General features: G+C 47.6%; 1 protein-coding gene across 1 annotated transcript; it reads left to right on the forward strand.

Annotated features, from left to right (window-relative positions):
- The first annotated feature begins 2,121 nt into the window (after positions 1 to 2,121).
- Positions 2,122 to 55,417, forward strand: LOC143962012 (asialoglycoprotein receptor 2-like). The gene is made up of 9 exons (XM_077471353.1): positions 2,122 to 2,193; positions 15,085 to 15,165; positions 24,998 to 25,069; positions 25,698 to 25,769; positions 27,434 to 27,472; positions 31,798 to 31,866; positions 40,152 to 40,303; positions 50,754 to 50,860; positions 54,513 to 55,417. The coding sequence occupies exons 2-9, from the start codon at positions 15,117 to 15,119 to the stop codon at positions 54,658 to 54,660; spliced, it is 708 nt and encodes a 235-aa protein (XP_077327479.1). The 5' UTR covers positions 2,122 to 2,193; positions 15,085 to 15,116; the 3' UTR covers positions 54,661 to 55,417.
- The last annotated feature ends 16,672 nt before the right edge of the window (positions 55,418 to 72,089 follow it).

Raw genomic sequence — 72,089 nt, forward strand, 5'->3', positions numbered from 1 at the left:
GTTGGGATCCCTAAATTGTCGCAGAATGCATTAGCTTCCTCTGGGTGATGCAGGAGACAAACTCTGCCGCCTGAGCCCGCTTGCAGGCAGAAAGGAAATTTCCCCCTATAGGGGATGTTCCTGTCTCTTAATACATCCAGGAGCGGACGCAAAGCTCTGCACTTTTGTAAGGTGATTTGGGACAAGTCGTGGTATAATTTAATTTCTGTGCCCCGGTATAAGATGTGTCTCCTGAGTCTTGCTTGCCTCATTATTTCTTCCTTTATTCTGAAGTTGGTTAGACATCCGATAATGTCTCTTGGGGGGTCTGTATCTCTGCCCCTAGGGCGTAATGCACGGTGTAGTTGTTCCATCTCCACCGGTGTGTCGGCTGGGCGGCCTAGCAGATCATTGAAGATGTTTGTCACGGCATGAGGAAGATGATCAGAATCGATCGATTCAGGGAGTCCCTTGATTCTGATGTTTGTGACGGTGACCCCAGTTGTCTAAATCTTCGATATGTCTCTGCATCTCTCGGATTTGTGTGGAGTGGGTGCCTATGCAGTGGTGTGCTGCGATTATCGCCTCCTCACGGCATTCTATGATCTCTTCCACCTCCTCTAAACGCCCTGCAACAGCCTGCAAATCTAGTCTCAGTTCAGCTATTGCAGCTGACAGGGTGTTTTTTATATCAGTGGCCACCGCTCTGAGGTGTTCAATGCTCAGGCTGTGTGCAGCTGGAGGCTGGAGCTCACATGCTGGTATTCCGGGCTGCCTCGTGGGGCTGTGGCTCACCTCCCTGGAGGCCTGCATGGCCGCGGCTGTCTCCCGCGTTCTGGACCTGAAGATCTCTGGTATACTGCCGGAGAGTTGTGTGTCGGGGTCCCGCAGTGAGCGGGATCGGGTGGCGGAGGGATCCCGGTCCGTTTTGCCCATCTTCTGCTTGCTTATTCTGCCGTGGTGCGGATGTAGGGGCCGTTGAGTATCAGACCTGTAGGCTTAGGCTGCCATCTTCAGCCGCATCCAGGCCACTCCCCCATAATATTCAAATGTTAATCACAAGCAAATGAACTAATGAATTAAACTAATAAATTAAATTAACAAATTATTAAATAGTTTAAGTGAGTGCTATTACATCCATAAAGTTGAATAAATAAATAAGTACCCTTGTCCATGTGTGAGTGTTGAGATAAGGCCCTTTGCCACACATGAATCCCATATATATGTATATATATATATATATATATATATATATAAAACGGAAATAACCACTTAATAACCTATCTGTAAATAAAACGGTTATAAACCTCACTACATATCTCATAGTGTGTGTGAATAGACTTATATCGAGACATATGAAGACATATAGAAAGAACTCTTATATTTCTACTAAATAGAAAGTCCTCAAGACTAAGGCGCCAGGTGCTTGCATATTCATGGATGTCACAAAAACCCCAGCGCTCACACATAGTATGCATTAAAGGGGTTAATGTGTGTTGATTCCGTGAGGGTTCCGCTGACCAGCACTGGACAGTATACTCCAGGTGCGGCTGGACCAGAGTCTTGTAGAGCGGTGAGAATTATCGTTTTATCTCTGGAGTTGATCCCCTTTTTAATGCCAATATTCTGTTTGCTTTGTTAGCAGCAGCTTGGCATTGCTGAGCCTATCATCTACTAGGACCCCCAGGTCCTTTTCCATCCTAGATCCCCCCAGAGGTTCTCCCCCAGTGTATAAATTGCATTCAGATTTTTGCCACCCAAATGCATTATTTTAAATTTTTCTACATTAAACCTCATTTGCCATGTAGTTGCCCACCTCATTAATTTGTTCAGATATTTTTGCAAGGTTTCCACATCCTGCGGAGAAGTTATTCCCCTGCTTAGCTTAGTATTGTCCACAAATACAGAGATTGAACTGTTTCCCCCATCCTCCAGAGTAGTAGATTAGTAGTGCAAACAAGTATATTATAAACCAATCATAGTCAATAAATTCCTGCGATTCAATAACAAGTTCATGAGTGGGCACACGTTTCTACAGAATATTACAGAAATACATGCACTTCCTCTTTATTGTGGTATTTCTAAGTTCCTAAAACTGAAATGCAGTATGTGGTAACACCTTATTTTAGGAAGTACCTAACTATAAAATCAACAGGGATCGAAGAGGCAGACCGAGCAGCGCACAGAATCGGGTTTGTCTGCAGAGGGAACCAGGTAGGTTGTAGATGTGATCATTGATTAATATTGAGGGGGGGGGGGGGGTAATAGGAATGGGGTCACTTTGACATAGTTAGCCAGCAAAGGGATTCATTTGATGCATTTGGCGTGTGAGGGATCACTTTGATGTAGTTGACCAGAAAGGGCTCACTTTAACACAGTTGACCAGGAAGGGATAACTTTGATGCAGTTGACCAGAGAGCCGTCATTTTGATGTGGTTGGCCAAGAGAGGGATCATTTTGATTCAGTTGGCCAGGTAGGGATCACTTTGACACTTTTGGCCAGAGAGGGATCACTTTGATGCAGTTTGCCAGAGAAGGATCACTTTAATTCAGATGACCAGAAAGGGATCACTTTGACACAGTTGACCAGAAAGGGATCACTTTGACACATTTGGCCAGAGAGGATCAATTTGATTCAGTTGGCCAGAGAAGGATCACTTTATTCAGTTGGCCAGAGAGAGATCACTTTGACGTAGTAGACCACAGAGGGATCACTTTGATTCAGTTGACCAGAGAGGGGTCACTTTGACATAGTTGGCCAGCAAATGAACTACGTTGATGCTGATGGCCAGAGAGGGATCACTTTGACATAGTAGACCACAGAGGGATCACTTTTATTCAGTTTACCAGAAAGGGGTCACTTTGACGCAGTTGACCAGAGAAAGACCACTTTGATGCTGTCGGCCAGAGAGTTGCGCAGTGTTTGAGCACCATGTTCATGTCGACACGCTGGACCCGTTTTCTCATCTAGAGTTTTTTGGTGCTTTCAGTAATTCCCACCATCTTCTAATTTGCTCCCTATGTGTCCCACCCTTCTTCCAGCCTTGTGCTCCCAGTGTAAGGTGACCAGATTTTCAAAATGAAATCCGGGCACATATTTTTTTTTTCTTTATTGGCAAATGGTAAACTATTTTATAATCATATTTTCCTAAAATGATATATGCAGAGTATGTGGTATGTGTTTATGGAATGACTGCAGGCCCGTATTTGCCATAGGGCAAACCGGGCGATTGCCCGGTGGGCCGCGGCCGCCGGGGCCACCATGCTGTAAGTACATGCGGGGCACAAGGCTCTTTGAGCCCACGCCGCTCAAGCAGCCTCTCCTGCTGCTGCCCGTATAGGTCGGCCATCGGTGGCAGCCTGCCAGGGGGCGTGACTGTGAAGGGGGAGGAGCCAGAGCAGATACCTGCTACTGAGTCCTGGCAGGACGTGAGTCTTGCCCGTGCTCTGCGCTCACCCCCTTATAACCAGGATATGGGGAGCGGTGGGGCGGCTGCATATAGAACAATCATTCTCTAAATCTTCCTCCTGCAGTATCGGAATGCCTGTGAGAGGAAGAGGAGAAGCTGCAGGAGGAAGATGGAGAGAATGATTGTTCTATATGCAGCCGCCCCCACCCCTCCTCCTGTCCTGCTCTCTCTCTGCCACCCCCCCAGTCCAATCCACCTCACCAATGCCTCACCTCACCCATGCCCTCTGCCACCCCCCGTGCGCTCCACCTTCTCCATGCCCTCTGCCACCCCCCCAGTGGAATCCACCTCCCCATGCCCTCTGCCATCCCCCCAGTGTTCTCCACCTCCCCCCATGCCCTCTGCCACCTCCCCCAGTGTGCTCCCCCACCCCCATGCTCTCTGCCACCCCCTCAGTGAGATCCACCTCCCCCATGCTCTCTGCCACCCCCCCAGTGAGATCCACCTCCCCCATGCTCTCTGCCACCCTCCCAGTGCACTCCACCTCCCCCATGCTTTCTGTCACCCCCCCAGTGCAATCCACCTCACCCCCATGCCCTCTGCCACCCCACCCCACCAGTGTGCTCCACCTCCCCCCATGCCCTCTGCCACCTCCCCCAGTGTGCTTCACCACCCCCATGCTCTCTGCCACCCCCCCAGTGCGATCCACCTCACCCATACCCTCTGCCACCCCCCCCCCAGTGTTCTCCACCTCCGCCATGCTCTCTGCCACCCCCATGCGCTCCACCTGCCCTTGCTGTCTGCCACCCCCCAGTGCGCTCCACCTCCCCCATGCTCTTTGCCTCCCCCCAGTGCGCTCCACATCCTTATGCCCTCTGCCACCCCCAGTGCGCTCCAAATCCCCCATGCCCTCTGCCACCCCCACAGTGCGCTCCACCTCCCCATGCCCTCTGCACCCCTCTGTGTGCTCCACCTCCCCCATCCCTTTTGCCACCCCCAGTGCGCTCCACATCCCCCATCCCTTCTGCCACCCCCAGTGCACTCCACCTCCCCCATGCCCTCTGCCACCCCCCCAGTGTGCTCCACCCTCCCAGTGTGCTCCATGTCCCCCATGCTCTCTGCCAACCCCCCAGTGCGCTCCACCTCCCCATGCTCTCCATTACCCTCGCTGTGCCCTCCACCTACCCAATGCTCTCCGCCACACTCCCTGTGCTCTCCACTTCCCCCCATGCTCTCCACCTCCCCCATGCCCTCTGCCACCCCCCCCCCCAGTGTGCTCCACCTTCCCCATGCTCTCTGCCACCCCGCCAGTGCGCTCCACCTCCCCCATGCTCTCTGACACCTCCCCGATTGCGCTCCACATCCCCCATGCCCTCTGTCACCCCCCAGTGCGCTCCAAATCCCCCATGCCCTCTGCCACCCCCACAGTGCGCTCCACCTCCCCCATGCCCTCTGCCACCCCCCCAGTGCGCTCCACCTCCCCCATGCCCTCTGCCAACCTCCCAGTGCGCTCCATCTCCCCCATGCTCTCTGCCACCCCCCAGTGCGCTCCACATCCCCCATGCCCTCTGCCACGCCCCCAGTGCGCTCCACCTCCCCCATGCCCTCTGCCACCCCCCCAGTGCGCTCCACCTCCCCCATGCCCTCTGCCAACCTCCCAGTGCGCTCCATCTCCCCCATGCTCTCTGCCACCCCCCAGTGCGCTCCACATCCCCCATGCCCTCTGCCACGCCCCCAGTGCGCTCCACCTCCCCCATGCTCTCTGCCACCCTATCCAGTGCGCTCCACCTCCCCCATGCTCTCTGCCACCCCCCGTGTGTTCCACCTCCCCCTCCCCCTTGCTCTCTGCCACCCCCAGTGCATTCCACCTCCCCATGCCCTCTGCCACCCCCCAGTGTGCGCCACCCCACCGTGTGCTCCACCTCCCCCATGCTCTCTGAAAACCCCCCAGTGCTCTCCACCTCCCCATGCTTTCCACCACCCTCCCTGTTTTCTCCACCACCCTCCCTGTGCTCTCCACTTACCCAATGCTTTCCGCCGCCCTCCATGTGCTCTCCACCACCCCCCCCCAGTGCGATCCAAATCCCCCATGCCCTCTGCCACCCCCGGTGTGCTCCACCTCCCCATGCTCTCCACCGCCCTCCCTGTGTTCTCCACCACCCTCCCTGTGCTCTCCACCTACCCAATGCTCTCCGCCGCCCTCCCTGTTCTCTCCACCTTTCCCCATGCTCTCCACCACCCCCCAGTGCGATCCAAATCCCCCATGCCCTCTGCCACCCCCCCCGTGTGCGCCACCTGCCGAATAATCTCTGCCACCCCCCAGTGTGCACCACCTTCCCCGTGCTCTCTTCCACCACCCCAGAGCGCTCCACATCCCCTATGCCCTCTGCCACCCCCCGTGCGCTCCACCTCCCCATGCTCTCTGCCACCCCCCAGTACACTTCACCTCCCCCATGCTCCTTGCCACCCCCAGTGCTTGCCACATCCTCCATGCCCTCTGCCACCCTCCAGTGTGCTCCAAATCCCCCATGCCCTCTGCCACCCCCCCAGTGCGCTTCACCTCCCCCATGCCCTCTGCCACCCCCCAGTGCTCTCCACCTCCCCATGCTCTCTGTCACCCCCCCCCAGTGCGCTCCATATGCCCCATTCCCCCGCTACTACCCCAGTGAGCTCCACCTCCCCCATGCCCTCTGCACACCCTAGTGCGCTAAACCTCCCCCATGCCTTCTGCCACCCCCAGTGCGCTCCACCTCCCCCATGCCCTCTGCCAGCCGCCCAGGGTGCTCAACTTCCCCCTTGCTCTCTGCCACCTCCTCCAGTGTGCTCCACCTCCCCCATGCTCTCTGTCACCCCCCCAGTGCGCTCCATATCCCCCATTCCCCCGCCACTCCCCCAGTGAGCTCCACCTCCCCCATGCCCTCTGCACCCCCTAGTGCGCTCCACCTCCCCCATGCCTTCTGCCACCCCCAGTGTGCTACACCTCCCCCATGCCCTCTGCCAGCCCCCCAGGGTGCTCCACCTCCCCCTTGCTCTCTGCCACCTCCTCCAGTGTGCTCCACCTCCCCCATGCACTCTGCCACCCCCCCCAGTGCGCTCCAAATCCCCCATGCCCTCTGCCACCCCCTAGTGCGCTCCACCTCCCCATACCCTCTGCACCCCCTAGTGCGCTCCACCTCCCCCATGCCTTCTGCCACCCCCAGTGTGCTACACCTCCCCCATGCCCTCTGCCAGCCCCCCAGGGTGCTCCACCTCCCCCTTGCTCTCTGCCACCTCCTCCAGTGTGCTCCACCTCCCCCATGCACTCTGCCACCCCCCCCCAGTGCGCTCCAAATCCCCCATGCCCTCTGCCACCCCCTAGTGCGCTCCACCTCCCCATACCCTCTGCACCCACTAGTGAGCTCCACCTTCCCCATGTCTTCTGCCACCCCCCAGTGCTCTCCACCTCCCCAATGCCTTCTGCCACTCCCCAGTGCGCTCCACCTCCCCCATGCCCTCTGCCACCCCCCCCCCCAGTGTTCTCCACCCCCCAGTGCACTCCACCTCCCCCATGCCCTCTGCCAGTACCCCAGTGTGCTCCACCCCCCAGTGTGCTCCACGTCCCCCATGCTCTCTGTCAACGCCTCAGTGCAATCCACCTCCTCCATGCCCTCTGCCACCCCCCCAGTATGCTCCACCCCACACATGCCCTCTGCCACCCCCCCAATGTGCTCCACCTCCCCCATGCCCTCTGCACCCCCTAGAGCGCACCACCTCCCCCATGCCCTATGCACCCCCTAGTGCGCTCCACCTCCCCCATGCCCTCTGCCAGCCCCCCAGGGTGCTCCACCTCCCCCTTGCTCTTTGCCACCTCCTCCAGTGTGCTCCACCTCCCCCATGCTCTCTGTCACCCCCCCAGTGCGCTCCATATCCCCCATTCCCCCGCTACTCCCCCAGTGAGCTCCACCTCCCCCATGCCCTCTGCACACACTAGTGCGCTCCACCTCCCCCATGCCTTCTGCCACCCCCAGTGCGCTCCACCTCCCCCATGCCCTCTGCCAGCCCCCCAGGGTGCTCCACCTCCCCCTTGCTCTCTGCCACCTCCTCCAGTGTGCTCCACCTCCCCCATGCTGTCTGCCGCCCCCCCAGGGCGCTCCACATCCCCCATGCCCGGCCACTCCCCAGTGAGCTCCACCTCCCCCATGCCCTCTGCCACCCCCAGTGCGATCCAAATCCCCCATGCCCTCTGCCACCCCCCCCCCGTGTGCTCCACCTGCCGAATAATCTCTGCCACCCCCCAGTGTGCACCACCTTCCCCGTGCTCCCTCCCTTCACCCCAGAGCGCTCCACATCCCCTATGCCCTCTGCCACCCCCCGTGCGCTCCACCTCCCCATGCTCTCTGCCACCCCCCAGTACACTTCACCTCCCCCATGCTCCTTGCCACCCCCAGTGCTTGCCACATCCTCCATGCCCTCTGCCACCCTCCAGTGTGCTCCAAATCCCCCATGCCCTCTGCCACCCCCCCAGTGCGCTTCACCTCCCCCATGCCCTCTGCCACCCCCCAGTGCTCTCCACCTCCCCATGCTCTCTGTCACCCCCCCCCAGTGCGCTCCATATGCCCCATTCCCCCGCTACTACCCCAGTGAGCTCCACCTCCCCCATGCCCTCTGCACACCCTAGTGCGCTAAACCTCCCCCATGCCTTCTGCCACCCCCAGTGCGCTCCACCTCCCCCATGCCCTCTGCCAGCCGCCCAGGGTGCTCTACTTCCCCCTTGCTCTCTGCCACCTCCTCCAGTGTGCTCCACCTCCCCCATGCTCTCTGTCACCCCCCCAGTGCGCTCCATATCCCCCATTCCCCCGCCACTCCCCCAGTGAGCTCCACCTCCCCCATGCCCTCTGCACCCCCTAGTGCGCTCCACCTCCCCCATGCCTTCTGCCACCCCCAGTGTGCTACACCTCCCCCATGCCCTCTGCCAGCCCCCCAGGGTGCTCCACCTCCCCCTTGCTCTCTGCCACCTCCTCCAGTGTGCTCCACCTCCCCCATGCACTCTGCCACCCCCCCCAGTGCGCTCCAAATCCCCCATGCCCTCTGCCACCCCCTAGTGCGCTCCACCTCCCCATACCCTCTGCACCCCCTAGTGCGCTCCACCTCCCCCATGCCTTCTGCCACCCCCAGTGTGCTACACCTCCCCCATGCCCTCTGCCAGCCCCCCAGGGTGCTCCACCTCCCCCTTGCTCTCTGCCACCTCCTCCAGTGTGCTCCACCTCCCCCATGCACTCTGCCACCCCCCCCAGTGCGCTCCAAATCCCCCATGCCCTCTGCCACCCCCTAGTGCGCTCCACCTCCCCATACCCTCTGCACCCACTAGTGAGCTCCACCTTCCCCATGTCTTCTGCCACCCCCCAGTGCTCTCCACCTCCCCAATGCCTTCTGCCACTCCCCAGTGCGCTCCACCTCCCCCATGCCCTCTGCCACCCCCCCCCCAGTGTTCTCCACCCCCCAGTGCACTCCACCTCCCCCATGCCCTCTGCCAGTACCCCAGTGTGCTCCACCCCCCAGTGTGCTCCACGTCCCCCATGCTCTCTGTCAACGCCTCAGTGCAATCCACCTCCTCCATGCCCTCTGCCACCCCCCCAGTATGCTCCACCCCACCCATGCCCTCTGCCACCCCCCCAATGTGCTCCACCTCCCCCATGCCCTCTGCACCCCCTAGAGCGCACCACCTCCCCCATGCCCTATGCACCCCCTAGTGCGCTCCACCTCCCCCATGCCCTCTGCCAGCCCCCCAGGGTGCTCCACCTCCCCCTTGCTCTTTGCCACCTCCTCCAGTGTGCTCCACCTCCCCCATGCTCTCTGTCACCCCCCCAGTGCGCTCCATATCCCCCATTCCCCCGCTACTCCCCCAGTGAGCTCCACCTCCCCCATGCCCTCTGCACACACTAGTGCGCTCCACCTCCCCCATGCCCTCTGCCAGCCCCCCAGGGTGCTCCACCTCCCCCTTGCTCTCTGCCACCTCCTCCAGTGTGCTCCACCTCCCCCATGCTGTCTGCCGCCCCCCCAGGGCGCTCCACATCCCCCATGCCCGGCCACTCCCCAGTGAGCTCCACCTCCCCCATGCCCTCTGCCACCCCCAGTGCGCTCCACCTCCCCCATGCCTTCTGCCACCCCCAGTGTGCTCCACCTCCCCCATGCCCTCTGCCAGCCCCCCAGGGTGCTCCACCTCCCCCTTGCTCTCTGCCACCTCCTCCAGTGTGCTCCACCTCCCCCATGCTGTCTGCCGCCCCCCCAGGGCGCTCCACATCCCCCATGCCCGGCCACTCCCCAGTGAGCTCCACCTCCCCCATGCCCTCTGCCACCCCCAGTGTGCTACACCTCCCCCATATCCTCTGCCAGCCCCCCAGGGTGCTCCACCTCCCCCTTGCTCTCTGCCACCTCCTCCAGTGTGCTCCACCTCCCCCATGCTCTCTGCCACCCCCCAGTGCGCTCCACCTCCCCATACCCTCTGCACCCACTAGTGAGCTCCACCTTCCCCATGTCTTCTGCCACCCCCCAGTGCTCTCCACCTCCCCAATGCCTTCTGCCACTCCCCAGTGCGCTCCACCTTCCCCATGCCCTCTGCCACTCCCCAGTGCGCTCCACCTTCCCCATGCCCTCTACACCCCCCAGTGCGCCCCACCTCCCCCATGCCTTCCGCCACCCCCAGAGCGCTCCACCTCCCCCATGCCCTCTGCCCCCCCCAGTGCGCTCCACTTCTCCCATGCCCTCGTCCACCCCCTAGTGCGCTCCACCTCCCCCATGCTCTCTGCCACCTCCCCAGTGCGCTCCACCTCCCTCCCCCATGCTCTCTGCCACCCCCCAAGTGCGCTCCACCTCCCCCATGCTCTCTGCAACCCGACAGTGTGCTCCACTTCCGCCATGCTCTGTGTCACCCTCCCCCCAGTGCACTCCAGCTCCCCCATACCCTCTGCCACCCACCCAGTGTGCTCCACCTCCCCATGCTCTCCACCACCCTCCCTCTGCTCTCCACCTACCCAATGCTCTCCACCTCCCCCATGCTTTCCACCACCCCCATGCCCTCTGCCACCCCCCCAGTGTGCCCCGCCACTCCGCAGTGAGCTCCACCTCCCCCGTGCTCTCTGTCACCCCCAGTGTGCTCCACCTCCCCATGCCCTCTGCCAACCCCCAGTGTGCGCCACCTCCCCCATGCTCTCTGCCACCCCCCCTTGTGCTCCACCTCCCCCATGCCCTCTGCCACACCCCCAGTGTGCTCCACCCCCCAGTGCACTCCACCTCCCCATGCCCTCTGCCACCCCCCCAGTGTGCTCCACGTCTCCCATGCTCTCTGCCAACCCCCCCAGTGTGCCCCGCCACTCCGCAGTGAGCTCCACCTCCCCCGTGCTCTCTGTCACCCCCAGTGTGCTCCACCTCCCCATGCCCTCTGCCAACCCCCAGTGTGCGCCACCTCCCCCATGCTCTCTGCCACCCCCCCTTGTGCTCCACCTCCCCCATGCCCTCTGCCACACCCCCAGTGTGCTCCACCCCCCAGTGCACTCCACCTCCCCATGCCCTCTGCCACCCCCCCAGTGTGCTCCACGTCTCCCATGCTCTCTGCCAACCCCCCATTGCGCTCCACCTCCCCATGCTCTCTACACCCCCCAGTGCGCCCCACCTCCCCCATACCTTCCGCCACCCCCCAGAGCGCTCCACCTCCCCCATGCCCTCTGCCCCCCCAGTGCCCTCCACCTCTCCCATGCCCTCGTCCACCCGCCAGTGCGCTCCACCTCCGCCATGCTCTCTGACACCCACCAGTGCGCTCCACCTCCCTCCACCATGCTTTCTGCCACCCCCCAGTGCACTCCACCTCCCCCATGCTCTCTGCCACCCGACAGTGTGCTCCACTTCCCCCATGCTCTGTCACCCCCCAGTGCACTCCAGCTCCCCCATACCCTCTGCCACCCACCCAGTGTGCTCCACCCCCCAATGTGCTCCACATCCCCCATGCTCTCTGCCAACCCCACAGTGCGCTCCACCTCCCCATGCCCTCTGCCAACCCCCAGTGCGTGCCACCTCCCCCATGCTCTCTGCTACCCCCCCTTGCTCTCCACCTCCCCCATGCCCTCTGCCACCCCCCCAGTGTGCTCCACCCCCCCAGTGCACTCCACCTCCCCCATACCCTCTGTCACCCCCCAGTGTGCTCCACCTCCCCATGCTCTCTACACCCCCCAGTGCGCCCCACCTCCCCCATGCCTTCCGCCACCCCCCAGAGCACTCCACCTCCCCCATGCCATCTGCCCCCCCCAGTGCCCTGCACCTCTCCCATGCCCTCGTCCACCTCCCCCATGCTCTCTGACACCCCCCCAGTGCACTCCACCTCCCTCCCCCATGCTCTCTGCCACCCCCAGTGCGCTCCACCTCCCCCATGCTCTCTGCCACCCGACAGTGTGCTCCACTTCCCCCATGCTCTCTGTCACCCCCCCAGTGCACTCCAGCTCCCCCATACCCTCTGCCACCCACCCAGTGTGCTCCACCCCCCAATGTGCTCCACATCCCCCATGCTCTCTGCCAACCCCCCAGTGCGCTCCACCTCCCCATGCTCTCCACCAACCTCCCTGTGTTCTCCATCACCCTCCCTGTGCTCTCCACCTACCCAATGCTCTCCGCCAACCTCCCTGTGCTCTCCACCTCCCCCCATGCTTTCCACCACCCCCTGTGCGCTCCACCTCTCCCATGCTCTCTGACACCTCCCCCAGTGTGCTCCACCTCCCCCATGCTCTCTGCCACCCCCCAGTGCGCACCACATCCCCATGCCCTCTGCCACGCCCCCAGTGCGCGCCACCCCACAGTGTGCTCCACCCCCCCAGTGCCACCCCCCAGTGTGCTCCACATCTCCCATGCTCTCTGCCAACCCCCCAGTGCGCTCCACTTCCCTATGCTCTCCACCACCCTCCCTGTTTCTCCACCACCCTCCCTATGCTCTCCACTTACCCAATGCTCTCCACCACCCTCCCTGTGCTCTCCAACCACCCCCATGCTCTCCACCACCTCCCCCATGCTCTCCACCACCTCCCCCATGCCCTCTGCCACCCGACAGTGTGCTCCACCTCCCCCATGCCTTCTGCCACCCCCCAGTGCGCTCCACCTCCCCGATGCTCTCTGCCAACCCCCCTGTGCGATCCACCTCACCCATGCCCTCTGCCACCCCCCCAGTGTTCTCCACCTCCCCCATGCTCTCTGCCACCCCCCTGTGCGCTTCACCTCCCCATGCTCTCTGCCACCCCATCCAGTGCGCTCCACCTCCCCCATTCTCTTTGCCACCCCCCAGTGTGCCCCACATCCCTCATGCCCCCTGCCACCCTCCCAGTGCGCTCCAAATCCCCCATGCCCTTTGCCACACCCCCAGTGCGCTCCGCCTCCCCCATGCCCTCTACACCCCCCAGTGCGCCCCACCTCCCCCATGCCTTCCGCCACCCCCTAGTGCGCTCCACCTCCCCCATGCTCTCTGCCACCCCCAGTGCGCTCCACTTGTCCCATGCCCTCGTCCACCCCCTAGTGCGCTCCACCTCCCCCATGCTCTCTGCCACCTCCCCAGTGCGCTCCACCTCCCTCCCCCATGCTCTCTGCCACCCCCCAGTGCACTGCACCTCCCCCATGCTCTCTGCAACCCGACAGTGTGCTCCATTTCCGCCATGCTCTCTGTCACCCTCCCCCCAGTGCACTCCAGCTCCCCCATACACTCTGCCACCCACCCAGTGTGCTCCACCCCCCAGTGCGCTCCACCTCCCAATGCTCTCTGCCAACCCCACAGTGCGCTCCACCTCCCCATGCTCTCCACCACCCTCCCTCTGCTCTCCACCTACCCAATGCTCTCCGCCACCCTCCCTGTGCTCTCCACCTCCCCCCATGCTTTCCACCACCCCCATGCCCTCTGCCACCCGCCCAGTGTGCTCTACCTCCCTCATGCTCTCTGCCAACCCCCCAGTGTGCTCCACCTCCCCATGCTCTCCACCGCCCTCCCTGTGTTCTCCACCACTTATAGGTGGCAATGGTGGGCACTGATCAGGCAGCTGTGGCTCTCTGTGTGAGGGAATGATGTCCCTCTGACATAAGTCAATGATCTGCTTTTTTCCCCCTCACTCTGACAGTGTGAGGGGAAAAAAATACAGATTATAAATCTTTTGTTTACATCGCATGCTCAACTGTCATTGGCTGACAGCTGATCACGTGGCAAGGGATCGTTATCACAGAGTACGCCCCACGCAACCTACAGGGGCATGCAGGCAGCTCATGCACGGGAGGATGTCCATGGATGTCCTTCCAGCAATTAAGGTCCGTGCTTTAGCTGTCTTTTGGCTATAGCGTGGTAGCGTAGTAGTTAAAAGTCAGAGAGAACACTTTCTCCCAGTCTCCAAGGGCCATATTTTTACCTAGCTCCCATTCTCAGGCATACAAGGGGCGGTCAGGAAATGTGTGCGATAATAAAATACCATATGTTATAGATAAAGCATGGGGGCATTTTGAGTCAGAGAGGCACAACTCCTCAAACTAAGTTAAGTCCCTGCAAAGACTTGACCTACTCAGCTCTTTATAAAAATTGTGTCGTTGAAAATATTGAAGCCACTCACTCAGCCTTGGTTTCCCAGTGTGTACCAGCCTGCTTCCAGCCTTGTGTTCCCAGCGTGTACCAGCCTGCTTCCAGCCTTGTGTTCCCAGCGTGTACCAGCCTGCTTCCAGTTTTTTGTTTCCAATGCATTCCAGCCTTCTTTCAGCCTTGTGCTCCCAATGTGTCCCATCCTGCTTCAAGCCTTGTGTCCCCAGTGTGCCCCATCCTGCTTCAAGCCTTGTGTCCCCAGTGTGCCCCAGCCTGCTTCCAGTCTTGTGCTCCCATTGTGTTACAGTCTAGTATTCCCAGTGTGTCCCAATCTTCTTCCAGCCTTGTATTCAGAGTCTCCCTACCTGATTGGAACCTAGCATTCCCAGTGTGTTCTAGCATGCTTTCCACATTGTGTTCCCAGTGTGTCCTTATCAGCTTCCAGCTGCTTGATCCATCATCCCAGTGAGTCCCTAACTGCATTTAGCCATGTGTTCCCAGTATGCTTTAGTAAGCCTTGCTATTTCCTTCAGCCTTATCTGCTGCCTTGTGATACCTGTGCTCCTCCAACACTGCCAGGGAGTTGTGGCAGTGCAGTTGTGATCTGCTTGGGTGAGACAGAGGACCACAGCCTGAGTATCACCTGTAGAACGATCTCTCGGCCTCTAGATGGACCTTTTCAGGGCTCTCGCTGTAGCGAAAGAAGCAGATTCTCCAAACATTCTGTGTCAGCTCTGTGACTTTGGCCCATCTGCACCGCTGCCTCAACCAGTCCTGGTCATCTACTCCGACCCTCGTGGAAGATGAGTCTTAAGTCGTGATAGTAATAATGCAATTAAATTCTAATGATCCCAAGGTTTTTCTGTTAAATGCTTAAAATGCTTAATTATACATTGTTATGTAAGTCGATATATTATAGAATTTATCATTGGCGTCAGTAACTTTTACAATTCTCCAAGAATAAATTCCCGATAGGTCACAATAAATGTCAATAGCATCATATTTCAGAAAAGCTCCATCTCTTATTGATAAAATGCTGTGTAGAGCGCCACTATATGTGAATTACATTACCTGAAAATCCTCCCTGGTATCTACAATATGTATATTAAGGTCTGTGTTCTTCTTCAGGGCGCTTTTATGAGAAAAATACATATACCAATATGGGTGATCTTCATTTAAAAAAGATGAAGAATGCATCAACAGCCGAAGGTAAGTTATTATAATGTGGGGGTATCCTTTTAATCTATGATGGACAGCTGAGGACCCGCGTCTTCATTTATAGGACACGTGTCTACTAATACTAATACTGCTATAATGGCTCTACCAATCAGAAATCACCTTTTACTATATCTGTATTGAGGTAATAAAAAACAGAACCTCATTGGTTGCCCTGATTTAGTATACATTTTATACTTAAATACGATATACATGGTGATATACAATATATCTACATATTTTGTGTGAAATTAACTCAAGTGTAGAGATCATAAGGACTCTTCTTATAAGGCTTCTTCCTGACCACCATTATTAAAAACACAGATGTTACCCTGGTAGGGGGTATTGGGAATTGTTCAGCAAACAAACAATTATTAGCAGCTTCCTGGTTTGTTTTTGCAGATCTGTTGCTCTGGCCTCAAACATAGACTTTTATCTGTTCCTCCAGACAGTACCCTCTAAAACTGGACACGTGTTTCTAGCTGCCCCCTTGCAGTCATATGGACTCCTTAGGGAAGGCCAGTCTCTCCCAAAACAAAATAGGATTGCACAAGCTGGTTGCTCAAAACACACGTAGCCGAGATTGGAGAGTTCATCCCTCATAAGTCTCTACAAAGTCTTCTGGGCTCCAGGACCCAAAGAGGGTTTTTCTAAACTCAGAGGAAACTGAAAATCCAGTTTCCTCCATATGACCTAAACCCCTTCGGAGCGCCTCAACCTGCCTGGGCAAGAACCCTGGGTGAGAAAAAGTCTGTGATAGAGTGTTGTAGTAATGTCACTACATATATATATATATATATATATATATATATATATATATATATATATATATATATATATATATATATATATATATATATATAACACTGACCCCTGAAGGAGCTGCTGGTTTAATTTGGGCTTACCGTTACCTCACCTGCTTCCTGGCCTAAAAATGTTGAAACTGACACCGAATCCTCTTTTGGATTATTTATTTAGAAAAAAGACGGGGGGCGTGGCTAGCCTTGGACGAAGATGGCCGCTTAACTCCTCAGCTCCGTCCGGCCTGTGCCCTAAACTCACATTACAGGGGACTATTAGCGGTGTTTCGTTAACGGAACATGGGCACGTCTTCCCGCAGCCGCTCAACATCGCGTTCCCGTTCTCCGAGGGACGCTGATATCCGTGCTCCTCTAACGATCCCGGAGCTCTTCAGAAGTCAGGGACCTAATATGGCGGCTAATTCTCCCGCCCGCGGCCATATCGGAATAACGCTGACTCCTACGGAGCAACAAACAGCACCAGAGGTCCTCGTTCAGCCCCACCACCAACACCCAAGCCTCCAGGACCTGCGAGCAGTGGCGACCGATATAAAGGACACACTCACTGCCGCCATTGCTGACCTCCGCAGAGAGCTGCAAGTGATCTCAGGCCGTGTACAGGCGGTAGAAAATCAAGCAGTACAACAGCAACAAGCTCTTCAAAGAACCGATCGGCGGGTGGACACTCACACAATGCAGCTCCGTGACATCCAGCGACACGTTGAGGACATTGATAACCGGGGCCGCAGGCATAATCTCAGAGTGCGCGGCCTACCGGAATCAATAGAACAGGACCAACTTGTTCCGGCAGTCATAGCCATCTTTAATCGCCTGCTATAGAGACCCCCGCAAACTGCCATCACAATGGACCGCATACACAGAGCTCTTCGCCCAAAGGGTAAGGAAGCAGACCCGCCGAGAGATGTAGTGTGCTTTGTAAATGACTTTTCACTGAAGGAAGACATCCTAAAGAAAGCCCGTGAACGACCGCAACTACTACATGAAGAACACCAAATCCAAATCTTTCAGGATTTGTCGGCAATCACTCTACGGCACAGAAGAGACCTCCGTCCATTGTTGGAAGTTCTCAAACGAAGAGAGATCAGATATCGTTGGAGGTTCCCATTTGCCCTCCAAGCCACACATCTGGGCCGAATAGCTACCTTGAGAGTCCCTGAAGAACTGGACCTCTTTTGCCGCACTCTGGACATACCATATGTGGACTTACCGAACTGGTATGCCGATTTCCACATCCCTCTCCGCAGCTATTCGGGCTTGGATTCTGACCTAATGGAGACCCAAACAACTCATTATCGGCGCCGCAGATCACCATCCACAGGCAGACCAGGAGGGGGACCTCAAGCTAGACTCCCACCTGCGAGCCCGACGGCGGCACCACTACCGCGGAGAGCCCGCAGAGACCGCTGAAGTGGTGAGCATTACTATGAGATGTATGCCCAGGTTTTCTTTTTTTTTGTTCTCTCTCTGGTTTTTGTTGACTGTTTTTTTTACTATTTTCGCTATACGAGCACGGCCGACGCCGCGCTTTGATAAGTTTATTGACTTGGCTCTGAGTTGTGACCCCCCCTTAAGTTTACTCTGCACCTCAGATGACAACAGCCCGGTCAGAATGCTAAATGCCTGGATGCTATGACACCGAATTACAAACGAGGTATTACTTCTTATAGCGACCCGCTGACTATCCTATTAGAATGACATCTGATATTGATGTGCATACGATACTGGAACTTTACAGTCTGCTGATCTCTATGGGTTGTTACCTGATTTTCCTATGCTACATAGCTGCACAAGAAGACCCGCCATTTTGAGGATCAGTCTTCGTTGTCTCGACAATACCACACGGCGATAGATATTAGTTCTGCCTCCCTGCTTGAGAGACACATATCTCTCTACTTGTCATCACCGCAAACCGTGACTGCCATGCACCTGGTTAAGACACTCAGAATGTTATCCTTAATATAACATGGACACCTGGATGAGCTGTGGATGGATAATACCTCGTCTTTTCTATAATCCCTAATTTTGTCTTTTTTTTTTACAGCAGTAAAAGGGAGCTTTCCATTACATTATGGTGGACGGTATGTAAAGAGTCTAATAGATGCAAAAGCTAGTATAACGGAAAATCTTCGTTAGCTTAACTCAAGATCAGACAGATATCACGAGGGGAGGTTTAGGCTTTAGTATAACTATGTTCGCCTTAACATCCTGTGAGAAACAACGAATAGCGGGGGGGGAGGGGGGTGGGTGAGGGCCTCCTGTGGGGCGGGGGGGGGGGGGATAGCGTATCCTCTGCTGGTGCTGTTAGTTCTGACAACGGATGAGATATGAGGATTCGATGTGCCCACAGACTTTTCCCGTCACGGGGGGGGCCTCTTCCAGCATTCACCACCAGCACAGCCACTTCTCTAAGATCGTGACTTACATGTATTTAGAGTGAGATAAGAGGCTATGCACTGATTATAGACTATAGCTATGATCCAGCTTTTTCACTGGGGTGCCTCCCATTTTAGTTGGGAGTGAGAGACATAAAAATTGCTAGCAGGGGGGAGAGTCAGATGTTTATTACTGTTTAACGTTTCATGTCTGCCATGGAGCATTTATATATGCTGGTATGCTACATCAGCTTACAGTTCCGGTTGTAATTTTTATAGTTAAATTCTCTACATAGTGAATGGCTTTAACCAATGATTTCACATTTTTACAGTATTTTTTATTCTACCGCTGATGTACTAACCTTCTATGGGGGAAATCCCCCCTATATACCGAACGTTGTCATTTACATTACTATCATAATGCTTGATTTAAGCCAGGCACCCTGACTTCTACATGCAATAAATCCAATAATTATTCACCCGATACTGCCCTCCCCTAACCATACTCCTTAACATTATGATGATTATGGTTTGGGTCATGGGCCGGATGGACGGCACTTATTTGTGACTCTTTAATTGTTAGGGTTTGGTCCTTGGACCTCCATAGTGCACAGGTGGAGGCCTTTTGACCCTACTCCTGATACCTGCCTCCAAATATTTGTTTACACCAATTCGCATCCTTATCTTCGTCCAATACTGAGCCAACCCCACAACGGTGGCACATTGCTATCACACTGCATACAAGCCTTTTTTTTTTGTTGTGACGCCACTGGCTATTCAAGGCAATTGTACATTTGTAGTTCCCTGGATCCTTGGAAGATCCTAGAGAACCCCTTGCCATTTATTGTTTAGTTCCCCGATAGTAACTAGTCGACATTACTTTTAGTTGGGGACAGACGCAGATTTCTGAACGCTTGCAGACCTCAAACTTCAGTACCAGTTTTGCCTTGCTACGAACACTAGCCTTTAGATTGCTAAGCCTTACTCTCCTCACTAACACACACACTTCTTACAGACGCTTATTATACGTTTAACTCATAGTTTAACAATGCCTACTCGCACGAATGACTCACTTCCTCTTAGAGTTAAAATTGTTTCGCTTAATGTGAAAGGATTAAATGTTCCAGAGAAGCGATCCAAGCTTCTTCTTACAATGCACAGAAATTCGGCTGATATCATCTTTTTGCAAGAAACCCACTTCAAGACCAATTCCGTCCCAAAACTTTGTGATCATAGGTACAGCATAGTGTTTCATGCAACTTCCCCGCTTACGAAATCTAAAGGAGTGTCTATCCTCTTCCACAAAAATTGCCCATTTCTACTTACTGACCAAATTATAGATCCCAATGGTAGGTTCATTTTTCTGAAAGGAACATACGCTGGCACCACTATCACCCTGGTAAATGTATATGCCCCCAATACCCAGCAAGTTACTTTTTTTAGAGAAATAACATCTTCTCTGATCTCTTTTCAAGAAGGGATAGTCATTTTTGGGGGGGACTTCAATGTTCCCCTTAACCCCGTTCTCGACACATCCTCAGGCACTTCCTCAATTCCCTACAGAGCTTTGAAATCCATTAACTCTTCGCTGACGACCGTCTTACTACACGACACATGGCGAACATTATTTCCTGACTGTAAGGACTTTACGTACTATTCAGCCCCCCATGACCGATACTCCCGTATCGACTTCTTCTTCCTTTCGCAGAAAGATCTCCCAATGTTACAATCCGCCTCTATTGACCCAATGGTTATTTCGGATCACCATCAGATTTCAGTGACACTGCAATTCCCAACAACTAAATCAGCAGCTCCTATATGGAGACTAGACCCTTCGTTGCTCACGGACCCTGTCATGTTAACAGAAATCTCTACCCAGTTAAAAAATTACTTTAAGGAAAATCATGAGTCAGACACCTCCCCACTTAACAATTGGGCGGCTCATAAATGTGTGATACGGGGAACCCTTATAGCCTTAGCAGCCAAACGGAAACGGGAAAAAAAGAAAATATACGTTGATCTCCTAGCTACCATTAAGAAACTAGAGTTAGTCCACAAACGCACACAAGCACTAGCTACGCTCCAGGACCTCACGAAAGCACGTGTACAACTTTTGGAAATATTAGATAGACAGGTCAAACGTAGATACATTCTGTCCAAAAAAACATTTTACGAATATGGCAATAAATCCAGCAAAATGTTGGCCAAAGCGCTCCAAGCCAAAAGGGCATCCACTACCATCCACTCAATAACAGATCCTACAGGAAGACGGCTTCATAAATCTACCGATATAGCCAATCATTTTGTTCAATACTACACCAAACTCTATAACCTTTCCCCAACGGACCCGCCCTTAAGCTCACCGTCAAAACTAGACCGCATCAAAGATTTCTTACACCAATATAGTCCTACCCCCATCTCAGACGATACGGCTCGAGACCTGGATTCTCCCCTGACGATAGAAGAAATAGCGAAAGCTTTAAAGCAACTTAAACCAGGCAAGAGTCCAGGCCCCGACGGCCTCACTGTAGTTTATTACAAGACCTTTGCAGACATTTTACAGCCTCATTTTCTTTCGGCCTTTCAATCCCTCTCGGAACCGATATCCCCTCCTGCTGATTTATTGCAAGCTCACATAACGGTAATTCCAAAACCAGGCAAAGATCCCTCTGTTGTGACCAATTATAGACCTATCTCCCTTTTAAATGTTGACCTAAAATGGTATGCAAAAACTTTGGCCAATAGAATATTACCGCTTCTCCCGCAACTTATCGGCCTAGACCAAGTAGGATTTGTCCCAGGTAGGGAAGCTAGGGACAACACCCTGAAAGCAATAAACATTAATCACTGGATAACTACATCTCAGCAGCCTGGGTTTATGCTGTCGTTGGACGCGGAGAAGGCATTCGACAGGGTGGCATGGGACTACATGTCAGAAGTCCTCAAGGCGATACATCTACCCCCAAGAATGCTAAATCTAATACAAGCCCTCTATTCAAACCCTACGGCAAAGGTTAGGGTAAACGGTCACCTGTCGGATGCCTTCTCCGTGTCGAACGGTACGCGACAGGGATGCCCTTTGTCCCCTCTTATATTTATTTTGACCCTAGAACCTCTCTTGCGAAGACTTAGAGCTAACCCCGACATTCGAGGAATAGACGTAAAAGGCCACACGTATAAGGTAGCTGCATTTGCAGACGACATTCTCCTATTTCTCTCCACCCCACTTACCACCATCCCCAATCTTTTACAGGACTTTGCCCATTTCAAGACCATATCTAACTTGCAGATCAACTTCAATAAATCTAGTGCCTTGAATATCTCCCTACCTGAATCTGTATGTGCCCTCTGTCGTACTAATTTTCCTTTTCTATGGAAATCTAAATCCATCACTTACTTAGGCATCCAACTTCCTGCCTCCCTGACAGACCTCTATACTCTTAACTACACTCCCCTGTTGAAGAAGATAATCTCTGACTTTCTGAAGTGGTCCCCAGAACGCTTCTCTTGGTTTGGACGGATTGCCATAATCAAGATGAACATTCTTCCACGTATCCTCTACTTACTCCAGACGATCCCGATAAAACTTCCCCCAAACTTTTTTTCCACGTTTCGAACCCTATGCACACGTTTTATCTGGAACAAGGGCCGTCCCCGTCTTAGTTTCACAAAATTGACTTCTCCAAAGCCTAGGGGCGGTGTAGGTCTACCCGACATTCGCAAATATCAGGTTGCCTGCCAACTTACCAGACTGATTGATTGGCACAATCACGCACCGCTTAAAGATTGGGTCAATCTTGAACAAGCCTTCTCTCCCATTCCTTTGACTTCCCTTCCGTGGATTGACTACAAACTCCAATTTAAAATGCATAAAACTCATCCTTTGATAGCCCCTACATTAAACGCCATGCAATGGGCGAGTGTCCAATACGGCATCTCCTCAGCTAATGGACCCCTGACCCCCCTTAGGGGTAACCCAGATTTCAATCCCGGGATACACTCTTCATTTCTAGAACCAGACTGGCCTCACACCACAGTCCGAGCAATGCACTTCATTCGCAATGATACAATTTGTTCTAGAAGCGACTTAGCAAACATGATAGAGCGGGATACTTTCCCATTTTGGACTTACATACAGATCCGACATTTTTTACTTAATAAACGTCCCAACCCACAATGGTCCAGAACATTGACCCCATTCGAAGATTTATGCTATGTCACAGAACCCCGCCGCCATTTGATCGCACTGACTTATTCCCTTCTCTTTAAAGAATGTGATAAATCAGATATACGAATAAGGCAGAAATGGGCCTCCGATCTACAGATACAAATTCCTGAGACAGACTGGGAAGATATTTTCAGATTTGTCCATAAGGGCTCCATAAATGCACATACACAGGAAAATGCTTTTAAAATCGCATCCAGGTGGTACAACACACCTTATAAATTACATATTATAAACCCGACTAATTCACAGATGTGTTGGAGATGCAAGACGGAAATTGGTACATTTATTCACATCTGGTGGACATGTCCACACATTGTGCCGTTCTGGACAGAGGTTCACAAGCTGATAACCGATATCTCCACTTTTCGACTAGACATTTCCCCTGCTCAATTCCTGCTACATTATTCCAACAAACCCTCACGTTCTTATTTTCAATCTTTGGCTATGCACATGGTCAACGCTGCTAGATTGTGCATTCCTTGCAAATGGCACACGCCCAACCCTCCATCACTGATTGACTGGTTCCATCGAATTGATATGATCATGTCAATGGAGGACCTTATACACCAAGCACGTGATACTCCTACAAAATTCACGACTATTTGGACATGTTGGATTCATTTTAAAACAACAGACCAATACAAAAGTATTATTCAGAATAATCCTACATGACCACTAGTAGGTACTACTTTGATTCTCATCTTCCTTTTCATGACGCTATCTTACTATATGGTGAGAAGCGCTTTACTATATAGGTGTTTCCCGACTCTATACTATATATTCTTTAGACGGGGGTTTTTTTTTTTTTTTTTTTTTTTTTTCGTCATAACACTATATTACCTTATTGATATCTCGCTTAGCTATAGAGGCTACTGTTATAACTATACAAGAGGACTTACCCGCACTGACTGATTCAAAACGCCATGGAAAACTCCGAGTGTTCTAGCAACCTACAGGCATATCTACAGATGTTTTTACGGAAATTGATAGGTGACAGGATACCATCAATTACAAAGGAGGAGAGGCGAGGAAACCCACACACTGAGGTTTAGGCTGCGTTATATGTTATCCTAATAGGAGACAATTTGATCTGTCTGTATACTACGGGGCCGTACGGACCCTGTTCCTTCTGTTCTTTACATATGTTCACTGAATTATTAGCTTTCATATGTTTGCACACTGCAATATTTGTCTACCCCACAGCGGCTGCGTCCGCTGATATACTATGGTATTTTTTTGGTTTTGAACTGATCATCTGCTGTTAACGTATTAGTTGTTTAACCTACTTGTACTGACTTATATTCCTCAATAAATATTGTTTTAAAAAAAAAAAAAAAAAAAAAGAAAAAAGACAAAGTCTCTTAATAAAGGGTAGAGGGTTAGGGGTGAGTTCAGGCACTTCAATTGCAGGGTGAAGGTATTAGAAGAATCCAGAGGATAAAACTGTTCCACAAACTGGATTCAACAACCCCTGGATAGATGTCTCTCACTAGACCTAGCAGCCGGTGGGATGCTCAGTAAAGTCTGCCACAGACTTGTAAGTTACACTTGAGCATTACTGAGGGATTGGGATGAATTTAAAGAACTGACATACAGTACCAGCTTCTCTTAGCCGATGCCAAAGGAGTGTAGATTCAGGTTGCATCCTTCAACTAAGCCTCCAGGCTCCTTCAGAGAAACCAGCCTTGCGCATGGTCTCCTCCCGAAAGAGTCCTCCCCTGGGGTTCTTCAGTTGAGGGGCCTCTCCCTTCAGATGAGATGGCACCGGACCATCCTTGGATCAGTAGGCTCCGAAATTCGCTCGGGCCTATCCCTTCAGTTGCGTCGCCTCGGGCCAGCCAGCCCCAGAGACACAGAATGCATAGTTTTGCACCCCAGACCAGGAGGGCCACAAGGCTGGGTCAGGAGGACCACCAGAACCAAACAGACAGAAAATAATCCCCCCTAACATGGCGTTGGTACCTTAAATACCACCCCCCAGAATGCACAACAGGAAAACACTCACACTGGGCTGGATCCGAGGGATATCAGTGGCATTCAATACACCCAGCTAGACTGCACTTCAAACCTTGCCGGCGGTGACAGCGACACCTGTGGCCAAGGAGAACCCAGTGCAACCCAGCTGGATTGGTACCGAAACCAGAAATTTAACAAATTAGTCCCAAAACAAATTAGTCCCAAAACCCAACTGTGGTTTCAGGAAATGTAACTTTGAAAAAAAACCTGCTCGTCAGGAGCCAGCGCTACATACAGTTATAATAGAAGATTACAGATTTGTATGCAGGGAACGAGCACACAGATGATCCGAGATGAATTTAAAATGTCTTTACATGAGATAAGAATTCTGTAGGATTATTATACCGCCTGATACACGCAGGATTATTCACTATCCTCTCTGTCTTTAGAGATTCCGGCTGCCAAGAATACACCTCACCGGGTGATACTGATCTTGGGGATCCTCCTAATGTTCATTTCCTGTGAGTATCTCTAATATATTACAATATTACAATACTTTACCCAAATGAATTTTATATACTTTTTTTCATACACAGGATAATACGTCCCCTTCACAGACTCAGGCGGTATATATAAAATAATACAAAAGGATCCATAGCGTGATACTGATTTTAATAAGCATACGCTTCCTGAGGACGTTAACAACCTTATCTTACCTTAGGAAGGAGGCAGATCAGGCAGACATGGATCCGGGCTGAAGCTCCTCGCTCTATTGCTTCTACTTCAGGCCGGACAGGAAATTAGTCCCGACTGAGACCCGATTGGCCAGGGAGTCCTAAGATTCCCTGACCAATCGTGTCTCAGGAACTGTTTCCTGATTGGTTGATATCTATTCTAGGGTGGGAAAGTCAATGTTATACTGTGAAACAGGTGATTTTTTATTGCCTCTACATTGTGGATTCTGTAAATAGGCCGGGTGTGGCTCTCATGAGCTCTACTTTTACATTTTTTTGTGAATGCATTTGTATCATTTTATTAGCGGTTAACTGTATATTATCAGGCACCTATGAAGTTGTGTGATGTTCTGTGGGTATATTGGGGTGTAGATCCGCAGTAATCTGAGACGAGCCACCATTGTTATCATTACAGGTTCTCATTCCAATGAAGTTCAGAGCATCCGGAGAGCTGTGAGGAACCTGGAGGAAGTCCAGACAGCAAGCAGTAAGATTATCTTATTCCAATCACTGGAACACTTACCCATCAAACCACCTTTCACCACAGTGTACAAACGGGATCTAGATATCACAAAGCCTCTCTCTGTCTGTTTGTAGAATGATGTATCCAGATATCAAACAAATTAGGTGAATTTTAATAACAAAAAAACTGACATTACAGGTCCATGACATGATGGGTCCTCTTCTGTCCTCTGCAGTGGGTGGTTCGTGAGTCCTGACATCATGGCTCTGTGACATTACAGTTTCTCTTCTGTCATCAGCAGTAGGGGAGTCCTGACCTCATTGGTCCTTTTCTGTCCTCAGCAGTGGGGGAGTCCTGACCTCAGTGGTCCTCTTCTGTCCTCAGCAGATAGTGGGTCCTGACATCATGGGTCTATGACATTACAGTTCCTTCCTCTTCTGTAATCAGCATTGGGGGAGTCCTGACCTCATGGGTCTTCTTCTGACCTCAGTAGTGGGTGGATCCTGATGTGATGGATCTGTGACATGATGGGTCATTTTCTGCCTTCAACAGTAGGTGGGGGCTGACCTTGTGGGTTCTCTTCTGTCATCAGAAGTGGGTCCTGACATCATGGTTCCTATTCTGTCCTCAGCAGTGGGTGGGTTCATTACATGGTGGGTCCTCTTCTGTCCTTAGCAGTGGCTGGGCCCTGACCTCATGTGTTCTCTTTTGTCCTTAGCAGTGGGTGAGTCCTAACCTCATGGGTTCTCTTCTATCCTCCGCAGAGAGTAGGCTCTGATCTTACGGCTCCTCTTTTGTCCTCAGCAGAAAGTGGGCTCTAAGCTCATGGTTCCTCTTCATTCCTCAGCATTGGGTGGTTCCTGAACTCATGGCTTCTCTTCTGTCCTCAGAAGTAGGTGGGTCCCGATGTCACATACCCATGACATGATGGATCCAATTCAATTCTCAGCAGTGGGTAGGTCCTGACGTCATGGTTCCTCTTCTGTCCTCAGCAGAGGGTAGGTTCTAACCTCTTGGTTCCTCTTCTGTCCTCAGCAGAGGGTAGGTTCTAACCTTTTGGTTCCTCTTCTGTCCTCAGCAGAGGGTGGGTTCTGACCTCATGGTTCCTAGTCTGTCCTCTGGGTGAATCTTGAATGCTGCAGAGAGCAGACCTTACAATGACAAGGTGTTGCCCTCAGCAGCATGCTCCTGTGAACCCATGGATGGCATACCCACGAAGGGGTAGGACTTTGACACCCTTAGTTCACAGGAAGTGGGTTAAGCGACACTGGACATCATTCAATCTGGAAAACTGTTAAACTATAATTATTACTGCAAGGGAAATATCCAGAGATGCTTTTTATTTTATTTTATTTTTTATATTAAACTAGAGTTGGGCTTGAAAGCAGACCTTTTATCAAATAGGATTTCTACTGCCTGGTCCACCATGTTCCATAAATGGTAACAGTCCTGAAACATTGTATTACGTGTAGAAACCGCTTCTCCAGAATCCCAATATGGTCACATGACTAAATGCCTAGGATCAAAGTTCAAACTGGTGGATTTTTCTCTTTAGCAGAAACCAGGTGAAGCCAAAAGAGATGGGCAATGTAGTGGGTGCATCTTAAACGAATGTATGTAGAGTAAGAGAGGCGTATAATGATAAACCTGATCATACTAATTGATGTTGGTTTTCCTCTCTTTCTCAGATTGTGACGAGAATCCTAATTTACCATATGAAGTCATGGGTAATTATTTCATGCTCAATGTACTGTATATTAGAATGGATAGATAGATACAATTTATTATTATTATACAGGATTTATATAGCCAGCAGCAATAGAAAAATCACAAGCTTTGATATAATCAGTAAGGATGAGCCGAACATCCTCCAGGTTCGGTTCGCACCAGAATTTGCTAACAGGCAAAAAATTTGGACGAACACCATTAAAGTCTATAGGACACGCACATGTAAAAACAAAAGTGCTAATTTTAAAGGCTTATATGCAAGTTATTGTCATAAAAAGTGTTTGGGGACCTGGGTCCTGCCCCAGGGGACATGGATCAATGCAAAAAAAGTTTTAAAAACAGCCGTTTTTTTTGGAAGCAGTGAGTTTAATAATGCTTAAAGTGAAACAATAAAAATGAAATATTCCTTTAAATATTGTGCCTGGGGGGTGTCTATAGTGTGTCTGTAAAGTGCCACATTTTTTCCATGTTTAGAACAGTCCCACAGCAAAATTACATTTCTAAAGGAAAAATTGTCATTTAAAACTGATTGCGGCTGTAATTAATTTTTGGGACTCGGCAATATAGATAACATTTATTGAAAAAAATGGCATGGGTCCCCCCCCCAGTCCATTACCAGGCCCTTCAAGTCTGGTATGAATATTAAGGGGAACTCTGCGCCAAATAAATAAACAAAGGAGTAGGGGACCCCCCCAAAATCCATACCACACAATTATCCGAGCACGCAACCTGACAGGCCACAGGAAAAGAGGGGGGAAGGAGAGAGCGCCCCTCCTGAACCATACCAGGCCACATGCCCTCAACATAGGGCGGTGCTTTGGAGTCACCCCCAAAGCACCTTGTCCCCATGACGATGGGGACAGGGGCTTCCTCCCCAAAACCCTTGCCCAGTGGTTGTGGGGGTCTGTGGGTGGGGGGCTTATCAGAATCTGGAAGCTCCCCTTTAACAAGGGGACCCCCAGATCCCACCCCCCCATGTGAATTGGTAACGGGTAGATTGTACTCCTACCATTTCACAAAAAAAGTGTCAAAAGTAGTAAAAATGACAAGAGCCACTTTGGGACAAAAAATCTAAAAAATCAAAATGTCCCGCTATATAAATCCATTTCACGCCACCCGAAAAAAGAAAAAAAAACTGCAACAGCTCCACCTCCATGAGAGTCTCCCACACACTGCACGCTTCTTATCGATGATAGCTCTTATAAAGCTGAGGTGGGGCCACCCGGTGACATAAACAGGTGACCCCGCCCCCCCTGATGCCACGTGACATCAGAGGAAGGTGGGGTCACCCATTTATGTCACCGGATGGCCCCGCCCTCAGCTATATAACAGCTGTTATGGAGAAGAAGCTGCACTCAGCGGGAGCCTCCCATGGAGGCAGAGGTGTTGAGTTTTTTTTTTCTTTTTTCGGTCCGTCGGGTGGGGTGAGATGGGTTTATATTGCATGACATTTTTATTTTTGGGTTTTTTTAATAAAAAAACCCACAGACCCCCACAACCACCAGGCAAAGGTTGTGGGGATGAGGCCAGGGGAGCTGTTGCAGTTTTTTTTTTTTTTTGTTTGGCTTGTCGGGCAGCGTGAGATGGATTTACATTGTGGGACATTTTTATTTATTTCTTTTTTTAATAATTACAACAGGGGGACCCTTGTTGGGGGTCTGGTATGTATATATATATTTTTTTTGGTGCAGGGTTCCCCTTAATATCCATACCAGACCTGAAGGGCCTGGTAATGGACTGGGGGAGGAACCATTTTTCAATGAGTTTTATATATATTGCCAAGACCTGGCAATTCATTACAGCTGCGATCAGTTTTAAATGACATTTTTTCCTTTAGAAATGTCATTTTGCTGTGGTATTGTTCTAATCACGGGAAAAATGCACCACTTTACAGGCATACTATAGACACCCCCAGACAGATATTTAAAGGAATATTTAATTTTGATTGTTTCACGTTAAGCATTAAAAACATCACTGCTCCTGAAAAAAACTGAAGTTTTTAAAACTTTTTTTGCATTAATTCATATCCCTTGGGGCAGGACCCGGGTCCCCAAACACTTTTTATGACAATAACTTGTATATAAGCTTTTAAAATGAGTGCTTTTGGTTTTTCATGCTCGTGTCCCATAGACATTAATGGGGTTCCGCGGCTTTCAAATTTGCCGTGAACACAGCACAATCTTCGCTGTTCAATGATCAGGTTCATCCCTAATAATCAAAGAAATGTCAAATGGCAGGTAGGTTAGGGATGCAGATCATGTCTGACTATCCATGGAGTGATCTGCATCCCTAACCTACCTGCCATTTGGATGACACTTCTCTGATTATATCAAGGCTTGTGATTTTTCTCTTGCTGGTGAGTTTGAACCTCTAGGGGGTGAGTGACCCACGTGGTGAAGATCTTGGTGTACGGTGCACGCTTGTTTATTATCAACTAGGATCAACATCTACTCTCTGAACTTTAACCATCTTATGCCCTTCAAATGTTTCTCATATGTAACATATGAATACCGGTCAAGCTATGGATTGACAGGAGTGCTACTGTAGTATTGAAAGGTGCTTTTTTTCAATGCTTCTGGACTAGATACTATTAGTTTATTAGGCTTTATACGTTATTTTAGTGGCTGTTTTTTATGTTAACGATCATTTTGATTGATTGTTGGTTATTTGCCTGTTTTAACTCAATAGTAACAGAGAACTGAGTTGGTGTAAGTAGGTCCATAGATACACTCAGTTTATTACTAGGATTTATATAGCGCCAACAGTTTAGGCAACCATTTACCACGTGAGGGCAGACAGTACAGTTACAATACATTTCAATACAGGAGGAATCAGAGGGCCCTGCTCATTAGAGCTTACAATCTAGGAGGGAGAGTCAAGTGATACAAAAAGGTAATAACTGTGGGGGATGAACAGACGGAGAAAATAAAAGTACAATTGTTAGGTGTGGGAAGGATAGGCTTCTGTAAAGAGGAAGGTTTTCAGAGATTGTCTAAAAGTAAACAGAATAAGAGATAATCGGACAGATTGGAGTCGGGAGTTCCATAGAATAGGATGCTTTGGAAAAGTCCTGGGGATGAGCGCATGGGAGGAGGTGATGGGGCAGCTTGAGAGCAGGAGGTCTTGGGAGGAATGAAGAGAACGATTAGGTTGGTATTTTGAGACTAGGTTAGTGATGTACTTGGGGGCAGAGTTGTGGATGGCTTTGTAAGTTGTTGTTAGTATTTTAAATTTAATTTGTTGGGTGAGCGGGAGTCAGTAGAGGGATTGACAGAGAGGAGTAGCGAACACAGAGTGGTTGGCAGGTTAGATTTGCAGTAGTCGAGGCAAGAGATGACCAGGGAGGGAAATAGGAGCTTATTAAAGGGGGCTCCCGGATTCCGAAAAGCCCCCCACCCGCAGACCTTAACAACCAACGGCCAGGGTTGTGGGAAAGAGGCCCTTGTCCTCATCAACATGGGGACAGGGTGATTTGGGGTGGGGGGCCACAGGGCTCCCCCTTCCACAAAGCACCCACCCCCATGTTGAGGGCATGCGGCCTGGTACAGTTCAGGAAGGGGGGGCGCTCGCTTGTCCCCACCCCCTTTCCTAACCAGCCGGGGCTGCGTGCTCAGATAAGGGTCTGGTATGGACTTTGAGGGGACCCCACACTTTGGGGGCCCCATGCCCTTTTCCAGTATAGGGGGTTCCCCTTAAAATCCATACCAGGCGACGGGGCTCACAAGGTGTCAACCTCGCTGATGAAAGCAACGAGATTGACTTCCTTCTCTAGTCCCGTCGTACCTGGAGTCACGTTCAAAATGAATGGACTTTAGTCCGTGTGTGAGCAAATCTGTTTATTTTGAAAGTCCGTCGGAACTCTGCCGGAAGTCCGCCGGAAGTCCATCGGAACTCCGCCGGAAGTCCATCGGAACTCCGCCGGAAGTCCGTCAGACCTAGTCCGCAGGGCCAAGTTTGCTGGAAAGTCCGGTCGTGTGTACGCTGCATAACCTCACACACTTACAGGGTGGCTGGGAGCCTGAGAGCCCGGGAGTGCGGATGTAGCAGGTCTATGGAGGAACAAAGGTCCTCCTGTAAATGCTGGGGCAAGCACTTTATTCTTTGTTAGGACACTAGCAGCCCTAGCAACCAATGACTGTATACTGACAATGTAACCGGAGGAACCTGCACTGGGGACCAGGAAGGGTGAATGTTGCGTAGAAATAAAGACTGTAGGAATGTGAGGGACCGCTAACCCCTAGATACAATCTTGTAGTAGCTTGTAGTTTGGAGACCTCTGGTATAAAAGGAGGCCAGCTCTCTCCTGACATTTTGTGTATTTCAGCTTCTTTTTCCAGCGAGATTCAGAGGATTTTGGGATTTATGGGGAAAATGGCAGAAGAGCTCTATAAAAGTAAGTTTATCTTAAATTATTTCATCCAAAAATATTCCAAGGGTCCACAATACATCTACTGACCTCAACCTTTGTAAGTCCAGATAAAGATTAAAACCTCAATAATTTATACTAGAGTTATAATTGTACGTTTTACATCACAAAAAGGATCAGAAAAAAATTCCAAAAATATTTCACCTCAAAATGATATGTGGAGCCCTGTATCAGGGGGGTTGTGTGGGGTGATCCTCACCTTGGAACAAGTCCATCCCAATGCTGTAACTCCAGTGTAAAGGGAAGCTAAGCCTCCTCTAAGTGGGAGTTCCAGTTACTTTCCTGGGTTCTTTTTTAATTTTTTTTATTTTTTTTTTTTTTGCCACATCAGCGAATCCTCAAGGAGACGAGAATCAACTTTACGTTCATCGCTGTCTCTTATTTATTTTCACATCATTGTAGCAGGTTTCTTTACTCCCACTTTTTTTTTTTTTTTTTTTTGTAAGTTGGGATAAATCTCTTTTATAACTTTATTTCTTTATCGTTTAAAATATAACATATATTACGTCACCCCTCCTATTTTCTAATAATCTACCCTCTACCCAACTCGCCCCTCCCCCTCCCGCCCCGCGATGTCAGTAGTATTCCTCTTCTAAGCATCCTCCTCTAAATCCTATCTTTTTGGTCTTAGCTGTACTGCGTAGCTCCAGTTCTGTTTAAACTTTTTCCATCCTTTCCATTTTTTTGCAAATGCTATTCTTTCATCTTCATCATTCATGCCTATACTTTCACAATTAAATATTCCCTCCACCGCGTCTACCCATTCCCATATCGTTGGGCATTCGACCTCATACCATTTCCTGGGAATCAGTTTTTTTGCGGCATTTAGAAGATGTGGAATAATTGTATCCTGATATTGTTTAACTCCCCCCTCAGTCCCGTGAAAAAGCACTATCCAGGGGTCCAGTTTTATAGTTGTTTGGGTTATTTCCTTTATCCTTTGAAGGATCTCCTCCCAATATGTCTTAATTTTTGCGCAACCCCACCATATGTGTGTCATTGTTCCTATGGCTTTACACCCCCGCCAGCACTCCGCCGTTCTTCCTTGTTGGTATTTCACCATTTTATCTGGTGTGTTGTACCACCGCGAGATGAGTTTGTAATTCATCTCGGCGGTCTTGTTGTCTATTGCCGAGCTATGTGTTATTTTCAGTATTTTATTTATCATCTCTTGATTTATTTGTGACCCTAATTCGTGCTCCCATTTTTTTATGTAAGGCGGTATCTCCCTCTGGCTGGCCAATATCAACAGTTTGTATTGCCTTGATATTATACCTTTACTCTGAACTGCCTTACAGAGTTTCTCTAACCCCGTAAATTCATTTTCCACTCTAGGTGGCTGGGGCAATCTTTGTATAAAGTGAGCCAGTTGGAGATATCGCCATCTATCATTCACCATAAATCCGGTGCGTACTAATTCTTCGAGTGAAATTAATTTCCCGTTTCTGATTATATCATTTAATAGTGCCCCTTCTTTTTTTATCCAGTTCCCCGCTATCTCTCTTTTACCTGGGGGAAAATACTCATTCTCCCTTAAAACTATCATCGGTGAGTTATAGTGTCCATTTAATCTTTTATATGCCCCATCCCACGTCTTAAGTGCCATCCGTGTCAACTCATTTGTAGCTATATCCAGTGCCCTATATTTTGGGGGACTCCACACTATCTCCCCGAGTCGTGCCTTGCTATATATACATTCAAGATTCACCCACCTTTTTTCATACCTTTTCCCCCTTACCCATTTGACTATTCTAGACAATAAGATTGCTTGGTAATAGTGGTACAAATCCGGAACTGCCAGCCCCCCTTTCCTTTTCTCCTGTTTTAATACCCTGTGGGAGATCCTAGGTTTTTTATTATTCCATATATATTTGCTCATTAGCGAATTTAATCTTAAAAAATAACTGGAGGGTATATTGATTGGCAACATCTGAAATGTATATAATATTTTGGGGAGGATGAACATTTTAAATACATTTATTCGGCCAAGCCAGGAAATGGATCCATTAGCTACCTTCCTAAGTTCCGCTTTAATTTCATGTAATAATGGGATGTAATTCAAGTGGAACATCTTATCCAGCGTTCGTGCTAGTTTTATTCCAGTTCTTTTGCCCACTTAAATCTACATTTTCCCTGAATTATTTGTTCTTCCTGTTTGCTAACGTTTATATTAAGGATTTCCGATTTTGTTTGATTTATCTTAAAATTTGATATTTTACCATATTCGTCAAGGGCCTCTATAACTTTTATTAATGAACTTTGGGGGTTGCTGATGTAAAATAGCACATCATCTGCATATGCAGCAAGTTTGTGCTCCTCCTGTCCCGCCATAATTCCCGTTATTTCTGGGTTATTTCTGATCGTCGAGAGTAGAGGTTCCAATGAGAGCACGAAAAGAAGGGGCGAGAGCGGACAGCCCTGTCTAGTTCCATTTTCCATCTCAAAGGGAGGGGAGGGCAACCCATTGATGTTTACAGTCGCAGTGGGATGTTGATACAAGGTTTTAATCCACTTGACCATCCTTGGGCCAATACCCATTTTTCCTATTGTCTGAAACATAAATCCCCAGTCCACCCTATCGAAAGCTTTTTGGGCATCTGTTGACAATAGTAAAGCCGGGGGTTCCGTCTTCTCCCTTTGAGATAGCAATAATAAGGTTCTAACCCCATTATCTTTTCCCTCGCGGCCGGGCACAAACCCCACCTGGTCAGGGTGTACCAGGAAGTTCATTACTGTCTTCATTCTATTTGCTAGTACCTTTGCAAATAGTTTAGTATCTACATTTAAGAGTGAGATTGGTCTATAACTGGCACACTTGGTCTTGTCTTTCCCTTCCTTTAATATGACAGTAATAGAAGCAGACAATGCCTCTCTACTTATATCATATTTTTCTCCAATTCCATTCATATACCGACAAAGTTCCGGTACCAGAATTTCCTTGAACCTTTTATAATAGTAGATTGTTAATCCGTCAGGTCCTGGGCTCTTCCCTAATGCTGACTCTGCCAGTGCGTTATTTATTTCAGCAACCGTTATGGGGCTTTCTAACTTCTCTTGATCTATTTCCCCTATCTGGGGGAGTCTCGCGTTATTAAGGTATCTGTCTATTTTGTTTATATCCCCCCCTTTTTCGGGCTTCTTGTTTTTTATAGCGTATAATCTCGCATAATATTTTTTGAATGTTTCTCCGACCTCCTTTGACGTATGCACCAAGTCCCCATGCTCTGTTTGAATTTTCTCTATATAGTTAATAGCTTTTTTCTTTTGGAGTCTATTAGCCAGGTATTTTGTGGGTTTGTTCCCGTCTTGGTAACTTATTTTCCTTAGTTGATTAAAGTATTTTTTTGTTTCTTGTTCTCTTAGCCCTTGTAGTTCTTCCCTTTTAGTTAGTAATTTTTGGTATACCTTCTTATCCGCGATCCCGAGTTTGTGTTGTTGTTCTATCTTGCGAATTTCCTCACTTAGTTTATTGGTTCTTTCAGCCCGTTCTTTTTTTTTCTGTGTGCCTCTAGCGATCAGAATCCCACGGATATAAGCCTTGTGGGCATCCCAGAGGGCTTGCCCCGAGATGCCCTCGGTATCGTTTATGGAAAAATACTTTACTAATTCTCTTCCTACTACTTCACCACCTTCTTTATCTCGGATTAATTCGTCATTTAACCGCCACCTGGTGGCTGGTTTACTATACCCAGGGATCTGTATCTTCATTTTTATTGGAGCGTGGTCTGATTGTGTTATTATTTCTATGCTTGTTTCCAAAACTGTTTCAAGGACTCGATGTTCCACCAGGATATAATCAATCCTGGAGTACGTCCCATGCACAGGAGAAAAGAACGTATAATCCAATTTTTTAGGATGTTGTGCTCTCCAAACATCCACTAGTTGATTCTTATTCAAATCTTGAATAATCTTTTTCAATTGGACCTTGCTCCCTCCCCGTGCATGGGACGTACTGTCCATTTCAGGGTTCAAACAGAAATTCAGGTCTCCCATCAACACCACATATCCACATTTGAATTCCTGTAATTTAGCTAAAGTTCTTCTCAAATATGTTATGGGGTTTTTATTTGGGGAGTAAATATTGGCCAATGTATAGGTTGTATTGCCCAGTTTTCCTTTCAAAAATAGATATCTTCCTTCTGGGTCTGTTTCTCTTCCCTCAACTAAAAAACTGGTATTTTTCCCGAACCCTATTGCAACTCCCCTCGCTCTGTTAGTAATCGTATCCCCATAATACCAGCTTGGATAGTCTTTAGAATGGAGCCTGATCTTAGACGTTATGTGGAATGTGTGTCTCTTGCAAAAAGATCACATCCGCCTGATAGTGTGTCAGTTCCGCCAAAAATTTGTGCCTCTTTTTTGCAGTGTTGAGCCCCTTAACGTTGTAAGACATAAAATTTAAATCCTTTTTTTTGTTATCCATATCTTATCTTTTTGACTGGATTACTTTCTTTTTCCTGGAGGATTTTACTACTGACATGTCCCCTTACCCCCTTCATCCCCCTTAATCCCGCCCCACCACCCTCCCCCCCTCCCCCCCCTCCTTTTAGCCACTGATCGCCCCTTGACTTGTCAATAGGCCTACGTTCTTTGGCCATTTCCAAGTCTTTGATGTTCTAAGGTGGGATTCTACCTATGGCCTCAACATCCGCCCTCTTTAGGTGTATTCCCAAAGAAAGAGGGGGGATATTGGACCCGTCCTCCATCGAGCCATTACACCCAGACAATCTCCCCCCCCACCCCCCCCCCCCCACCCCTCCTTGTATTACGACTGTGCTCTCATAGTATTACATCCATCTCATCCAGCCAACCTGGAAGGGTTGGAGTTTGAATTTCCATTTTTTCACAAAAATCCCCTAATTCCACTGGGAAACTCAGTTTAGCAGTTCTTCCATCTTTAAATGCTAACAGACATGCTGGGAACCCCCAGCTGTATCTGATGTTCTGTGCTCTCAACTGTTCCAGCAGTGGTTTTAAAAGGCGCTTTCTAGCCAAAGTCTCAGGCGCTAGGTCTGGGAAAATTTGTATTTCTTTTTCAGCGTATTTTAGTGGGGTTTTCCCCCTTAATTTTCTCCAGATCTCTGCCTTGTCTTCATAGTGTTCAAATCTAACAATAATGTCCCGCCACCTTCCTATCTCGTCTGGTCTTTTCTTTCCAACCCGGTGCGCCCTCTCAATCTTGGGGAATGCTTCTTGTCCTCTATCTATTATTGGTCGGAATATATCTTCTATGATCTCCTTTAGCTCTTCTCTCTTATTTTCTGGGACAGATCTTACTCTCAAATTTTGTCTTCTGATTCTATTCTCTTGGTCTTCGAGTCGATAAAGAATTCTCCTCTGATTTCGACGTGTGACTTTGGCTTGTTCCTGCGCTTTGTTAAGCTCCTGGGCTTGTATATTGATTTTTTCTTCTACGGCCTCGACTCTTATCAATAAATGTCCCAGGTCGCTTCGTAACATACTTATCTCTGATTTTATGGCATTCTCCACTTTTGAGAGCATCTCCCTCATCACTTCTTTTGTTAACCCGTTGTCATCCGGTCTTTGGTCTTCCCATTTACTTAATTCTAGTTCGCTCTCGGTTGTCAATTCCTCTCTAGATTGATCTGAAGTTCCCTCTGTTTTTTTATCCATCCCGCTGCTCTCCTCCGGGTTAGAGGTCTGCTTATCCTTCCCTTCGCCCTTCGGGCTAGCTCCTTGGTTCATATATTGTTTTATAGTGCTTTCAGTACGTTTATTTTTTGGGGTCTTAGAGCCGCCTCCCTTAATGGTTTGTTTTGCGGTTCTGCTCATGGTGTTTTTTTTTTTTTATCTCCCGTGGTCGTCTCCCCAGTTTGATAGTTATCCCGTTCGTACTGTTCCCTGCGTTTTGCAATTGTATTAACCTTCCAGTGATATTATGTAGTTCCTACCTAGGTAGGTAGAGCCTTCAGGGCCGGCACCAAACGAGGCTATTCCTGCGTTACCGCACTACGTTTCCTGATACTGTCCAACCTATAGTCTGCGTTAAGCATCCGCTGTGGTGGAGTTATCAGATCTAGGTGTTGTTCCTCTTATTCCAGGTGACCTCTTATATAAGTCCACCGTAATGCCCTATAACAGAGTCGCACCATAGAATTTCTAGACGATTATGTCATATGTAATGATTACAGCCAGTTATTTCCTCAGACAAGTCAGTCAGTTAGGTATACTTTATCATACTCTAAAATATCAGCAGAAGGGATTTTCCCCTCTATTGCACCATGCCTAATACCCCCAGCCGCTCATAACCATTGTACAATTAGTCATGCTTCTTCTGGAGTTTGATGTCGAGTTTGATGTCAGGTGCGTTTATGCTGGCGATCTCTGTAGATGATCTATTGCTTACTACTGAGAAAAAAAAAAGAATTTCCAAGCTGTTCTATCATTTGTATGGTTCCTTTTCTGTTACTGTCGTATCAGCAGACCATTGGATAAATTAAATAATTCATGTATATTTATAATTCATGTAGTGATGGTTCTTATATCAGCTAATGAAAATTGCACAGACACTACTACACGTGTCTGTTTCCTCAGTATATCAAAATTACTTCAGCCTAGTAGCCTCTTTTTAAACATCTCTATAGTGACTGTTTACAGGCAACTAGGAAGGAGAAGAAGGTTTTCACAGCCAATAGGAGGGTTTCACAGCTAGTTTCTCATGCTCCCCTTCCCCTTCCTTAGCCTGTAACCACTCAAATAGCTTTGACCATCAGTGGCATGTGCTACTTTGCAGACAATTAGGGTAGTACAGAACAACTTTCAAACGAGAAATCCCTCTGCGGCTGCCAATCTCACCAGCCCAGTGACTACAAATAAACAGTCACATTTAAAAGTCCATCTGTAAAGCCTTCTTAGTGATGTTCCAGGCTATTATACTTCAAACCGTCTCCTTCCTTTACTTTTGAACGGCACTAAATTAATAAATCACAGTCTGACAGTCTGCCGGAGACCTAAACAGATTAACCAGAGTGAGCTACGAGATATCAGCTGGACTTATCTGAGTGTGAGCGTTGTTCCTCTGTGTGCTGGATTGTTTTCTGCCTCAATGTTCCGTGCTTGTCACATATATCCTTCCAGCATTCCACTGAGATCCTGTGCGGAGGAGGTATAATGGGAGGGGGGGAGAGCGGGGGTGAAGAGCGAGAGACAGAAGGTCCTCGTCGGCAATGCCTGTTCGCTTGGCCAGCTGGTGGACGGGTGCCGGAGAGGTCTCGAACGATGTTTTTAGCAATAAATACTTCAGTTCAGCGGGTCTGCCAAAGCCTCTCACCCTCCGGCTGTCCCGCAATTTCACTTCCGCACGCCCTCTCCGGCAGCCTCCTCAGAGCCCCTCCCCCTTGCAGAACGTCCCTACGTCATCCCCTCTGTCTTTCCTGGGTTCTTAAAGAGACCCTGTTATCAATTTAAAAAATGCAGGTAAAAAACTCACAAAAAAAAGCATTGTAAATATTTTGTTGCAGTGTTTTTCTTTTCCACAAACATTTTTTTATTTACTGGTCCCCCACAGCCCCCTGACTTCTTGTATGGTACAGGCAGAGGTAGAGAAACGAGGTTGACGTGTTTCACACATATTAAGTGCTTTGTCAAAACCAAAATCATGTGAAACGTCTCAACCTCGTTCCTCTAACCATCCAGTGGTATTATGATGCTTTAATAAACTGATTGAACCAATGCATTTGTGTGGAGCCTATCCAATTCTTTTGGTCTACATGGTGCGCGGCTCACATCGTCTCTCTCTCTCTCTCTCTCTCTCTCTCTCTCTCTCTCTCTCACCCTCTCTCTTTTGCTCAGCCCCCCTCTCTCTCATGAATTTCCATGTTGGCACTTTGCAAAACAAAACCAATTTTATTATTTCAGTTTGGGCACTCGGGCTCAAAAAAAGGTTCACCGTCACTGATCTAGGACGTTTCCAAAGTAATATTTTATGCCGTACTTATATGTTTTTAAATCTTTGTATGATGTTGTACTAATAAACATATTACATCATTTTAAATCAATGTGTTGCGATAATAAGTGTCCTTTTAAATCCCATTAAGGGAAATGTACATTTTTTTTCAGTGATAAAGGGATGTTGGCATGTAGTAGAGTACCCCCATTGCCCCCACAAAATGTATGTCTGCATGCTGTGCCTGATTCCCTTTTATTATAATTTTACCGTCTTGGCTAAACTGTACGGCTATAACCATAACAATCCAGCGTCACCCACCCAATCCTCTTTCCCGCTCCCTCAGGCTCTTCTAATCCATTATGCAGTGAAGGATGGAGCCACTATGGACTCAGCTGTTACTACGTTTCTTCCCGCGCAATACCATGGTACGCCTCCAAGAAAGACTGCGAGAGCAATGGGGCCCACCTGGTGGTCATTAACAGCGAGGAAGAGATGGTATGCGCAGATATACACTTCCTATTGTATTAGTCCCATTGTCTGATCACATCACTGCCAGCAGTATATGATTATTATGCTCCCAGCCTCACCCTGGGAAGAGATTGTCCAGTTTAGACATGTGCAATTCTTTTAGTTCCAAATTCGTTTTTTAACAAATTTTGACAAATTCATTAATTCAGAATTTGCAAATTTCCGAATTTTTCAATTTCTGAAATTTCTGAATTTCCGGATTTCAAAATTTACGAAATTTACGAATTTCCGAAATAACGAATTTAGGAAATTACGAAATTTAGAATTTCTGAATTTCCAAATTTCCAATTTTCGCATTTCGGAATTTTGAATTTTCAGATTTCCGAATTTTCGATTTTCAGATTTTCAGATTTCCGAATTTAGAATTTTTGGATTTCTGAATTTTGGATTTCGGAATTTCGGATTTTCGCATTTCCGAATTTCCGAATTTCCGAATTTCTGTTTTTCTGATTTCCGAGCTTTCAAATTTACGAATTTTGGATTTCTAAGTTTCGGATTTTCGGAATTCTGAATTTTCGGAAATTTGGAAATTTGGAAATTCAAAAATCTGTTTAATTCTAAATAATAACTATTAAATTATAGGTATTGGAATTCCCTTTCAAATTTTTCTGTTAGTGAATGTAACAAATACGAATTTATCCGAAGTTACGAATTAAATTATCTGAAAATGTTCATACATACTTGTTGTGTTTGAACACTAGGGATGAGCCGAACACCCCCCCCAGTTCGGTTGGCACCAGAACCTGCGAACAGACCTAAAATTTGTGTGAACTTTAGAACCCTATTAAAGTCTATGGGACTCTGAACGTTCAAATCAAAAGTGCTAAATTTAAAGACTAACATGCAAGTTATTGTCCTAAAAAGGGTTTGGGGACCTGGGTCCTATCAATGCAAAAAAAAAAAAAAACTTTTAAAAATTGCAGTTTTTTCAGGAGCAGTGATTTTAATAATGATTAAAGTGAAACAATAAAAGTGTAATATTCCTTAAAATTTTGTACCTGGGGGAGGGTGTATAGTGTGTCTGTGAAGGGGCGCATGTTTGCCATGCTTAGAACTGTCCCTGCACAAAGTGTCATTTCTGCAGGAAAAAAAGTAATTTAAAATCACTCGCGGCTATAATGAATTGTCGGCTCCCCGTAATACAGAAAACAGTCATTGAAAGTCATTGAAAAAAAAACAAACATGCGTGGGGGTCCCCCCAAATTCAATTACCAGGCCCTTCAGGTCTGGTATGGATTTTAAGGGGAACTCCACGGCAATTTTTTTTTTTTAAATGGCGTGGAGTTCTCCCCAAAAATCCATACCAGACCCTTTATCCGAGCACGCAACCTGGCAGGTCGCAGAAAAGGGGGGGGGACGAGAGAGCGCCCCCCCCCCCCTGAACCGTACCAGGCCACATGCCCTCAACATTGGGAAGATGCTTTGGGGGTTACAGATCCCTCAAAGCACCTTGTCCCCATGTTGATGAGGACAAGGGACTCATCCCCACAACCCTGGCTGGTGGTTGTGGGGGTCTGAGGGCGGGGGACCCGCAGAATCTGGAAGCTCCCTTTAACAAGGGGACGCCCATTTCCGGGACCCCCCCAGTTTGAAATGGTAAGGGGTACAAAATTACCCCTACCATTTCACAAAGAAAAATTACAAGAATGTCCCCAAACACTTTTTTAGGACAGTAACTTGCATATTAGCCTTTAAAATTAGCACTTTAGATTCTGAACGTTCGAGTCCCATAGACTTTAATAGGGTTCTAAAGTTCACACGAAGTTTAGGTCTGGTGCGAACCGAAACAGGGGGGTGTTCGGCTCATCCTTAGTGATGCAGTAGATCTCCACTACACACAGGGTTCGTTCTGACGAACGTACGTTGATCCTGTGTGCGTATACGTGAACCTCAGGAAGCCACAGTGCAGAGGTCAAACACATTTTGATACTTCCATTTTATATGGGAAAAAACGCACGAAAAAAACAATACATTGATGTTCATAAACGATTTATTGTTCGAAAATCATTACTTGATGACCTGATGGTGTGATCGTTTGCTCCCACGAATGTATGTTCGTTTTTCGAATGCCCACCCGGCCGATTTTTCGTATTGTATATGGCCAGCATTAGTCCGTAGTTCAATATTAAATTGGCAAACCCTTTGCAGCTCCAATTCTTCTGGGAAGGCTGTCCACAAGGTTTAGAAGTGTGAGGTCATTTGTGAGGTCAGGCACTGATGTTGGATGAGAAAGCTTGACTTGCAGTCTCCGATGTCCAGAAGGTTTTGTATGGAGTTCTAGCCAGGCCACTGGCATGTTTAGGAGGTCAGCAAGGAAAACCTCCATTCTTCTCTAATTATAGGATTCCTTTAGGGAAAAAAAAACAACATTCTTATGGATATCCTTCTGGCTTCATGGTTCAAGTATTACCAATTAGGGATGAGCTTCGTGTTCGAGTCGAACATACGTTCGACTTGAACATCGGCTGTTCGCCCATTCGGCGAATTCCGAACATTATGGGCTGTTCGCGCCAAATTCGTGTGGTGCTCACGGCCCACAATGCACTGCGATGGCGCAGTGCATTGCTGGCTCATGAATGGCCAAGCATGCACTGTGACCCCGCATGCTTGGCCAATCACAGCACCAGCAGCGAGGAGAGCCATGATTGGCCACAGGAAGGATGCCTGTGGCCAATCATAGCTCAGGCTGTGTAGTGCACACTATATAAGGCCGCCAGCACGGCGGCCTTGTGTAGTGTGTTGGCGTCTGAAGCAGTTAGTGGGTGTTCTGTGTACCTTCAACACAGTATACACCGATCATTATCGACCGATTTTCGATCTTCCTCTTCTGTAGTGGTTGTTGTCTGCGTGCCCTGACCGCAGTATACACCGCTATATTCACCTCACCTATATAGCTAGTGATCTATCTTTTATAATAGAGCTTGCAGTCAGTAGTGTTAGGAGCTTGTGCGTGCTGTCTGCGTGCTCTGTACCCAGTACACACCGCTATATCCACCTACATAGATCTTCTCTATTTGAGCCCACTTGCCATCTGCAGGAGTTATTGAAAGTTGTGTGTGCCTCCAGCACAGCACAGTATACATCTGTACATACCCCTTTATCTCTGGCGTTCTATAATAAAGGCATCTGCAGGAGTTAGTGGGTGTTTTGTGCCTCCAGCACAATATACACCTGTATCTACCCTTTATTGCTGTTCTCTAATAGAGCCACCTGCAGGGCTTAGTGGGTGTTGTGTGACTCCATTACAGTATACCCCTTTATCTCTGGTGTTCTATAATAAAGGCATCTGCACGAGTTAGTGGGTGTTGTGTGCCTCCAGCACAATATACACTACCCAACTGCTGTTTTACCCAACTCCCTTCAGGCCATTACCATGTCTGGAAGGCCAGCAAGGAGAGGCAGACAGGCGCGAGTCGATAAAAGAGGGCTAGCAGGCTCTGTGTCTAGAGACAACAGTCCTGGTCGTGGACGCGGGGCATTGTCATCAGCACGTGGCCATGGGACACGCTTGTCCTTCTTTTCAGCAGCTGGACATGTTGAGCCGCAACATGCCAACGACTTGGTAGAGTGGATGACCAAGCCCTCTTCATCCTCCTCATCCTCTCTCACCCAGTCTCAGGGTACTAGCAAAGCACCTGCCAACGCATCGTCTTCCCTCGTCTCATTGTCATCATCAGTGACTCCTTCCCTAGACCCACCATGTCCTCCTAAGGAGTCTCCTGAACTCTTTGAGCACAGTGTTGGGTACATGCTCCAGGAGGATGCCCAGTGTTTTGTAGGCTATGATGATGACACTCAGCTAGAGGAAGGCAGTAGCGTGAATGCAGAGAGAGGGGATGCTCAAGAAGGACAGCAATCTGGCAGTCATGTTCCACAAGCTGCAGCATGCTGCCAGGTTTGCTACAGCGATGAAGAGGGAGGGGATGATGAGGGCACTGACTCCACGTGGGTGCCTTGTAGGAGAGAGGAGGAGGAGGAGGAGGAGGAGGAGGAGGAGGCACATGTCCAACGAGGCAGGATGCCCTTCAGGGGCCAGCTTAGGGGCAGCACACCGACTGAATCACACCGCAGAGCTCCGCCTGTGCAGGGCGCTGCCTCTCCACGTTATTCTAAAAGTTCTTTGGTGTGGGCCTTTTTTGAGACGAGTGCATCAGATCGCACCGCTGCTATTTGCAACATATGTCTCAAGCGTATCCAAAACATCAGCCGCTTGGGCACCACATGCTTGACCAGACATATGTTGACCTGCCATGCAGCTAGTTGGCAAGCGTACCTCAAAGACCCACACCAAAGAACAAAGCGGACCTCTCCTTGCTCCTCATCAGCTGGCATCTCCAACCCCACTAGACCTTCAGTCCTCTCTGAAACCTGCTCTGAGAGGAATGAAGGTGTAGAATTAGGTGTGTCACAGCCAAGTGCTTCCGGGCACTCTGCTAGCAGTACACCCACGTCCGATTATAGCAGGCAAATGTCCCTGCCCCAGCTGCTGGAGCGGCGAAAGAAGTTCACTCCCAGCCATCCACATGACCAGCGGTTGAATGCTAGCTTGGCTAAATTGCTAGCACTTCAACTGCTGCCTTTTCAGTTGGTAGACTCGGCCCCCTTCCGTGAGTTTGTACAATGTGCGGTTCCTCAGTGACAGGTCCCCAAACGCCACTTTTTCTCACGGAAGACGATTCCCGGCTCTCTACCGGCATGTGGAAGGCACTTTCCTTGCCTCGCTGGACAGGGCAGTCAGCGGTAAGGTGCATATTACCGCTGACTCATGGTCCAGCAGGCATGGACAGGGGCGTTACCTGTCTTTCATGGTCCATTGGTTCACTCTTCTGGCAGCTGGGAAGGATGCAGGACAAGGTGCAGTAGTGTTGGAGGTTGTTCCACCACCACGCCTCCAAAATGCTACTATTGGTTGTGACACACCTCTCTCCTCCACCCCCTCCTCTTCTTCTTCCTCCATGGCCTCTTCCAGTGCTCTGGCCTCAGAACCAGCGGTGCTCCGTAGGCATTCCAGGGTCTACGCAAGTACGCAGGCAAAACGATGCCATGCCGTGCTTGCGCTGGTTTGTTTGGGGGACAGGAGCCACACTGGGGCGGATGTTTTGTCAGCTCTGCGGGGGCAGGCCGAGAGGTGGTTGACGCCATGCCAGCTTAAGCCAGGAATGGTGGTTTGCGACAATGGCACCAACCTCCTCTCCGCCCTCCGACAGGCACAACTGACCCATGTGCCCTGTGTAGCTCACATCCTTAACCTGGTGGTGCAGCGGTTCTTGGGCAGGTACCCGGGCTTACAGGATGTCCTGAAGCAGGCCAGGAAAGTCTGTGTGCATTTCCGCCGATCATTTAATGCCTGTGCTTGGCTGGCTGAGCTCCAAAAGGAGTTCAACCTGCCCAAGAACCGCCTTATATGTGACATGCCCACCAGGTGGAACTCAACGTTGGCCATGCTGCAGCGGCTGCACACGCAGCAGAGGGCCATCAATGAGTACCTGTGCGACTACGGCACCAGGACAGGGTCAGGGGAGCTCAGTTTTTTCTCACCACGCCAGTGGGGCATGATCAGGGATGCATGCACTGTCCTGTCACCGTTTGAGGAGGCCACAAGGATGGTGAACAGTGACAGTGCATGCATCAGTGACACTGTACCTCTTGTCCACCTCTTGGAGCATATGCTGCGTGGAATAATGGACAGGGCACTTGAGGCAGAACAGAGGCAGGAAGAGGAGGACTTCCTTGCCTCTCAAGGCCCCCTTTATCCAGACAGTGTTCCTGCTGTGCCACCCATCACACAGGAAGAGGATGAGGAGGAGGAGGATGATTGTGTCAGCATGGAGGTGGAGGCTGGCACTCAGCATCAGCAGCAGCAGCAGCAGTCTTGTAGGGATGATTTACAGTCCCAAGAAACACGTGGACTTGTACGTGGCTGGGAGGAGGTAGCTGCGGATCATGTTGTCCTTAGTGACCCAGAGGACTCCGGACCGAATGCCTCAGCTAACCTACGCTGCATGGCCTCCCTGATCCTGCAAAGCCTGCGGAAGGATCCTCGTATTCTTTGGATCAAGGAGAGGGACCATTAATGGCTGGCCACTCTCCTTGATCCACGGTACAAGGGTAAGGTTGCCGACCTTATCTTGCCATCGCAGAGGGAGCAGAGGATGAGACATCTCCGGGAGGCCTTGCAGAAAGGTCTGTGAAACGCGTTCCCAGAGACTGGGAGATTACAAACTCCTGGTCTTGGACAACGTGTTGCTGAGGCATCGGTCAGAAGGAGCGGTGGAGAAGGTGGCCATCTGACTGATGCTTTCAGACAATTTTTTAGTCCGCAGCCCCAAGGTATGATCGGTTCCAGCAACCATCGCCAGCGTCTGATTTACATGGTGCAGGAATACCTAGGGGCAAGGTCAGACTTGGACACCTTTCCCACCGAAAATCCTCTGGCTTACTGGGTCTTGAGGATGGATCACTGGCCAGAGCTTGCACAGCATACAATTGAGCTACTGGCCTGTCCTGCATCCAGTGTTCTTTCGGAACGTACCTTCGGTGCTGCTGGTGGCTTTGTTACCAATCACAGGGTGCGCCTGTCCACCGAATCAGTTGATCGACTGACCTTCATCAAGATGAATCAGTCTTGGATAACCCACAGCTACCAAGCACCTGAAGCTGATGTAACCGAATAATTTTTTTTTTAAATATCACATCCCTTCAAGACTGCCTATGCTGATGCTGAGTGACTGTCCTGTTATGTTGATTGTCTATCCTCTTCCTCCTCCGCTGATATGTTGGAAGAACATTTCTGGTTCTGGGTGATGCCATCAGCCCAATTTTTCTGCCCCTGTTTAACAGGGGCGTTTAATTAAAATTTTTGATGCAATGCTTTGCAGCAGGGCTAATTCCTGCAATAAAACAAGAGAATATGGGAGAGGTTGCAGTGTCGTGGCACCAGCACCAGTGCCTAAGGCCCAATTTTTCTGCCCGTTTAACAGGGGCGTTTAAGTACAATGTTTGATGCAATGCTTTGCAGCAGGGCTAATTCCTGCAATAAAACAAGAGTATATGGGAGAGGTTGCAGTGTGGTGGCACCAGCACCAGTGCCTAAGGCCCAATTTTTCTGCCCCTGTTTAACAGGGGCGTTTAAATACAATTTTTGATGCAATGCTTTGCAGCAGGGCTAATTCCTGCAATAAAACTAGAGTATATGGAAGAGGTTGCAGTGTGGTGGCACCAGCACCAGTGCCTAAGGCCCAATTTTTCTGCCCCTGTTTAACAGGGACATGTAATTACAATTCTTGATATAATATTTCACAGGAGGGCCCCTTCCTGTGCCCACCCAGAGTAACGGTGAGGACTTATAGTGTTGTGGCACCAGCACCACAACCACCAAAGGTAAATTTTTCTACCACTGTTGAACAATGGCATGTAATTACAATTCTTGATATAATCATTCACAGCAGGGCGCTCCAGCACCCACCAAGAGTCACTTTGAGGGCTTACAATGTTGTGGCAAAACCAACACCTTGTTCCGCCATTTCTGCAGAGCATATAGGGCAGGCCCCTACTTTCAAACATCCAACTTACAAACATCTCCTACTTGCAACCGGAAGGAGACAACAGCAAGTGAGATGAAAAAAGATGGACGACAAAACAAATTATACAGGGGTGATAACCCTTCCCTATGTTTTCCAAAAAGCTTAAAAATAGTTTTTTTGACTGGAGCTACACTTTAAAAATGTACCAGTTGAAAATTACAAACAGATTAAACTTAAAGCGGAGGTCCACCCTAAAATGGACCTTCCGCTCATCGGAATCCTCCCCCCCCTCCGGCGCCACAATTGGCACCTTTCAGGGGGGAGGGGGGTGCAGTTACCTGGATAATCCAGGTAACTGCACCCACTTCCGGGATAGCTCTCTGCGGAAAGGGGCGTAGATTACGCCCCTTTCCGCAAGTGCCTGCCCCCTTCCGCAAGTGCCCCGCTGCCTGCTGGGAAACACAGATCCCAGAGGCAGCGGGGACCGTCCTTATTGCGCAGCGCGGCTCGCGCATGCGCAGTAGGGAACCGGAAAATGAAGCCGAAACCCAAGATGGCGGCGGCAGCACCCGAGTGACGATCTAGAGATCGGCTTCGGGTGCCGTCATCGCGGGTGCGCTGGACAGGTAAGTGTCACTATTTTAAAAGTCAGCAGCTGCAGTATTTGTAGCTGCTGACTTTAAAAAAAAAAAAAAAACGCGGAGTCCCGGCGGACTCCCGCTTTAACACAACAAACCTACACAGTCCCTGTCTTGTTTGCACCGGCTGTATACTGCTGTTCTGAGTATATAGGGCCTGGGGGCCACACGCATTTCCTTTTTTTAATATGGGTACGGGGTTCCCCTTAATATGCGTACAAGACCCAAAGGGGCTGGTAATGGGCAGGGAGGGCTACCCATGCCATTTTTCTCAATGATTTTCAACCATATTGCAGGAACCAGATATAACATTAAAACCGCAAGCAGTTTTAAATTATGTTATTTCCGTTTAATGTCATTTTGTGCAGGGACTGTTCTAAACACGGGAAACACGTGGAACTTTACAGGCATACTACAGACACCCCCCAGGAACCATATTTAAAGGAATATTTCACTTTTTTTCACTTTAATAGTCATTAAAATCAGTGCTCCCGCCAACACGGCCATTTTTAAAAACATTTTAGGCATTGACTCATGTCCCCTGGGGCAGGAGCCAGGTCCCCAAACCCTTTTTAGGACAGTATCTTGCATATTAGCCGTTAAAATTAGCACTTTTAATTTCGAACGTTCGAGTCCCATAGACTTCAATGGGGTTCTAAAGTTCGTACGAATTTGGGGTCCGTTCGAAAGTTCTGGTGCGAACCAAACCGGGGGGTGTTCGGCTCATCCCTATTACCAATACACCTGAGTAATAAAAAAAAAACCTCTTTATTCTATGAATGGGAAATGATCTCTGAATGGAGGATAAGTGGATGATCGTTAGGTCTGCCCCATCCATTCATAGTTGGTGTTCCATTCATAGAAGCTGTAGTATAGCTTCTATCAATAGATGAATGGAGCAGCTGGGTGGAAAAGGAGGCCATAATCAATGAATGCCTTTAATTGTGTTAACGCCTACCATGGGGGGCGGGGGGCATGAATGGTGGAGGTCGCACAAGGTGGAGGAAGTTGGTGGCACAGCATTGAAACTTTCACTACCGTGGCGCGTTTGTGACTCTTGGACTCACTTGTTTATATTATTTATTTACTGTTTATTTCATTTAATTGCAACAAACTTGTTCACCTGATTGTAAGTTTCAAGCAGATGCAGATAACAGAGAACAGGACAAATCACAGAACACTGTAGATGAGACAGCACTGATCCTGCGTGCTGATCCAGCTTAAATAGCCCATTTGGCACCCTTATCTGTCCCAAGATGCTCCGTGCACATGTGTGCACGCACGCACATATTTGTTGAAATTCCAGACATGCACATATACGTTCGTGCATTACCACACACTAAATGCGCCTCTTCTTCCAGAAATTCGGGGGAACAGGGATTTGTCTACTGCTATTATTCTGTTTTCTGGCAGAGCCTTCTTGACAGCTCCCAAACTGAACCACAGCTCCGTGTGTCCATTCAGACATGGAGCCGTGGCCCAGCACTACCCCTCTCTCTCCTCATTGGCTGGCTGACTGACTTTAATTGACAGCAGAGGGAGCCAATGGTGCTGCGCTGCTGTCTCAGCCAATGAGGAGGGGAGTCTCGGGCAGCAGAGACACTCTTGCATCATCGTTGCATAGAATGCACCTTCTGCCTTTACAATCACTGATTTTATTATCAAATTCCTTAAAACCATAGTACCATCATTAAAATTAAGTCAACAGAATAAACTGGTCACATCAAACAGGTAGCAATTGTAAAATACTGTACAAAGAAGCATATAGAACCGACGCGTTTCACAAAAAATTGCTTCCTCTGGGGTTCACCATTGATGATGACCTGCTGAGATATATGAAAAACACTCAACACCACAATATGAATGCAATATACTCATTGGGGGGAGAACCTCTGGGGGAATCTAGGATGGAGAAGGACCTGGGGATCCTAGTAGATGATATGCTCAGCAATGGCATGCAATGTCAAGCTGCTGCTAACAAAGCAAACAGAATATTGGCATGCATTAAAAAGGGGATCAACTCCAGAGATAAAACAATAATTCTCCCACTCCCACCATGTCTTTGCCTCCAGGGGGGAGATTATATTTGTGTTGGGGTGTGACGTATTCTCATCATTTTAGTGGATTTCCTCCTGGTTCCCCAGTTTCCTACATAAACCCTAAAATATAAAGGTAGCCCAACTGTCATGTGACCTAATCAGCCTTTGTGTGTATAATTCATCTTCTAACAACTTCAATATTTTGTCTTTTTTTAAGAATTTTCTACGTGGGATTGCAAACAAACAAACCTTGTGGATCGGTCTAACAGATGCGGATGGAATCTGGAGATGGGTGGATGGAACGTCTTATGACATAACTCCAAAGTAAGACATAGAAACCTCAAATATCGGAATTCTTCTCACATATCCCTAAGATCTGGCAAAATGATCTGAAAAGGCGGCACACCGATGGATCCTTGAGCACATTGTTAAGACTTTAATTCACTCCACCCAGTGCTGTACAATACTTTGCCACCCAGAAAACAATAATGAAATGGAGTGATAAGACTCAGGGGTAGATGTGTTTTTTTAGTAAAGTCCATGACAGTTTTAAGGGCCTGGTAGCCCACTTTAATAAAAACAGATTAATGTAAAGTCCATAAACTTTCCCAGCTCACAGCATAAACAGGCAAAAAATATCAAGCCACCTGGCTCTTTCTTCAGCAGTACTTCTGCTCTTAGTAATGTGTCCCTCAGACCAACGTCTCTTCAATGTAGACATGTGCATTTCGTTTCATTCCGATTTGAAATTCAGATGAATTTTCATTATTCGGACATTCGGATGCATCCGAATTACAATGCTTACGAATCCAACAGAATTCTGTCGAAATTCGACTCAATACCGGATTCGAAATGATTTGAACATGATTCGAAATTATTTCAACAGCATTCGAAATGGTTTCAACACGATTCGACATTATTTCAACCGCATTTAAAATGGTTTCAACATGATTCAAAATGATTTGAACATGATTCGACATTATTTCAACAGCATTCGAAATGATTTGAACATGATTCGACATTATTTCAACTGCATTCGAAATGGTTTCAACATGATTCGACATTATTTCAACAGCATTCAAAATGATTTCAACATGATTCGACATTATTTCAACCGCATTTGAAATGATTTCAACATGATTCGAAATTATTTCAACCGCATTCGAAATTATTTCAACGTGTTTCGACATTATTTCAACAGCATTCAAAAATATTTTGTGACCCGACTTTAGGGCCATGTATCTCGGGGTCACTTGATGTTAGAAACTCCAAATTTGAATATGTTGTAGTGCTAGTACTATTGTGTTTACATTCCAAATTTGGTGTTTCTAGCTATAAGTGACCCCGAGATACATGGCCCCAAATTCGGGTCGTAAAATGTCATTCTCTGCTGCAGAAAAGTGCTTGACATTTTGTGACCCGGATTTGGGGCCACGTATCTCGGGATCACTTATAGCTAGAAACCCCAAATTTGATATGCAAACACAATAGTACTAGCACTACAACATATCCAAATTTGGGGTTTCTAGCACTAAGTGACCCCGAGATACATGGCCCTAAAATTGGGTCACAAAATATTTTTGAATGCGGTTGAAATCATTTCGAATCATGTTGAAATCATTTCGAATCCGGTAGAAATATTTTCGAATTTGGTTGAAATATTTTTGAATGTGGCCGATTTTTCGAATTCGGTAGAAAACTAAACGAAATCCGAAAACGAATTTAAGAAAGTTAACGAATATAACTAAATGAAATGAATGAATTAACTAATTAAAACGAAACAAAACTAAACACATTTTTTTCTTTTGCACATGTCTACTTCAATGCGCATATCTTCAATCCCATCAATGCACCCAGCTCCTCATTAAGGCACACAGCTCCTCATTACGGCACACAGCTCCTCATTACGGCACACAGAGATACTGGCTCACACCTGTCTCCTAAGGTGAAGTCTCCAAAATGGGAGCGCACCTCCCTCCTGGCTGGAGCCCTGAAATGTTCTCAGTCCTTCACACACACCCTGCTGGACTCCAACAAAACCCGGACACTGGGTTGGAGATTTCTTCTCTCCCAAGGCACTTTGACATCTCCAAACGTTCAGGAATACCAAAATCCCGGGAAAGCTCTAAAAATCGTTTTCTCAGCTCAACATCCATACTCCAAAGTCCCACACTCTGCACATGTGTGAACCCTGTGCTGTTTTTCAACCATTTTTCCAGTGGCAGGGCCTCAGTACATGTTTAATAATAATCTATGAGTCAGTCTTTATGAGCAAGCCCTTTTGAGCAGAACATACCAGTGGGGGGCTGGGTAGAGGGACTGACTCTGTAATAAAAGGTTCCAGCGGGGTGTTGCCTCTTTTCCTGATCGATGTACTTGATTTTCACCCTCTTGCCTCTTTGTGTGAGTGAAAGGTGAGCATCATAAAACCTGTGGATCCTATTGGAAATGCTTTCATGTCCTTAAAGTCATACTAAAGTCTCAGTTTTTTTCTTTAAAAATAACATGTCATACTTACCTGCCCTGTTAAATGGTTTTGCACAGAGCAGCTCAGGATCCTCCTCTTCACGGGTCCCCTATCAATGTTCCCGGCCCCTTCCTTTTGTTGAGTGCACCCACAAGGGGGCAGACACGGAGGCATTGTTTATCCCCACCCCTCTCTCTCCTCATTGGCTGACTGACTGATTGACATCAGCAGGAGCCAATGGCATCATACTTCTGTCTCAGCCAATGATGAAGGAGAGTCCCAGGCAGCCAAAACACTCCTACAACATCACTGGTTGGAGATGGGGCTCAGGTAAGTATTAGGGTGGCTGAGGGAGGCTGCTGCACACAGAAGGCTTTTTATCTTAATTAGCGATGGGCGGAACGCCCCTCGGTTCAATTTTTTCTCTCCTTCTTGAGCCATGCTAGACCACATGATCTTAACTTGGAGGGATGCCATGCCAGGGAGGACCCTCTGGAAAAGCACCTAATCCTCATGTTGATGAAGATCAGCGTCTGTTCCCCATGACCATTGCCAATGGTTGTGGGGGTCTGTGTGGGGAGCATATCAGAATTTGTAAGCCTGTTAAAAATATGGGGGCCTACATATTTCACCTCCCCTCAGTTTTACTCATAAATAAAGACACCCTAATAAAAATTAAAATACCCAAAAAAGAGCCTCTCCTTGTAAATCCATCATCAATCATGATGCCCTATGCCTGCTGGCTAGTCAGAATGAAAAACTGGGTTGACCTGATGTACATGACTAATCCCAATGGTACTGCTTGCTGAATGACAGTTCCCTGAGCTGTCATCAGATATAAAAGGGAAGGGAAGGGCAAAATAGTGACATCATTGAAAAAATATGGCCAGTGACAGTTGCTGTTACCCATGTGAGTAATATGCCAGAGATGTTTGCTAGGGACGCAGCGGGCACCAGCACTTGCCGCTTCTTTAGGAACCACTGACAGCAGGAAGCTGTTATATATAGAAGCTGTAGAAATACCACTTCTATAGATGATGCTCAGCTCCCAGGGCAGAGGGGACCAAACGTTTGCCCATTCTTCCAAACACCCTAACAGCCTAGGTTTAAGCCAAACCATTGGCTCATCCCTACTCCTCACATAGCCAATGTAGGAAAGAGATGAGGGAAAGATCTTCTCACATAGACCAATAGGTAAAGGAGTGAAGGGGAAGAATTTCTCACATAAAGGACCTGGAGGAGAAAACTCTTCACATATTCAATCAGGGAAAGAGGTGGGAGGAAGAACACATCACATAGCTAGGGGCTATGTATGTATCGGGTTGGCCACCACTGATCTAACCTTAGTAGATTGTACCATTGAGTTGTAGTGTGTGGTCAGTTCTCTTGCAGCCAATCACAGTTTTTGGGCTCACACCTTTTAAATCTCATTTTATAGCATTTCTGAGGTCCCAGTTCTGCTCAGTTCTTGTATTGATCTAAAACCTTATTGTCACTTCTGTCCTTCAGGTTCTGGAAGAAGGATCAGCCCGATGATTGGCAGGGTCATGATTTCGGAGGAGGAGAAGACTGTGCTGCGTTAAGTGATGGATATGAATGGAATGATGGTCACTGTTCTGAAACATTAAAGTACATCTGTGAGAAGAAGATCTTCTGATATGGACTGAAGTACACCAGAGGACACCTTATATCTTTATCTTCTGTACCTTTGTTGCTCCGCCATCATACTTCAGCCATATAGAATATCCTACTGTATAATAAAATGCTGCAGGATATGCTGAGACTTGTTGTTCTTCTAGAATTGACGGATCTCAGAGCGTCCAATCTGCTGTTTTCCAACCTTTTCTTTAGTCTTGCACAGTTGTATAGGGTCTTGTATTTCACCACATGCTATGAGCGTCTCCCAATGTGCATTAGAAGCTACAAAGAGTCAGATAGAGCCCCACCTGATTTCTTGGCTGGAGGAGGTCCAGTGTCACCTAGGTCTCTTCTCTCCAGCCTGAGTGTCCCTGTCCCACCACAAGTCATTCACTGAATTTCAGGTCTTTCAAACATGGAGGGTCAGCATCACATGTGGGTGTTATCTAGGGTGATCTGCATGCAAATCAGTGAGTCACCCTCCTTCTTGAGACGTACCATTTCACATGTTGTCAACATGGGGGGGACTTAACTTGCCAGAGGGGACAAGGTCTTTAACCAATTTGATACTGGGCACTTTCACCCCTTTCCTGCTCAGGCTGATTTTCAGCTTTCAGCGCTCTCTCATTTTCAATGACAATTGTGCGGTCATGCCATGCTGTATCTAAATGACATTTTTATCATTTTTTTTCACATAAATAAAGCTTTCTTTTGGGGGTATTTTATCCCCACTGCATTTTCTATTTTTGTCTAAATAAACAAAAAAAGATGGAAAATTCTGGAAAATAATGTGTTTTTCTTCATTGCTGTTATAAAACTTTGCAAATAAATAATTGTTTTTCATAAATTTAGGCCAAAATTTATTCCGCTCCATTTCTTTGGTGAAAATAACATAAATCAGTGTATATTATTTAGTCCATAGGAAAGTTATAGAGTTCACAATCACAAACTATGGCCCATATATCTGAAAATCGATCAATCCTGATGTACTGACGGCCAATCTCGTTTCTTTAGGCCCGAAGACATCAGGACAGTACAAATACCCCCCAAATGACCCCTTTTTGAAAATTAGATAGTCCAAGGTATTTAGTAAAAGGCATGGAAAGTTTTTTGAAGTTGTAATTTATGAAAATTGTTTTGGAAAATGAAGAAATAAAAAAAAAATTCACATTTTTTTATTTTTACATACTACATAGAATTTTTTTGTGACCAGAACAACCCAGTGTTACCATAGTAACACTATAGCACTCTGGGAGGTGATCGGAATTTTTTATTTTTTTTACACACTATAATTGCTTATAACAGTGAATATCACTGTTATAAACAACCATTTTTTGTAAATGAAATCTATTTATTCAGTGTTTACTATTGTGAACCAAAGTAAATGTAAGCAGGTGCAGCAGTCTATTTTCTCCTCTGCAGGTGGCGCTCCCCCCCCCCCCCCCCGCAGTGGCATTGCAGCTAGAGAGGAAGTCAAGAGGGACATGATTCCTCTATGGTATCCTGGGTCACTGGGGAAGCTATCCGATTGGATGCTGCTGCCCCATGTGACTCCAGCAGCCATCATGGGTCAGGCAGAGCCTATTTTAGGCTCTGACTCCCAGGTTTGGCATGCATTTGAGAGTGGATAGCGTTGGGACAGGTTAGGGGCAGAACTAGCAGCAGGGAAAAGTTCCAGGTGAGGAGGGAAAGTGTAGGGCTCGCAACTTCTCTGGACATCTTCCCACTTGGGCACGAGGCTCTGCCCCTCCTAACAGGTTCTGTTAGTAAGGCTGTAACCTACTCTCTACAAGCTGTTGGGACCCATGACTGTTCCCGGTTGGGCCATCTTCCCACCGGGTTTATTGTGAACTGTCTCTGCATTGTCTCAATACAAATTCTTTTCATTGCACTTAAGACTGTGTGTGTTATTACCATGGCACCACGCTGCACCCCATATACATACAGATAAAGATAACAAATTTAGTAATATTGGAAAATGTAACAAGAATACTTAATTATAGATGGTTTATCACCACTGAGTCCCCCATCTTCACAACATGGCATGATGATCAAACTAGACACGTGCTCACCCCAGTTAAAAGGCTCACTGGGATTGATTTACTAAAACTCTGCAAAATCTGCAAAATCTGATGTATCTCTGCTTCTAGGTTTTATTGTCAAAGCTTAATTGAACAAGCCAACATTAGAAGCTGATGGGCTATCATGCACAGCTGCACCAGATTTAAAGAGGAGTTTATGTAACGCCTTTCTAAACTCTGGTAGGTTACAGTCTCATGAAAAAAGATAGTTTTGAGGCTTCTGTTGGTCAAGAGAGGAGCGGTAGAGAAGGGGACCGCCTCAGTGATGCATTTCAATTTTTTTAGTCCTCAAAATGCAGGGCTGTGAGCTTCCACATCCCATCGGCAACGTCTGCATCATATGGTGGGAGATTATTTAGGGTCAAAAAACAGACATGGAGAGCTTTCCAGTTGATGATCCTCTGGGTTACTGGGTCATGAGAATAGCCCACTGGTCAGAACGTGCCCAGTATGCTGCTAGGCTAGGCCCTGCATCAAGCGTGCTTTCCAAATTGGCATTCAGTGCTGCTGGAGGCTTTGTGACAGGTAATAGAGCTCGTCTGTCCACAGACTCCGTGGTCCAGCTGACATTTATCAAAATGAATCAGTCCTGTATTAGCAGCAGCTAGTAAACCTCTGATGCTGATTTCCCTGATTAAGTGCTTTCTGAATCTGGAATCTCTGAAAGACTGCCTAGGCTGCCTAGCTTTGTGGGTGTTAATGCCATCTGGAAGAATTTTGGTGTAGGTTTTATGGGCACAATTAACACCCAAGGACCAATTTTTCCACACCTGTTTGATAGGTGCATGCCATTTAAATTTTTGACAGCAAGGCCAATTATTCATCAAGAGTACCTCTGTAGGGTTACTGTGTGAAGGCACCACCAACACACCCATTGTTCCCTACCTGTTACTTCTATCCAAAGTCAGCAAAAGAGACACCAGACTTAATCCAAAAAATCTCTAATCTTGTTCCGAGTGCACCACATTGGGGCCTCATCATACAGACTGGCTCCCCAAGCCATTTCTTATAAAATAAAGAAAGCTGGCAGCTAAAATGTAATTTTTTTGTCTTTATAAATGTCATTATTGATGCAGCAGGTTCTATACACGGTACAGATGTGCCACTTTACAGGCAGACTAAGGGGACTCCCCAGACACTATATTTAAAGGAATTTTTAATTTTTATTGATATTTCTCATTTTTGTGGTTTCACTTTAAGACATAGTAAATCACTGCTCTTTTAAAAATTATGTTTTTTTACAAACTTTGTGTTCATTGATACATGTCCCTCAGGACTTCAATGGGGTTCAGTATCCTGTTCCAAACTTTTTCAATTTTAGAAAGTTCTGCCGTAAACCAAACCGGGGGTCGTTCAGCCCATGTCTATACTGTGTTAAACATGCAAAAATGCACTGAAATTTACTGCAGTAAACCTACAATAACACACTCATATGAACTGCAGTAAACGTACTATATATATATATATATATATATATATATATATATATATATATATATATATAGCAGAGACCCTAAAGAATAAAATGGTGGTTGTTGTAATTTGTTATGTCGCATAGTGTTTGCGCAGCAATTTTTCAATCGCAATTAAAAAAAACCACTTTAAATGCAATAAAAACACAATATTACTATTGTTATTATTATTATTATTATTATTATTATTATTATTATACAGGAGTGTAGCCAATATGTAAACCAATTTTTGGTAAAATATAAAAGATGATGTGACGCTGAGTAAATAGATACCTAACATGTCACACTCGTGGTATGGTGACAAACTACAGTACTTAAAAATCCCCACAGGCTATGGTTTACAATTTCTTACAGGTTACATGTTTCGCATTACAGAGGAGGTCTAGTGGTAGCATTATTGCTCTCAATCTAAAGTTCATGGCAATACCTCACATATGTTACATCCCTTGTAATATGAATAAGGCGGGACATATTCTCTTTATGGAGAAGTAGCAACATACTGTAACATGTGTTTGTGATGCCAGATTTCTGGTGAGTTTTACCCCAAAGGGACAAGTTTCTTCTGATGCGGTGACAAGCCTGGGTGTGTGGTGCACAAATATAAGGAACTTTTATCACCTATAAGGAATTTGATTCACTCACATAAACTACTTCATTGGACTTTTTTCACTTATATGAGGAATTATATAAACGCGTGTTATATGTTGATGGATTGACATGAGCGCTACCCATTTTAGTATGACATTGTTCCCCTGTAGAACCAAAATAAAAAAAGAGAAATATTACCAATAAAAAGGGGACGGAATTACCAGAAAGGTCTCATATCCTCTATATACAAGATCCTCCATGACTCATCACCACCCACGTTAGAATCTCATCTCTACATGCGGAGGTGGGCCAAGACTTTACCCACTCCTTTATCTCTTCCTCAATGGAAGGAGATCTGGACTTCCATTTCTAAAGCCTCTAGGTGCGTGGAGCAGAGAGAGACAGGCTACAAGGTTTTGATGTTTTGGTACAAAACCCCTGAAGTTTTGCATAAATATGACTCCTCGCTATCCCGATTATGCGGGAGGTGTTTGCGCGATGTGGGTACGCATTACCATATCTTTTGGGGTTGTCCATTAATTATACCTTTCTGGTCCTCGGTTCAATCCCTGCTCCAATCAGTGTTGGAGATAGATATTCCGTTGAACCCAGCACACTACTTATTGGGCCTCTCGGTCCCGGGTATACCTAAACATGCCAAGAAACTGATGCCATTTATTCTTTTAGCTGCCAAGAGAGTAATATCTACCCACAGGCTGTCTCCTGCTCCTCCTGCGCAAACCCAATTAGTCTCAACCATTGCACAGATACGCAGGATGGAGCATATGACGGCAGTGGTCCAGTACTCCTTGCCCCAATTCTCTAAGATATGGGACTCCTGGGACAACTCCTCATTTAAAGCGCAATCCATATCCTGTTACATTGCCAAATGCCCCTAGGGCATTGATGGCGAACTTTGGCACCCCAGATGTTTTGAAACTACATTCCCCATGATTTTCATGCACTCTGCAGTGTAGATGAGCATCATGGGAAATGTAGTTCCAAAACATCTGTGGTGCCAAGGTTCGCCATCACTGCCCTAGGGCAATTTCCTGCGGTTGCGCCTCAGTATTTATATCACCTACCTCCTTTGCATGTTTTATCACTATGCAGTTACTGTATCCAGATCCGTGGTGTACCCCCCCCCCCCCCTTCCCGTTATTGTTATCTTTATGTGCCTTTCTTTTCCTTTGGTTACATGAAGCCCACTCAAGGATGATTCCTATGCTGTGATTATGATGACAATAATGATTGTTTGTAACGTATTTGTTATCTTTATGTCTTGCAAAAACTTTTTCAATATACACACATTTAAATAAAATAAAAAAAGGGGAAGGAAAGAGGGAAGAAATCATATTCTATATCAGTGTCACATGTTGTTATATTTGTCAGAATTCTATTTCTTGCGGTAATCTCTGAACTTCCACAACTGAAGGTTTTAGAAGTATCACAGCAAAGTGCCAGAACTCTGACATAACTGCCAAGGATGGTTAACCGCAGACCCAAGAAAGAGATGTGGCTTCTGCTGACAGATGTCTACAGATGGGCTGGGTTTCCATAATGGAAATCAATCATTGGCTGTTATTGGAAAGAATAATATAAGATCCTAATACATTACTATCGTAATTAACTATTTACTGTATGTGCTGGAGATTCAGGCTTATCTGCTTTGACTTGATGGAAACTTCTCCCAAAATGGATAATAATTATATAGCAATATTAGACATTGTGTTCCCGGGTCTGTACACCTGTTGTGCCCATTATGAGAGTCCCCATCATCCCTGTGCTGAGTTTCTGGGCCTGTAAATCCGTTGTGCCCATTATGAGGGGTTCATTTTGTTTATTGAAAAATCTTACAAATAACAACTTATATACAATAAAACCATAATAAATAAATAAAACAAATTTACAAAATACTGTACAAAACAAAAAAACAAAAAAACAAAAACAAGAATGTAATAAATGGTGCAAACCAAATTGCGTACAACATAATCCCTACGGGAGAGCCAGACTAAGGAACATCACCGTCACCATGCATGTAGCCTTTCATCAACAATATATTTGATCTGAAAATCTAGGAGAGTGAAACTAGAATAGAAAGAAAGTCCACACACCCCGAGATCAACAGGTAGCAGCTACAGAGTCCTGATATTCCTCAACGCCCTTATCCAGGCCTCCTGCTGCCACCTGTCTTTCTCAGGACCCTGAATCTTCCCAACCTCACCTAGAATGTCCTGCATCACCACTTCGACAGGGAGGATTTTACTCCGTAAGGATACCTGACACTGTGCACTCCACGTGAAATAACTGACTACTAGACTAACTAAAGAAAGTGTTTCCAAATCATAATCCTGACAAGTCTGGAATGCCCCATACACCCACTCTGCATAACTCTCCACCCTCTTGTACACCTCTATATTTAAAGGGCACTGAAGTAGAAACTAATGCATGGACTCCACCACTCCTCCACACTCCACTCTCGGGCAGCCCCGATCACTCATGGAAAGAAACTTCAAGTTACTCTCAGAAACCATCAAACTGAGAAAGAAGTACAGTTAAATCACACTTGTTTAATAATAATAATAAAAAAAGGTAAATAGAGTAAAAGTAGTATGGGCAGCACAGTGGTGTAGTGGTTAGCACTCTCACCTAGCAGCAAGAGGAGTCGCTGGCTCAAATCTCAACCACGACACTACCTGCCTGGAGTTTGCATGTTCTCCCTGTGCCTGCGTGGGTTTCCTCCGGGTACTCCGGTTTCCTTCCACACTCCAAAGACATGCAGGTAGGTTAAGTGGCTTCTGTCCAAAATTGGCCCTAGTATATGAATGGGGACATAGGATTGTGGGCTCCTTGAGGGTAGGGACCGATGTGAGTGTACAATGTACAGGGTTAGGGACAATTTTAGACACTCACTCAGGTTGAACTGGATGGACTGGTGTCCTTATTCAACCTTACTAACTATGTAACTATGTAAAACATAGCCAGAGTTCAGGAACCGGAACGGATAGTCAGACAAGCAAAAACATCAGGGAGCCAGAGATAAGCATAGTAGAACAGCATACAGGATCTGGAGCTAGAAGGAATGTCAGCCAAGCAAGTCTTTAACAGGAACACAGGAGAGCGTCTCTAGAGATGTGACCAGGGCAAAGGCAGAGATCATCTGGACTGGACGACTTGAGTAGGCAGGACTGACAAGCAGGATATCATCAACAGGTCAGTCAGTGTGGAGAGATAGGAGCTGGCAATTAGCCAACAGCTGAGTGGCCGGCTTTGAGGAGGAAGGGCTGAGCCCAGCCCTGACAGTACCCCCTCCTCAATGACCTCTCCCCCTCGGAGGACCACTAGGCTTGAGGGGAAAACGTCTATGAAAATCATGTAGGAGGACAGGGGCATGTACGTCTGAGGATGAGACCCAAGAGCGTTCCTCCGGACCCTAACCTTTCCAATGCACCAGGTACTGCATGTATCCACGGAACCTACGAAACTCAACAATGGACCGTACTTCATAATCCTCATGGTTCTCAACCTGTACAGGGTGAGGACTAGGCACTGAGGTGGTAAAGCAGTTGCAGACCAAAGGTTTTAATAAGGAGACATGAAATTTTTTTAGAAATATGCATATTAGAAGGAAGGTCTAATGCGTAACCATTGGGTTAATCCTGCGAAGAATATGGAAAGGCCCAATAAACCGAGGTGCGAATTTCAGTGAGGGAACACAAAGTCGGAGGTTGCGAGATGACAGCCAGACCCTGTCCCCAACCTGGTAGGAAGGCGCAGGCAGGCGTCTGTGGTCAGCATGGAGTCTGTACCTATCATTAGCATGTTGCAAAGCCTCCTGAACTTGTGCCCAAGTGGAATGAAGACCATGGAGATGCATGGACCAAATGAGTCAGGCAATATGGAAGGTTGGAAACCATGGTTCACCATAAACGGGAACAATCGGGAACCAGAATTCAAGGCACTATTGTGAGAAAACTCCGCCCATGCTAAGAGGTCTGACCAGTTGTTATGATGGTCAGAAATGTAGCAAGGTAGGAATTGCTTCAAGGACTGATTGGCTTGTACTGCGGCCCCATTAGACTGTGGGTGATACGCAGAGGAGAAAGCAAGCTGAATTCCCAACTGTGAACAAAAGGCTCACCAGAACCTGGACACAAACTGACTATTCCTCTCCGAGACAATCACCTTGGGTAGCCCATGTAAGCGAAAGATCTCCAGAGCAAAAATGGAAGCCAGTTCCTTTTTTTGTTTCACAAAGGAGCAACTTCTTAAGTGGAATACAATGGGACATTTTCGAGAACCCGTCACCCACCATAAGGATAACTGTGTTGCCCTGGGAGTTGGATAACTCCACAATGAAATCCATAGACAGATGGGTCCAGGGTCTCTCTCCATCGTGTATGAGTTGTAGGAGGCCCACTGAAAGGTGTTGTGCAGTCTTACTCTGAGCACTACAGGCAGCTAGGAAGGCAGTGACATCAGCACGTAGACTAGGCCACCAAAATTGATGGGACATGGCCCAAAAGAGTTGATTCTTCCCAGGGTGACCAGAAACCTTGGAAGAATGGTAGGTCTGAAGCACGGCAGTACGGGGACTCTCTGGGACAAAGCAGCGGTCCTAAGGTTTCTCAGGAGGAGCATGGACCTGAGCAACATGAAGTGAGACTGATGCGAACCATAACCAGAATACGATTAGGAGGAATCACAGGAATGGGTACCCACTCCATCTTGGAAGTGGAGGAAAATTGTTGTGACAAATCATCAGCCCTTATATTCTTAGTACCAGGTAAGAATGAGACAATGTAATTTAAACTAGACAAGAAAAGAGCCCATCGTTCCATTCTGGGAGATTCTGGGTCAATAAGAATGAGAACCAACACAGTGGTACCTTTGAGCAGATGTCTCCATTCTTTCAGGGCTAAAATGATCACTAACAGCTCTCCATCACCAATCTCCTAATTACACTCCGCAGCTGACAATTTCTTGGAAAAGTAGCCACAAGGATGCATAGCGCTCTCAGAGGTAGGCAGTTGAGACAGAAGGGCGCCAACTCCAATCTCAGAAGCCTCAAGGATAAAAGTAGGATCAGTATGTGCCAAGACAGGAGCAGAAACAAAGGCAGCCTTGAGACTCTCAAAGGCCTTAAAGGACTCCGGAGACCAACTCTGTGGGTTACCGGCCTTTCTGGTCATATCAGTAAGGGGCTTGACCAGTGACAAGATGTTACAAATAAACTTCCAATAATAGTTGGCAAAGATAAGAAAAACGCTGCAGAGGACGTAAACCCATGGGTTGGGGCCACTGTTGGACTGCTGAAAGTTTCACTGGGTCCACTGAAAAACCATCAGTGCAAATGACATAACCCAGGAATTTAACCTGTTCATGATGGAATTCACACTTCTCCAATTTGCAATAGAGATTGTTCTCTCAGTTTCTGAAGACAGACATCTGTGTGGTGGCAAGGGACTTGGAAAATATGAGGATATCGTTGAGATAAACCACCACACAAAACTGCAACAAATCTCGGGGGGCATTGTTAATAAATTCCTGGAAAACTGACCGGGCGTTACAAAAGCCCTAAAGTCATAACGAGGTACTCATAATGGCCTGTTCTGGTATTAAATGCAGTTTTCCACTCGTAATCCTCACGAGATTGTATGCCCCTCTCAAATCAAGCTTTGTGAAAACCATTGCTTCCTTGAGGCGATCAAATAACTCCGTAATCAATAGAATCGGATTAGCATTCTTAAATGTGAAATGATTGAGACCCCTATAATCAATACAAGGTCTCAGTTCACCACTCCTCTTGTTCACAAAGAAGAATCCAGCACCAGCAGGAGACGAGGATTTGCGCACGAAACCTTGAGAAAGTGCATTTGCAACATACTCCTCCATGGCCTTATCCTCCAAAACCGACAAAGGGTAAACCTGGCCATGAGGAGGTATGGCACCAGGTTGAAGGTCAATTGTGCAAACATACGACCAGTGTGGAGGCAAACGACCGGCTTGACCTTTGTCAAAGACATCGCTAACATTGCGGTAGTCCTCCAGCAGGGAGGAGAGTGAAGAGGTGCTCAGGACCTTGGTTCGCTTCTTGAAGTATGTCTTACTGCATCGTGGTGACCAGAAGAGAACCAATGAAAAGAGGGATTGTGCCTCTGTAACCAAGGATAACCAATAACCAGCAGAAACTTAGGTGAGGAAATAACTTGGAATTAGATTATGTCATGCTGAATGGACAATGGAACCGTCTCATGAGTCACATGGGCAGGCTGTAGAGGTCTTCCATCAAGAACCTCAATGGCAAGTGGAGTGTCACGCAGCTGCAGCAGAATTGAGTGCTTCAATACAAAGGCAGTATCAATGAACATGCCTTGGGCCCCAGAGTTGATTAAAGCCTGTATCTCGACGGATGACTCAGCCCGGATGGGTAGGACAAGACTTCAAAAAGTGACCTGCCTAGTCACAATAAAGACACAATGTTTCCCTCCTCCTAAGGGTTCTCTTATCCGCAGAGAGACACATGAAGCCCAAATGCATTGGTTCATCTTCACAGACCGACTCTGTACCAGGAGGCATGGGAGGTGAGGGAGGCAAGGGTGGGACCGCAAAGTTCAGAAACAAATGTGCAGGAAGCTTCCGCAAGTGTCCTTAAAAGGGAGTCTTTCTCTGAGTCTGGAGTCAATGAGGATGGCAAACGTGATCAACCTCTTCAGCTCAGTGGGTATATCTCAGTCTGCTATCTCATCCTTGATGGTATCCGAGAGACCTTGAGAAAAAGCAGCCACAAGAGTCTCATTGTTCCAAGCAACCTCTGCTGCCAGAGTATGGAATTCAATGGTGTAATCAGCAACCGTTCTCATACTCTGATGGACATGAGGCACTTGGAAGCAGAAGCGGAGCATGTGGGAATGTCAAATACCCTTTTAAAAGAAGTCACAAACTCAGAGTAACTCAAGACAACAGGTTTTTGCGTCTCCCACAGAGGGTTTGCCCAGGCCAAGGCTCTCTCAGAAAGCAAAGATATTATGAAACCTACTTTGCTTCTATCCGTGAGAAACACCTGGGGAACCATCTAAAAATATATCTCAACCTGGTTGAGAATCCCTCATTGGACTGGATCATCCCCAAATCTCTGGGGGGAGCGGAGCTGAATCCGTCATACCTCTTATAGAGGTAATACTCGAGGCGGGAGCCTGCACAGAGACTGGAGCAGCAGCAGGGATGACCTGCAACTCAGATTGTACCAGAGCAGCCATAGTGGAAGATTCCAGGTGAGCCGCACAACTCAGGAGTGTTTGTAATGCCATGGCAAAGTTAACTGATCCATGCAGTGATCCTGCTCATCCAATCTGGAAAAAATATTACCAACAAGTGGATTGACTGAATTTTCTGAATTAATGGCCTTTGCCTAGCATCAGAAGCCATGAATCAGATTGAGACAGAAGTACAATTAAATCACACTCGTTTAATAATAATAAAAAAAGGTAAACAGAGTAAACATAGTCAAAAGATAGCCAGAGTTCAAGAACCAGAATGGATAGTTAGACAAGCCAACATGTCAGGGAGCCAGAGATGAGCATAATTGAAAAGCGAGCAGGATCTGGAGCCAAAAGGAATGTCAGCCAAGCAAGCCTTTAACAGGAACACAGGAAAGCGTTTCTAGAGACTTTGAGCCTGACTCCTCCTGTTCTCACTTTCAGGGGATTCTGGAACATAGGGAAGCCCTCTCTCTATTGGCCTGCAGCACCAAGAACGTGATACCCACACTGCACTCCATAGGCTGAAAAAATGACAAACTACCGGTCACATGACCCACACTGCGCTCCATAGGTAGAAAATATGACAGTACACTGGTCACAAAACAGTAACACCCAAGATCAGAGCAGATTAACAGCCAAACATCATATAAATAAACAAATTATACTAAAAGATAAAGCGAATATATTCACCAGAAACAGCTTCATGAGTGTTTAGCTATAATTAAAGAACAGTTATAAACAATGAATTGTTTGAAGACAGCGCCATCTTCTGGGGATATTGCAGACTGTAGAAAAATCAACTTTCCACCCGCATGTATCATTCAGTACATATAATTGCATTAAAAACAGGAAGTTCATTAGAAACCACAAATTACATAAATAATAACTAATAACATTAAAAAAACACATAAAAGAAAAAAGAAAAGAATAGGAAAGAAGGAAAAATATATACGTTTATTACTCATTGTTCAGGAAACAGTTCACGTCTTATTCGATATTCATGCCAACTGGGACATAAGTTTTGAGGTCATAAATCCAGCAGCTTTCCAGCCTCCAACTTTCCTACCTGACATGACTCCCTCTCCAATGTGGAGAAAATGTATCTATCCTCAAAAAAGGGAGCACCCAGGAATCTTGCAACTGTGCATAATCCTTCCATTCAGCCACTGCTAACCAATGCTCACAAGCAGAAACGGCTACATTGGGCAGAAAAATACATGAAGACTAATTTTCAAACAGTCCTGTTCACTGATGAGTGCCGTGCAACCCTGGATGGTCCATATGGATGTTGTAGTGGATGATTGGTGGATGGCCACCCCGTTTCAACAAGGCTGTGACGTCAGCAAGGCGGTGGTGCAGTCATATTTTGGCCCAGAATCATGGGAAGAGAGCTGGTCGACCCCGTTAGGGTCTCAGAAGGTATAAAGATCACCTGTGCAAAGTATGTGGAGTTCCTGACTGACCACTTCCTTCCATGGTACAGAAGGAAGAACTATGCTTTCCATAATGAAATCATCTTCATGCATGACAATGCTCCATATCATGCTGCAAAGAATACCTCTGCATCAATGGCTGCTATGGGGTTAAAAGGAGAGAAAGTCATGGTGTGGCCTCCATCCTCCCCTGACCTCAATCCTATTGAGAACCTTTGGAGCATCCTCAAGCAAAATATCTATGAGGGTGGGAGACGTTGTTTACATCAATTATTTAGGTAAATGAGAAAAATATAATTTGCATAATAATTTGGAACAGGGTGTATACTTCAATACCTACGGTATAATTCTATACCTATCATATATACAGTTCCTATTAGCGCTACAAACTATTAGTCATGTGCATTGGCATGTACAACCTGAAAAATATAAAGTAAACTAAGTTCCTGTGCGGCTACCAACCACTGGAAAAATGGATATCAGGATACAGAAAACAAAATGCAGCGCACAATGAAAATCACATGAAAACGTATTAGTCTTTAGATAAGTAACCTGATGAGTTTATTGCACTAAGCGTCAAATATAAAAAGTTGCAGCAACATATAAAAATATAAGTTCATCATGTTACTTATTTAAAGACTAATACGTTTTCATGCTATTTCCATCATGTGCTGCTTTTTGTTTTCTAATTCCATACCTATAACTAGGGATGAGCTTGGTGTTTGAGTCAAACCTATTTTTCGACTTGAACATCGTCTGTTTGCGAATACCGAATGTTATGGGCTGTTCGCGCCAAATTCATGTAGCTCTCACAGCCCACAATGCACATGCGCCATCGCAGTGCATTGCTGGCTCATGATTGGCCTAGCATGCACTGTGAACCTGCATGCTTGGCCAATCACAGTGCCAGCAGCGAAGAGAGCCATTATTGCCCACAGGCAGGATGCCTGTGGCCAATTATAGCTCAGGGGGTTTAGTATACACCCCACACTATATAAGGCCGCCAGCGCGGAGGCCTTGTGTAGTGTGTTCTGGTGTGCAGGGAAAGAGCTAGATAGGCAGGGACAGTGTGTTCTTTGCTCAGGCATCTGCAGGAGTTAACCACTTCCCACCCAGCCAATGCACATATACGGCCGGGTGGGAGCCGTCTACTTCTGATAGGACGTTCAGGAACGTCCTTCAGAAGGAGTGGGATCGTGCGAGCGTGCCCCGCGCAGCGGCGCGATCCCGATGTGCTCGTGTCACCCGGACACGGCGCATCTCAGATCGGCAGGAGGGCTCTGTGATTGGCCCTCCTGATCACATGACGGCCGTATCCAATCACGGCCGTCATGTGATGTAAACAAACAGCCGGTTGCTAGGCAATCGGCTCCTCCTCTCCTCACACAGAAGTCATCGCTGAGGAGAGGAGAGCAGATCGCTGCAGCCGGCTGATGATCAGTGAGTATGAGCTGTTTTTTACAGCTTTTTACTCACTGATCATCAGTCTAGTGTAAACACACAACACACCTCCAGCACAGTATACACCTGTATCTACCCTTTATTGCTGGTGCTCTATAATAAAGGCATCTGCAAGAGTTAGTGGGTGTTGTGTGCCTCCAGCACAGCACAGTATACACCTGTATCTACCCTTCATTGCTGGTGTTCTATAATATAGGCATCTGCAGGAGTTAGTGGCTGTTGTGTGCCTCCAGCACAGCACAGTATAACCTGTATCTACCCTTTATTGCTGTTTTTTTCTAATGCAGCCATCTGCAGGAGTTAGTGGGTGTTGTGGGCCTCCAGCACAGTATACACCTGTATTTACCCTTTATTGCTAGTGTTCTATAATAAAGGCATCTGCAGGAGTTAGTGGGTGTTGTGTGCCTCTAGCACAGCACAGTATACACCTCTATCTACCCTGTATTGCTGGTGTTCTCTAATACAGCCATCTGCAGGAGTTAGTGGGTATTGTGTGCCTCCAGCACAGTATACACCTGTATCTACCCTTTATTGCTGGTGTTCTATAATAAAGGCATCTGCAGGAGTTAGTGGGCGTTTTGTGCCTCCAGCACAGCACAATATACGCCTGTATCTACCCATTATTGCTGGTGTTCTCTCATACAGGCATCTGCAGTAGTTAGTGGGTGTTGTGTGCTTCCAGCACAGTATATACCTGTATCTACCCTTTATTGCTGGTGTTCTATCATACCGGCATCTGCAGGAGTTAGTGGGTGTTGTGTGCCTCCAGCACAATATACACTACCCAATTGCTGGTTTTGTGCCTCCAGCACAATATACACTACCCCATTGCTGGTTTTCCCATCTCCCTGTAGGCCATTACTATGTGTGGAAGGCCAACAAGGAAAGGCAGACAGTCACGAGCCAATAAAAGACAGCAAGCAGGTTCTGTGTCTAGAGACAACAGTGCTGGTTGTGGATGCAGTGCATCGTCATCAGCACATGGCCATGGGACACGCTTGCCCTTATTTTCGACAGCTGGACCTGTTGAGCCGGAACATGCCAAATACTTGACAGAGTGGATGACCAAGCCCTCCTCATCCTCCCCATGATCTCTCATGCAGGCTCAGGGTACTGTCAAAGCAGCTGCCAACACGGCCTCTTCCCTTGTCTCAATGGCATCAGTCACTCCTTCCCTAGACCCACCATGTCCTCCTGAGGATTCCCCCAAACTGTTCGAGCACAGTGTTGGATACATGCTGCAGGAGGATGCCCTAGCATTTTGAAGGTGTTGATGATGATACCCAGCTAGAGGAAGGAAGTAGCGTGAGCCCAGAGAGAGGATATGTCTAAGAAGGACAGCAATCTGAGGGAAGGGAGGTTGAGGTCACTGACTCCATGTGGGTGACTGATAGGAGAGAGGAGGAGGAGGAGGAGGCACATCTCCAATGAGGCAGGATGCCCTCCGGGGCCAGCTTAGGGGCAGCACACTGACTGAATCACACTGCAGAGCTCCGCCTGTGCAGGGCGTTGCCTCTGCACGTTATTCCTAAAGTTCTTTGGTGTAGGCCTTTTTTGAGACGAGTGCATCAGATCACACCACTGCTATTTGCAACATATGTCTCAAGCGTATCTCGCGTGGCCAAAACATCAGCCACTTGGGCACCACATGCTTGACCAGACATATGTTTACCTGCCATGCAACTCATTGGCAAGCGTACCTTAAAGACCCACACCAAAGAACAAAGTGGTCCTCTCCTTGCTCCTCTTTAGATGGGATCTCCAACCCCACTAGACCTTCAGTCCTCTCTGAAACCTGCACTTAGAGGAATGAAGGTGTAGAATTAGGTGTGTCACAGCCGAATACTTGCAGGCACTCTGTTAGCAGTACACCCACGTCCGATTGTAGCAGGCAAATTTCCCTGCCCCAGCTGCTGGACTGCCCAGCTTTTGAATGCTAGCTTGGGTGACTGCTAGCATTTCAACTGCTGCCTTTTCAGTTGGTAGACTCAGCCCCCTTCTGTGAGTTTGTACAATGTGCGGTTCCTCAGTGGCAGGTCCCCAAACGCCACTTTTTTTCCCGGAAGGCGATTCCGGCTCTCTACCGGCATGTGGAATGCAATGTCCTTGCCTGGCTGGACAGGGTGGTCAGCGGTAAGGTGCATATTACCGCTGACTCATGGTCCAGCAGGCATGGACAGGGATGTTACCTGTCTTTCACGGCCCATTGGGTCACTCTTCTGGCAGCTGGGAAGGATGCAGGACAAGGTGCAGTAGTGTTGGAGGTTTTTCCGCCACCATGCCTCCAAAATGCTACTACTGGTTGCGACACAGCTCTCTCCTCCAGCCCCTCCTCTTCTTCTTCCTCCATGGCCTCTTCCAGTGCTCTGTCCTTGGAACCAGTGGTGCTCCATAGGTGTTCAAGGGGCTACGCAAGTACACAGGCAAAAAGATGCCATGCCACGCTTGCGCTGGTTTGTTTGGGGGACAGGAGCCACACTGGGGACAATATTTGGTCAGCTCTGCAGGGGCAGGCCGAGAGGTGGTTGACGTCATGCCAGCTTAAGCCAGGAATGGTGGTTTGCGACAATGGCACCAACCTCCTCTCCGCCCTCCGAAAGGGACAACTGAACCATGTGCCCTGTGTGGCTCACATCCTTAACCTGGTGGTGCAGCAGTTCTTGGGCAGGTACCCGGGCTTACAGGATGTCCTAAAGCAGGCCAGGTAAGTCTGTGTGCATTTCCACGGATCATTTAATGCCAGTGCTTGGCTGGCTGAGCTCCAAAAGGAGTTCAACCTGCCCAAGAACGCCTTATTTGTGACATGCCCACCAGTTGGAACTTAACGTTGACCATGCTGCAGCAACTGCACATGCAGCAGAGGGCCATCAATGAGTACCTGTGTGACTATGGCACCAGGACAGGGTAAGGGGAGCTTGGTTTTTTCTCACTACGTCAGTGGGGCATGATCATGGATGCATGCACTGTTCTGTCACCATTTGAGGAGACCACAAGGATGGTGAGCAGTGACAGTGCATGCATCAGTGACACTATACCTCTTGTCCACCTGTTGGAGCATACGCTGCATGGAATAATGGACAGGGCACTTGAGGAAGAACAGAGGCACGAAGAAGAGGACTTCCTTGCCTCTCAAGGCCCCCTTTATCCAGAC

The sequence above is a fragment of the Lithobates pipiens genome, unplaced genomic scaffold (genome assembly GCF_037356315.1).
Source record: "Lithobates pipiens isolate NorthernLeopardFrog02 unplaced genomic scaffold, aLitPip1_a1.2 Scaffold_8, whole genome shotgun sequence".
Taxonomy (NCBI): Eukaryota; Metazoa; Chordata; class Amphibia; order Anura; family Ranidae; genus Lithobates; species Lithobates pipiens.

Excerpts from the sequence above, each read along its gene's own strand:
- LOC143962012 (XM_077471353.1), top strand. The coding sequence starts at position 15,117 with ATGGGTGATCTTCATTTAAAAAAGATGAAGAATGCATCAACAGCCGAA. Across the intron at positions 25,770-27,433 it reads GGAAGTCCAGACAGCAAGCA|ATTGTGACGAGAATCCTAAT; the intron begins GTAAGATTATCT and ends TCTCTTTCTCAG. Across the intron at positions 27,473-31,797 it reads TTTACCATATGAAGTCATGG|CTTCTTTTTCCAGCGAGATT; the intron begins GTAATTATTTCA and ends TGTGTATTTCAG.